This window comes from Neoarius graeffei, chromosome 2 (assembly GCF_027579695.1).
Source record: "Neoarius graeffei isolate fNeoGra1 chromosome 2, fNeoGra1.pri, whole genome shotgun sequence".
Taxonomy (NCBI): domain Eukaryota; kingdom Metazoa; phylum Chordata; class Actinopteri; order Siluriformes; family Ariidae; genus Neoarius; species Neoarius graeffei.
The window spans coordinates 108433383-108505471 of NC_083570.1; the positions used below are offsets into that span (position 1 = coordinate 108433383).

Below are 72089 nucleotides of genomic sequence, written 5' to 3' on the forward strand. Positions count from 1 at the left end.
CCACCTTTGGACTCGAGTCCCATCCAGGACCTATTCCCGCTTCATGCTTGGTGTTGCCAGAAGACACCAGGATCTGATATTGATCAGGTTCAGGATAAAGAACGGCATTAAAATGTCTTCTACACTGTGTGCACAATTATTAGGCAAGTTGCATTCCTGAGGATTCATTTTATTTTTCAACAAATACAGTGCTCCCAGTTAATCCAAATTGTTAATCAACCTAAAACCTGAATGTTTAACAGAGGAAAAGGGAGTTTAGGCTTCCTCAGGGGAATATATCCATCCATCCATCCATTATCTCTAGCCGCTTTATCCTGTTCTACAGGGTCGCAGGCAAGCTGGAGCCTATCCCAGCTGACTACGGGCGAAAGGCGGGGTACACCCTGGACAAGTTGCCAGATCATCGCAGGGCTGACACATAGACACAGACAACCATTCACACTCACATTCACACCTACGGTCAATTTAGAGTCACCAGTTAACCTAACCTGCATGTCTTTGGACTGTGGGGGAAACCAGAGCACCCGGAGGAAACCCACGCGGACACGGGGAGAACATGCAAACTCCGCACAGAAAGGCCCTCGCCGGCCACGGGGCTCGAACTTGGACCTTCTTGCTGGGAAGCAACAGTGCTAACCACTACACCACCGTGCCGCCCCCAGGAATATATCATTCATTCATTCATCACAGGGCTGACACATAGACACAGACAACCATTCACACTCACATTCACACCTACGGTCAATTTAGAGTCACCAGTTAATCTAACCTGCATGTCTTTGGACTGTGGGGGAAACCAGAGCACCTGGAGGAAACCCGCATGGGCGCCATCACCAATTTTTGTCAAAATCAGAGATATCTATATGGCCAATCAGAGACCACCATTGGTGTGAAGTCTTCTAAGATGGCTGCGCCCATGATGTAGGAAATCACTTCAGCACTTCTCGCATTTATTGGACGCTGAATTATGAATAAGTTTGATAAAATAATCTAAAAAAAATAAAATAATCTATAAAATAAAATAATCTGCCATGAAATAACACAGTTAAATGCACTTTAAATAGAAAGGGATGTGTATCATTTTGGGGAAAAATGCCGTGGCGTGGATATGTAGCGACTTGACAAAAAAAATAATTACTTGATTCAGTTAAAAGCTGTTAATTAGTTCTGGATTTCATTTTTGAAGTTTATTATCATTAAGGAGTTAGTCAATACATTTTAAAACAGGATACAGTGGTTTTCCTTTTATCACTTCCCGTAATCAGAAAAAGTGATTTTTCTCAAAACAATGGAATTGGATATATAGCGTTTTGGAACCAAACTCTTTATTTGTATCCAGCTACGTTATAATTACTGTACATCTTTAGTTCAACACTGTACACAGCAAAATCCCCAGTGTTGAATTAACAACTAAAGTATTGAATTAACTCTATCAGAGTTTATTTACATCCAGTAGGACATGAATAAACACTCGGTGTTGAGTCAACACTGGATTTCACTCTGTACAGATAAATAAATTACTATAGGATATAATCAGTTCAGTGCTTTAAGTGTTCATGGAACACTGCTGGTACTGATTTAACCCTGAAGAGGTGAATTCCACATGGTGAGATTGAATTTGCTCCTGAAAAAGGTTCAGAAATTATTTACCACCTTAAGAGTAAATTCAGTACTATAGATGTTAATTCAGCAGTTTAGGTGTGAATTCAGCACCATAAGAGTTAATTAATTCAAGTTCATTCACCAGTTTAAGACTTAATTCAGGACTGTCAGAGTGAATGCAGTACCATAGGTATCAATTTAGTAATCCACAAGTGAATTCAGTACTGCCGGTGTTAATTCAGCACATTAAAAGGAAATTCAGTATGATAGACATTACTTCAATGCTATTTCAGTCTTAATTCAGTACTATAGGTGTCAACTGATCAGTTAATTACGTAATAAGTTCATTTAAAAGTACTGTATATGTGTTAATTCATCACTATATGGGTGAATTCAGTACTATAGATGTTAATTCAGCAGTTTAGGTGTGAATTCAGCACTATAAGAGTTAATTAATCCAAGTACAAGTTCATTCACCATTTTAAGAGTTAAGTCAGCACTGTTAGAGCAAATGCAGTACCATAGGTATTCATTCAATAATCTAAGAGTGAAATCAGTACTACTGGTGTTAATTCAGCACTGTAAAAGGAAATTCAGTACAATCAACATTACTTCAATGCTGTTTCAGTCTTAATTCAGTACTATAGGTGTGACTCTATCAGTTAATTATGCAATATGTTCATTCAAAAGTACTGTATATGTGTTAATTCAGCACTGTAGGCTTTGATTCAGGACTATATTGGTAAATTCAGTACTATAGATGTTAATTTAGCAGTTTATGTGTGAATTCAGCACTATAAGAGTTAATTAATCCAAGCACAAGTTAATTCACCATTTTAAGAGTTCAGTACTTCAGTACTGTTAGAGCAGGGGTCACCAAACTACAGCCCGCGGGCCAGATCCGGCCCGCCACCCCTCTTTGACCGGCCCCCCAGCCCCTCTGCCCCCCATCACTTGAACCGGCCCTATGAGGCAATCCCCAAAAGTGGTCATGGCCTATTTTTTTAAATTGCTTTTTGGCAAATAATAACACGTCTGCATCTTGTATTTTGTTGATTTTATCAATTAAAATTGATATTTAGTTATAAAATGAACTATTCATATTTTCCGAATTTTCGTCATATGCTCGCGATCAAGCAGTGACCGGCAGCGCACGCGCAGAGAACTGTCAGTGTTCAGGACAGCAAAATGGCTAGCGGTAAGCGAAAAGCTGGCAGAGAGTGCAGAGTTTTTAAAGAACAGTGGACCACCGATTATTTTTTCGTTCAGTGTAAGGACCGTGCAGTTTGTCTTGTATGTAAAGAAAGTGTGCCGGTTTTCAAAGAATATAATCGGCGGCGTCACTATGAAACCCGCCACAAAGAGTATGCTAGTTTGCGAGGGCAAACAAGAGAAGACAGGATTCGGAGGATGAAATGTGGACTGGCTGCACAACAGAATGTATTCCTTCGCCAAACCCAGATCAACCAGGCTGCTGTCCGGGCTAGCTATAAGGCAGCTCACCTACTAGCTACCCATGGAAAGCCGTTTACTGATGGGGACTTTGTTAAAGTATGCATGCTTGCTGTGGCCGAGGAGGTGTGTCCCGACAAGAAGGATGCGCTCAATGCGGTGAATCTCTCCGCACCTACTATGACCAGGCGAACCGAAGATTTGGGGGACAACGTGTAAGACCAGCTGAATGAGAGAGCGTCAGAATTCGAGTTTTTTGCTTTGGCCATGGATGAGAGCAATGACGTGCAGGACACAGCACAACTGCTGTGATCTATTGATCTATTGCTCATATTATTATAATTTCACTGTTTTTTAAAATGTATTTATTTTATAGGCCTATTTATTTGACCTTTATTAAGTGCTGCATACAATTATTATTAATATTATTAATAATATCAACAGGCCTACCTACAATTTATAATTTTCCACTCACCTTTGCCAGTGTCAATCACCTCAACTAGGCAGATGTTTCTTACCTTGACAGCTTTGATATTATTTTTATTAGAAAATAAATAAATGGAATATCAGTGGTATTTCAAATTAAAATAAAGTGTGAAGACTCGATTACTACTTTTGCAAACCACTAGTAAAGATAAACAAATATGTGCCAGGAATCAAGTGTTGATATAGTAGTGTTGATATAGTAGTGGAGATGGCTGTGCCAGGCTAGTAATCTCTACTACACAATGAGGCCTGCTGGTGGTCATATTTGTCTGGGTCATACAATTCTATGTTATATAGCTGACCCGACCCCGGCCCCCCATCACAGTCAGGAACGACAATGTGGCCCCCAGAGAAAAAAGTTTGGTGACCCCTGTGTTAGAGTAAATGCAGTATCATAGGTATTTATTCATTCAGTAATGTAAGAGTGAATTCAGTACTTCTGGTGTAAAAGGTAATTCAGTACTACCTTCTACTCAGACCTTCTTGCTGTGAGGCGACAGCGCTAACCACTACACCACCGTGCCGCCAGGAATATATCAGTGTGCACAATTATGAGGCAACTTTTAGTGTGCAGAATTATTATGCAACTAAATGAAAAGCTAAAATTTTCCCATCTAACTTATTTTAATTTTTAGAATAAGTCTAACAAATAAACAACTCAGAATGAACAAATAAACACTTTCAAAAATATTCAGTGACCATTATAGCCACCCTTCTTTTCAATAACTGCCATGAGCCTTCCATCCATGAAGTCTGTTAGTGTTTTGATTTGTTGATCAATTTTTTTGTGCAGCCAGCAACCACGGCCTCCCAAATGCTGTTCAGAACGGTGTATTGTTTTCCCTCGTTGTAAATCTCACGTTTAAGAAGGGCCCACAAGTTCTCAATAGGGTTTAAATCAGGTGAGGAAGGGGGCCGTCTCATTACTCGATCATCTTCAAGGCCTTTGCTGGGTCGCCAAGTAGTGGAGTACTTGGATGCATGTGATGGTGCGTTGTCCTGCATAAAAACCATGTCCTTCTTGAATGATGCAGACTTCTTCCTGTACCACTGCTTGAAGAATGTATCTTCTAGAAACTGGCAGTAGGTTTGGGAGTTGATTTTAAGTCCATCTTCAACCCAAAATGGTCCAACTAGCTCATCCTTAATAATAGCAGCCCATACCAATACCCTTCCTCCATCTTGCTGGCATCCGGATCGAAATGGTGCTGTGTGTCCATTAGTTATCCAGCCACGGGCCCATCCATTTGCCCTAGGTGCACAACAGCACTTCCAACTCAAGATAAAAGGGCTTTTCATGAGCGCTTTTATAGCGCTATAGAATGGTGTAACCACTTTCAGCGCTCAAACGTTGCACTTGTGTCACGCTTTTGTAGCAGTCAGATATAGCACTTTCATCACAGTAAATATAGCAGTTCTGTAGCACTTCTATAGCGTTTCTATTGCGCTTATGTGGCTATTTTATAGCACTTATATAGCACTTATATAAGTGCTATACCAGGTGTTGATGCTGTCCCCAGACAGCGTGAGAAGAGCTCTCAGGACGACAAATGCACGAAAAGCCCCGGATCCTGATAACATTCCTGGTCGTGTCCTGAGAGACTGTGCCGAGGAGCTCACAGACATCTTCACATCTCGTTGAGCCAGGCTGTTGTCCCCACATGCCTCAAAACCACCACCATCATCCCGGTCCCGAAGAAGCCGTCTCCCTCCTGCTTCAATGACTACCGCCCTGTCGCACTCACTCCCATCCTCATGAAGTGCTTCGAGTGGCTAGTCATGAGGCATATCAAGTCTGCCCTCCCCCCAGCCCTGGACCCTTTCCAGTTTGCATATCAGTCCAACCATTCGACCGATGACACCATCTCCACTGCCCTCCACTCAGCCCTCACCCACCTGGAGACAAAAGACTCGTATGTCAGAATGCTGTTCATAGACTTTAGCTCAGCATTCAACACAATCATTCCTCAGCAGCTCATTCATAAACTGGACCAGCTGGGACTCAACACCTCCCTGTGCAACTGGCTGCTGGACTTCCTGACGGGGAGACCACAGACTTTACGGGTCGGCAGCAACTCCTCCAGCACCATCACACTGAACACGGGGGCCCCCCAAGGATGTGTGCTAAGCCCCCTCCTCTTCACTCTGCTGACCCACGACTGCACACCAACATCCAGCTCCAATCTCTTCATTAAGTTTGCGGATGACACGACTGTGGTGGGTCTCATCAACAACGGCGATGAGACAATCTACAGGAGTGAGGTGAGCCGCTTGGCCATGTGGTGCAAGGACAACAATCTCCGCCTGAACGCGGAGAAGACGAAGGAGATTGTTGTGGACTTCAGGAAAGAGCACACCCAGCAGGCTCCACTATCTATTGATGGTGCTGCAGTGGAGAGGGTGAGCAGCACCAAGTTTCTGGGTGTGCACATCTCTGAAGACCTGTCCTGGAGCAACAACACCACATCACTGGCCAAAAAAGCCCAACAGCATCTGTACTTCCTCCGCAAACTGAGGAGAGCAAGAGTCCCGGCCCCCATCATGCACACTTTCTACAGAGGCACCATCGAGAACATCCTGACCAGCTGCATCACCGTGTGGTTCGGCGCCTGCACCGTGTCCTGCTGCAAGACTCTGCACCGCATCGTGAGAGCAGCTGAGAGGATCATTGGTGTCTCTCTCCCTTCTCTAATGGATATTTATAACTCCCGCCTCACCCGCAAAGCCATCAGGATTGCAGGTGACCCCACCCACCCATCTCACAGCCTCTTCAGCCTGCTGCCGTCGGGGAGGAGACTGCGGAGTCTCCATCCGGGCCAAAACCAGCAGGCTCAAGGACAGTTTCTTTCACCAGGCGGTCAGGAGGCTCAACTCCCTCCCTGTTCTGCCCCTCCTCCCCCCTCTGCCCCCTGCCACAGATTCTACTCGCACACACCCCTGCCCCCCCTTCAGCATCTGACATGTCATCCTCACAGTTTCCCCCCCAACACACACACACACACACACACACACACACATACATCTCATCGTTCATTAATACACTGAACTCAGGGACCGCACATCTCACTTTACCTCGCTCATTTGCACTATTCCGCACTACTTCATCTTAACAGCTGCTAGTTTGTTTATATTGCTTATTTCATGTTTACCTGCTATACCTCAGGTGCCCTTGACTGTTTTGTTTATTTGAACCAGTGTGTGTGTGTGTGTGTGTGTGTGTGTGTGTGTGTGTGTGTGTATATGTATGTATATATGAGTGTTTAGTCTACGTCTAGTTCATATCTAGTGTTTATGCTGTTTATATTGTCTGAGTGTTTAGTCTGTGTGTAGTTCTCATCTAGTGTTTATACTGTTTATATTGTCTGAGTGTTAGTCTATGTCTTGTTCCCATCTAGTGTTTATACTGTTTATTTATACTGTTTATATTGTTTGTCTGAGTGTTTAGTCTATGTCTAGTTCATATCTAGAGTGTTTATACTGTTTATATTGTCTGAGTGTTTAGTCTGTGTGTAGTTCTCATCTAGTGTTTATACTGTTTATATTGTCTGAGTGTTTAGTCTATGTCTTGTTCCCATCTAGTGTTTACTGTTTATTTATACTGTTTACATTGTTTGTCTGAGTGTTTAGTCTATGTCTAGTTCCTATCTAGTGTTTATACTGTTTATATTGTTTGTCTGAGTGTTTAGTCTACGTCTAGTTCATATCTAGAGTGTTTATACTGTTTATATTGTCTGTTTGAGTGTTTAGTCTGTGTGTAGTTCTTATCTAGTGTTTATACTGTTTATATTGTCTGAGTGTTTAGTCTATGTCTTGTTCCCATCTAGTGTTTATACTGTTTATTTATAGTTTATATTGTTTGTCTGAGTGTTTAGTCTACGTCTAGTTCATATCTAGTGTTTATACTGTTTATATTGTTTGTCTGAGTGTTTAGTCTACGTCTAGTTCATATCTAGAGTGTTATGCTGTTTATATTGTCTGTTTGAGTGTTTAGTCTGTGTGTAGTTCTTATCTAGTGTTTATACTGTTTATATTGTCTGAGTGTTTAGTCTATGTCTTGTTCCCATCTAGTGTTTATACTGTTTATTTATACTGTTTATATTGTTTGTCTGAGTGTTTAGTCTACGTCTAGTTCATATCTAAAGTGTTTATACTGTTTATATTGTTTGTCTGAGTGTTTAGTCTACGTCTAGTTCCTATCTAGAGTGTTATGCTGTTTATATTGTCTGTTTGAGTGTTTAGTCTGTGTGTAGTTCTTATCTAGTGTTTATACTGTTTACATTGTCTGAGTGTTTAGTCTATGTCCCATCTAGTGTTTATACTGTTTATTTATACTGTTTGTATTGTCTGAGTGTTTAGTCTATGTCTAGTTCCTATCTAGAGTGTTTATACTGTTTATATTGTTTTGTTTTTCAATTAATCTATTTTTATTTATTGCATTGCCTGTTTGCACCGTGGGTCAGAGAGGACTGATATTTCATCTGTGCTGCATGTCGAACATGTATAGCATATTTGACAATAAAGTTGACTTGACTTGACTTATGTAGCGCTTATATACTATTGTACATATATGGTATTTATACATCCTTCATTGCATCTGCTTTTAATGACATAGAACTCAAAGGCATGGAATAAGTTTATAAATGTTTTATTTTTTAACAACATAACAGAAAACATACCAAACTTTCATTCCATTCATAAAACAGCATTGTCAGTTTTGGGGGTTTACACTGAATATCTTGGGATAAACACATCAATTTCCAAAATAAATATCAAATATGCAGGTATCCTCCAAAGGCTGAGCGGCATGGCCGAAAAGGTAACTTCAGTGTCGTTGATCATCATCATCAACCTCATCGTCATCATTTATTGTCTCTATGTGGCCATCAGCCTTTGCAGTTGCGTTCTGAGGAACCACTGTCTTGAGCCTCTTCACTTTTGCTCCAGCTGAACGTAGTGTGTCCACGATGGCCATGTGGACGACTTTATCTAAACTGGCCCTCTCCGTCGGGAAAGCCAAGTTGACTGCTTCTGAAAAGTAATGCCCATGATTAATATTGCCATCTTATAAATATTTAACACTTATATAAAAAGTCATCAAATCATCTCATCTCATTATCTCTAGCTGCTTTATCCTTCTACAGGGTCGCAGGCAAGCTGGAGCCTATCCCAGCTGACTACGGGCGAAAGGCGGGGTACACCCTGGACAAGTCGCCAGGTCATCACAGGGCTGACACACAGACACAGACAACCATTCACACTCACATTCACACCTACGGTCAATTTAGAGTCACCAGTTAGCCTAACCTGCATGTCTTTGGACTGTGGGGGAAACCGGAGCACCCGGAGGAAACCCACGCGGACACGGGGAGAACATGCAAACTCCACACAGAAAGGCCCTCGCCGGCCCCCGGGGCTCGAACCCAGGACCTTCTTGCTGTGAGGCGACAGTGCTAACCACTACGCCACTGTGCCGCCCGTCATCAAATCATATTCCAGAAATATGAAAAATAAGGTCTGATAACATTAAACATTGATGAATGATACAGTTTGTTTGTTTGTTTGTTTGTTTGTTTGTTTGTTTGTTTGTTTGTTTGTTTTTTACACTCGCCTGTATTATCAAAGTTAAATTACCAAGTCTTCATTCGGTAATGGATTTACCCAAAAACGAAAAATTTAACAGGCTGATGCAACCTTACGTTTTCCCATCTCAAATCCTAGGACTATTCTAAGATCTGTATTACCTTTATTTTGTTTAGCTGCTGATCATTGCCTCATTGTTAAGTGTGTAAAATCCTTGAAATACCAACAAGATTAAAACATGTGACATGTGCATGCCATCGCCATTTTGTTTTCCATTCGGACAAGCTAGCAAGCTCCTCTCTGACTGGATGCATTTCTGGAGTCATTAGTACCTTAAGCGGGCGCAGAACAAAATCTACAACACATTGACTTTTGTATGAATCTGGTTTTCCTTAGACTTGCATGAAATTTAATTTGATTATAGGAACTAAATAAAACAAATATGAACCTATGCCTCCGTTCTCTGGTTTCTCATGATATTACGCTGTAAGGTGGCAGCACTGCCAGTAAATTCGGCTCACAGGCCCAGCTGTTTCTGTCCCATAACCATATGACTTATGTCATAATGAAAATAAAGTAACAGGTATTAGGGTGTTCTGGAAAAAGAAGCTTGTCCAGATTTGTTGCACATTAAATCGACCATCTCGTCCGTTAGTCCTTGGTCATCACTCAGTGCGTTTACATGCACATAGAGAAAATCGAATTTCTGCTGGAGCTCAACTGAAATCGAAGTTCTAAATGCCATGGAAACACCTTAGCTCAGCTGAAATCGAACCGAACTGGATTTCTCGTAATCGAGCTACACAACCTAGATTATGCGATTGTAGCTGAGCTACTTAGTGCATGTAAACCCTATCGAGCTACGTATTCAAGCTACTTACTTCAGCACTGCCCCTTCCGGAAGTGATGAGTGACGAGACCTAAAGCGGGAAACACAACAGCCTCAGTCGGCATGACAACAGTAGTAGAAACGTGCACTTCTGGAGCAATGAGGAGATAGAGTTCATGCTCATTCAGCTTAAGGAGTTGAATATATATCTTGATGTTGCTGTCCTCGTCGTCGTTCTTCTTGTGAACTGATAACTTTGTTTATACTCTTGAATAGCTCTTCTTCATGACGACAACCGGAAGTGTACCAACACGATGGGGCGTGTAGCACCACCTGTGGCTCGGGTGCACAATGTACCTCACACAATAGCTCGATTTCCTTGTGTGCATGTAGGATTGGATTTCTCTGGCACCCCTGCTGGGACCCTTAGCTCGATTACCGACAGTAGCTCGATTTGGATGTGCATGCAAACGCACTGACTGATTTCAGCCACCTAGTGTCATATTTGCAAATGCTTCAAAGCAAAGCCAAAGGCATAACCTCAACGTACTCAACGTAACTCAACATACTAATTTTTAAAAATCATTAATTAATTCAAACTGATATTAACACCTGACCTATTCCTGTAAGGGCCTAAGGACAAGAATTTCACTTTAATCTGCTTTACAATAATTAAAATGGATGTAAATGGCCCTACTTACCTCAAGAAGTGTAGGCCCTAGGGATAACAATGGTTTGCAGCTTAGGCTTGGCTCTATGTGGCGATCCGTCCAACTGCAAGCACGCTTTTCCGCTCTACAAGAACACTGCTGCACTATGCAAGCACGCTTTTCCGCTCTACAAGAACACTGCTGCACTATGCAAGCACGCTTTTCCGCTCTACAAGAACACTGCCGCACTATGCAAGCACGCTTTTCCGCTCTACAAGAACACTGCCGCACTATTCAAGCACGCTTTTCCGCTCTACAAGAACACTGCCGCACTATGCAAGCACGCTTTTCCGCTCTACAAGAACACTGCCGCACTATGCAAGCACGCTTTTCCGCTCTACAAGAACACTGCCGCACTATGCAAGCACGCTTTTCCGCTCTACAAGAACACTGCCGCACTATGCAAGCACGCTTTTCCGCTCTACAAGAACACTGCCGCACTATGCAAGCACGCTTTTCCGCTCTACAAGAACACTGCCGCACTATGCAAGCACGCTTTTCAGCTCTACAAGAACACTGCCGCACTATGCAAGCACGCTTTTCCGCTCTACAAGAACACTGCCGCACTATGCAAGCACGCTTTTCCGCTCTACAAGAACACTGCTGCACTATGCAAGCACGCTTTTCCGCTCTACAAGAACACTGCTGCACTATGCAAGCACGCTTTTCCGCTCTACAAGAACACTGCTGCACTATGCAAGCACGCTTTTCCGCTCTACAAGAACACTGCTGCACTATGCAAGCACGCTTTTCCGCTCTACAAGAACACTGCTGCACTATGCAAGCACGCTTTTCCGCTCTACAAGAACACTGCTGCACTATGCAAGCACGCTTTTCCGCTCTACAAGAACACTGCTGCACTATGCAAGCACGCTTTTCCGCTCTACAAGAACACTGCTGCACTATGCAAGCACGCTTTTCCGCTCTACAAGAACACTGCTGCACTATGCAAGCACGCTTTTCCGCTCTACAAGAACACTGCTGCACTATGCAAGCACGTGACTGATCACGTAATCCAGGGACACGTCTGTCTGGGGGCATTTTGAGTTATTGACAGATTCAGAAAGTACAGTTTCTAAGCTTTCCAATGATGCCTTCCATGTGGAGATCTGACAATATTTGAAGGATGTGTGGCCTTTTGAAAGTGTATACCTCTTAAAACAGGGAAGGGAGAAAATCGCCCTCAAAGTTTTCCTTCTCAGTTACTCTGGGTGCAGGGCGGGCACATAATGGTGCTCATTTGCATGACATTAAGGAAAGCCCTACCCCCTACTAACTGTCAAAGACTGTCTGACACAGACTGATGAGAATTAAAATGCTTGTATTACAAATAAGGTTTTAGGCCCTGTCCACACGGCAACGGATTCAGGTGAATCTGATAAAATTGTTTATCATTTCGGCCTGGCGTCCACACGGCACCGGCGTTTTGGGTGCCCCAAAACCAGGGGCGTAGCACCAAATTTGGGGCCCCAGGAACCATCAGTTCCGTGGACACCCCCCCCCCGCTGCAATTGCATTGATTCCTCAGAAAATATTGCACATGCACAGTTTTTTGTTTCATTTTCTTTATTCATAATATATAAAATTAACAACACCAGAGGCAGTACAACATTGAAGTGGGGACTCCTCAAAAAAGAACACATGGCAGTCTGAGTTCCACAATCATGAAAAGCTTTTTTACAGCACAATTAAAGATAAGAAATAATGATTAAACTGACTGATCTTTTTTCTTTGAGAACATGGAAAAACAGAAAACAGGCTTTCACAAGTTGTAGGAAAAATTGTAATTTATATTCCACTAAATGCCCACTGACGGGTCTTCTTGGTGGCAAAATCACAGATGAGGTACTTAAAGTCCAGGTTGTCTTGCTAATTCACTTTCAGTGGAGAGAAGGGCAAGGCTGTTTAATTTCTCCTGGCTCATTGTTGACCTTAAATAATTTTTCACCAGCTTCATCTTGCTGAATGCTCTCTCACCACCAGCAACAGTAACAGGCAGCGTACAGAAGATCCTTAATGCAATGCATATTTCACCAAAAATGCTTTGTAGCTGCAGGTTATATATCAAATTAAGGAGTTGAAGAGGGGACAGATTTGGAGGAAATGTGGCCCCATATACTGCGTGCAGGTGCAGCATCTCATTTTCAAATTCATCCAAGAGGTCTTTTGGGTATAGACCCTTTTCAGTCACGTGACCTTTGTAAACGCGACCACCATTTTGGACATGTAGTGGACTTCGGCTCGAATCAGTTTGAATGCGAGGAAGGCGACAAACGAAAAACATTAAAGAAAAAGGAGCGAGATGCAGAAAACACCTTCACTATCCAGCGACGTAGGGCATTTACAGGGCGAGCAGAGGGAGAGGTATTTGCAAAAATTGAGGTTAGCAGGCTTAGAGAACGACGTTTACCTGCTTCCACCAGGATTGTTCACTGACGTACGGAAGTACACGAAGCCCTCGTCTTAACCTGACTTCGGCCCACATGATCTGTATACCTATGTCGTTAAAAACCCATCGCCATACACATACACGCCAACGTCCGAGGTTCCGGAGCGCGCTCCGGCTTGCTCCAGGAGTGCTCCGGCCGAGGTTACGGAGCGCACGCCAGCTTGCTCCGGAGCAAGCCGGAGCGCGCTGCTTAATTTGAGGGCAATCTCGGCCGGAGTGTGCTCCGGAACCTCGGCCGGAGCACTCCGGGAGCAAGCCGGCGCGCGCTGCTTAATTTGAGGGGAACCTCAGCCGGAGCACTCCGGGAGCAAGCCGGCGCGCGCTGCTTAATTTGAGGGGAACCTCGGCCGGAGCACTCTGGGAGCAAGCCGGCGCGCGCTGCTTAATTTGAGGGGAACCTCGGCCGGAGCACTCCGGGAGCAAGCCGGCGCGCGCTGCTTAATTTGAGGGGAACCTCAGTCGGAGCACTCCGGGAGCAAGCCGGCGCGCGCTGCTTAATTTGAGGGGGAGCAAGCCGGAGCGCGCTCCGGAACCTCGGACGTTGGCTCCGGCAGCTATTTATACTGGATCCGGTGTAAATAGCTGCCGGATCATAATTACAGTAAACTAGTAAATACAGTAAAGGAAAAACTTGAGACTGAAAGGTTTTAACAGTCATCCAAATGACTGAACGTAAACATTGCTACAGTAACATACCAGCTACTTGTTGACATTAGCTAGTCAACAATAGCTACTACAGAAGAACAAAGAGGTTACAATGGGTTATTTTAGCCTATTTGGTTACACACTCGCCGCCACAGAATGTTAACAGCAATGTAATGCCTTTTCTGGCTAATTTTATTCGTCTTACCTCCGACAAAGTGGTCACTACACAAGCGCTGGTATGCCGAGGGCTGCCAATCTGTTAATGGCCCCTATCCATCTTCTCCGTCGGGATCCGATAAAATGATAACCCTTGCCTTGTTTGTTGATGGTTACTACATCCAGGTGCACAACAATATAGTGGCATGATGGAAGTCTTGCTGAAAGTAAAAACTTTCTTTGCTGCCATTCCTCAATGTTGGCTGTGGTAAACTACTGGTAGTACACGTCCAAAATGGCGGCCGCGTTTGTCGTGACGTCACGTGAAAAGGGTCCATATTCTTGCCAGAGCTCTGCTTGTCAGTTTGATTTTTTCTTCTGACATATCCCCAAATTTCAGAAGAGGTGCAAAAGATTCACAAATATTTGCTGTGGTCTGGAACCTTGCACTTAAATCGCTTATGATGCTGTCAATGGCAACATGAAACACACTGTTTCTGAACAGCTCCTCAGCACCAGTTTGATGCTCTTCATCCCTTGTCTCATCAGGCATTAGTTTACGTCTCCTTTTACGCCTCTCTTCCATCTTAAATTGGGCTGGGATTCCCATTGCTTGGGCTACTGAGGAGGCTTCTGAAAGAAGTGAGTCCCATTCATTCCGGATGTCTTGGACTTCCTCCTGCAGAGCCTTGATGTTTGCTGCCTCAGTAGCCAAGGAAATATTCCCTGCCTGAAGGATGAGGTTGCGACGTTCTATGCACTGTAGAACCTTAACCCACACAGTGAGGAGAACTATTGCATCAAATGACTTAAAATATTTTAATAGGCCAGTTGCCTCAGACCTGGCTTCACTGGTGAGGCTGCATGTGTCTAAGGCCCTGTCCACACGGCAACGGATTCAGGTGAATCCGATAAAATTGTTTATCGTTTCGGCCTGGCGTCCACACGGCACCGGCGTTTTGGGTGCCCCAAAACGAAATCTTTTGAGAAGGGGTTCCAGAGTGGAAAGATCTGGCAACGGCGCTGTTGCGAAGTCGTCTGGATGAGTAGAACGGATTTGTTTACGATGACATCACAACCACACGTGCTTCACGCCGGGTAGAAGTGTAACGAACTCGATGCGAGTCGTCAACAAATCCTATAACTTGGTTCATGAAACGCGCTTACAAAATATTTTCACTGTGAATATTTATTGTGTAATGGTGCAAAGTGAGAGAGAGAGAGAGAGAGAGAGAGAGAGAGAGAGAGAGAGAGAGAATAGCCCTTAGGGCAGAGTCAATCCCGCCAGCAAAAATAGGGAAAAAAAAGGAGCGATCTCACCTCTTCAGATGTTGGTTTAAGTCCTACAATACATTCCTCAAAAAGGGCGTAGAAGAACAAATTAATCCATCAACGTGTAGCATTCAATTTATTCCGGACCATTAAAGACGCTGCCTTCCGCGTAGAATCATACGTCATCCTCGCCGCCATATTGGATGGGTCAAAGCGGAGAATAAAGATGCCTCATTCATGTGCTGCGTTTAACTGTACCAACAGGTTTGCTGTCCAAACGAGATCACATGGGATTACCTTTCACAGGTGAGACTGGAAAAATACTTTTCATTGTATTTGGTCATTATAACGTAATTTTACGAACAGATTTTTCTGACTTTGTGGCTAATATGAAGTCTCGCGCATAATAGTTTATGCACATGCGTCCTTACTTCTTCTATTGTTCTGGTGTCTCCGAAGGGACCGTCTTACAGCGCCCCTAGAGGTGTGGCATGTGTATTGCATCGTTTTCAGCAAGCATTGCATTGCCATATGTACCGGATATATTACTGATCCGTTGCCCATGTGGACGCGATATTTTTTTTAATAACATCTCATTGCCGTTGTCGTGTGGATGTAGCCTAAAACACACTCTAGGGCATCCAGAACAGATGGCAAGTGATTAGCCACAACTTTAACAGCAGCAATCCGAGATCCCCATCGAGTGTCGGACAAATGATGAAGAGAGCACCCAGTTTTCCCCTTCAGGATTGCCCATCGTTCAGGACTAGCACTGAAGAAATTGTACAGCCTGTTTATATTGCCAAAACATGTTGCAACCTCCTTAGATGATTCGGCTGCATGTACGCCCACTAAGTTAAGGGTATGTGATGCACAGGGGGAGTATGTTGCGCATGGGTTTTCTTTAAGGATTTATATTTGGATATTATATTTGAACAACATTTTGAACCAACATCGACCCTATGTTAGGCTTTTGGGACACACACTGTATCTATAATAGTAATTATGAAAATAAATTTAAGACAAGACTAGGGCTTCTATCACAATTATGTGGTAGCCTACAAAATGACAGATTATTTCATTTCGAATTATTTGATTTAGGCTACTATCACGGTGGTATGCAACTGAATGGGATAACCAGTTAGCTGTTGGTAATTTTCACATTTGGGCTCACCTTTCTTGGGAAAGAAATCAGTAAGCAGTTGCTTTCCTTCATCTTGTTTCCTCTGCCTTTCTTGCCTTTCTTTTCTTTTCTGAAAGCCTGATTTCTTCTTTGACGACATTATCCTTGTTGGCTAAGAACTGTCTGCTGCGTTTCATGCCGAAGCATGAAAAAATCCGTTGCGCATACAATCAAAAGTCCGCGAGTGGGCGGACTATTGGCCCTTTTCCACTACCCTTTTTCAGCTCACTTCAGCTCGCTTCAGCTCACTTCAGCCCGACACGGCTCGCGTTTCGACTACCAAAAAAACAGCACGACTCGGCTCGCTTCAGCCCTGCTTAGCCCCTAAAACTCGCACCGTTTTGGAGTGGGGCTGAAGCGAGCCAAAGCGAGCCGAGTGGGGCTAGGGGCGTGAGCAGACACTCCCCTGTGCACTGATTGGTGAGGAGGAGTGTCCTCACACGCCCACACACGCCCCGCGAGCGCGCTGGGATCTGTAAACACCGCAAACCCGGAAGAAGAATAATTACGAATTACGAGAATTTCTGAAGCCTTATGCGCCTCGCCTCATCTATACGCTCTTGCCAGTACCTGTTGGCGTTGTCGGTGACAACAAGCCACAGCACCAAGACCAGCAACACTAACGACTCCATGTCCTCCATGTTTATTGTTTACTATCCGGGTCGTGAGACTACCGCTTAAAAGCTCACTGATGTCACTGTTTGCGCTGCTTAACGACATCACGTGACGTCCACCCACTTTCGCTAACTCCACCCAATGTGTCCACCCACTTCCAGCCAGCACGGTTCAGCGCGGTTGTAGTCGAAATGCAACTCCAACAGCCCCGCTCAGCTCGACTCAGCACGGCACGGCTCAGCCGCGTTTGTAGTGGAAAAGCGGCATATGTGCACTGATAATGGGGGTGTCTGATATAGGTACTATTTGCAGGCTGGGACATACATTTCAACCGATGTATTCCCAGAGAACATTGAATTTGCATGAAATACCAACATATATTGACATTGAGAAAAAAAAACGAAAGGGGAAAAATAGACTCTTTTTGGGGACCTCCCAGCCAGGGGCCCTCCCTGTAGTTAGGACCCTGTGAATCAGTCCTACTTTACCCCCCTCTACGACGCCCCTGCCCAAAACGATATTTTTTGAGAACGGGTTCCAGAGTGGAAAAATCTGGCAATGGCGCCGTTGCGAAGTCATCTGGATGAGTAGAATGGATTTGTTTACGATGACGTCACAACCACATGACTAGAACAAGCAGCACTCTCGCGCGTATCATTCGTAACAACAACAGCTTTTCTTTTAAATAAACAAGTAACTGAACCATTTCTTGAATTTCTTTTTTTTATTGGATAAGACTGCTTTTCAAAATGTTCACACACAATATAAAAAGTTATATAAATTATATAAAAATGTTTTTCAAAATGTTCACACACAATAAGAAAATTAAGTTATATAAAACTATGCACACTAATAAAACTAATTTGTACACACAGAAGGCACGATTTCCTCGCGTAGTCACAGCCATCTTCTTCTTGTTGTTGTGTGTTTGTTCCTGAGTGCTTCACGCCGGGTAGAAGAAGGGGTTTATGCGCATGCGTCCTACTTCTTCTATTGTTCTGGTGTCTCCAATGGGACCGTCTTACAGCGCATGTAGAGGTGTGGCATGTGTATTGCATCGTTTTCAGCAAGCGTTGCGTTGCCATATGTACCTGATATTTTACTGATCCGTTGCCCATGTGGACGCGATTTTTTTTTTACCCACTAAAAAAAAAATGTCGTTGCTGTTGTCGTGTGGATGTAGCCTTAGATCATTAACTCTTTAAATATTAGCAGCCAGTCAGAAATAAAGTTAGTTTTTTTTTTTCAGTTAGAAACTGAAATGACTCTCAAAATAACATGGACAAATCCCAAATTGTTCACAACAGAATTTAGTTTTGACACGTAGGTAAACTGTTTTGCCAGAGATGTGAACTTTTGCAGGTGATCCATGGTGTTGTGCCGAACCATCCCGTTTTATTTTCATAAATGCACTAAGTGAATGCAAACGAGCCAATGCAATTGAGAAGGCATGTGTGACGCATGTGTGAACAGTTTAGATCAACAATTAACAATTTTGATTGGTCATGAATGCATTTCACTGTCTTTAGAACTTGAGATGGTATTATTTGCAATCTACCAAAATATATTTACCTTCCCACCCCTGTACCGTAACTATACACTGATCAGAATTAGAGGGTACTTAGTTTAAATGGAAATCTCATCTCATTATCTGTAGCCGCTTTATCCTGTTCTACAGGGCCGCAGGCAAGCTGGAGCCTATCCCAGCTGACTACGGGTGAAAGGCAGGGTACACCCTGGACAAGTCGCCAGGTCATCACAGGGCTGACACATAGACACAGACAACCATTCACACTCACATTCACACCTACGCTCAATTTAGAGTCACCAGTTAACCTAACCTGCATGTCTTTGGACTGTGGGGGAAACCGGAGCACCCGGAGGAAACCCACGCGGACACGGGGAGAACATGCAAACTCCACACAGAAAGGCCCTCACCAGCCACGGGGCTCGAACCCAGACCTTCTTGCTGTGAGGCGACAGCGCTAACCACTACACCACCGTGCCACCCTTAAATGGAAATGCTTTTATTTAAAAAAAAACATATTTAATAATACAAAGGATAAGAGTAGACTAACTTTGTAAATCAAGGTGAAAGTAAGGAGTCCAGCAGTATACAAACAGATCCAACATATCACTCATTCACACACATCTGTGTACATACTTACATACATTCACATGCACACACATACACTACCGTTCAAAAGTTTGGGGTCACCCAGACAATTTTGTGTTTTCCATGAAAAGTCACACTTTTATTTACCACCATAAGTTGTAAAATGAATAGAAAATATAGTCGAGATATTTTTCTGGCCATTTTGAGCATTTAATCGACCCCACAAATGTGATGCTCCAGAAACTCAATCTGCTCAAAGGAAGGTCAGTTTTATAGCTTCTCTAAAGAGCTCAACTGTTTTCAGCTGTGCTAACATGATTGTACAAGGGTTTTCTAATCATCCATTAGCCTTCTGAGGCAATGAGCAAACACATTGTACCATTAGAACACTGGAGTGAGAGTTGCTGGAAATGGGCCTCTATACACCTATGGAGATATTGCACCAAAAACCACACATTTGCAGCTAGAATAGTCATTTACCACATTAGCAATGTACAGAGTGGATTTCTGATTAGTTTAAAGTGATCTTCATTGAAAAGAACAGTGCTTTTCCTTCAAAAATAAGGACATTTCAAAGTGACCCCAAACTTTTGAACGGTAGTGTAGGAAGAAACATTTCCATTGTTTCCATCATTTTTGGTATCCAGCTGAACATTTACAATGGCAGAATTAGTTAAGAAACCAGAAAAGGTTAATTATACATGCTAACTACAGTACTGGATGCTTTTCATACTTGGGCGCATTAAAAAGTGGACCACCTTGGGTTGTGAGTGTGGGTGGGTGGGTTTTCATTTTCATCTCATCTCATTATCTCTAGCCGCTTTATCCTGTCCTACAGGGTCGCAGGCAAGCTGGAGCCTATCCCAGCTGACTACAGGCGAAAGGCGGGGTACACCCTGGACAAGTCGCCAGGTCATCACAGGGCTGACATATACAGTGCGTTTACATGCACATAGAGAAAATCGAATTTCTGCCATAGCTCGACTGAAATCGAAGTTCTAAATGCCATGGAAACACCTTAGCTCGGCTGAAATCGAACCGAACTGGATTTCTCGTAATCGAGCTACGCGTCCTAGATTATGCGATTGTAGCCGAGCTACTTAGTGCATGTAAACCCTATCGAGCTACGTAGTCGAGCTACTTACTTCAGCACTGCCCCTTCCGGAAGTGACGAGTGACGAGACCACAAGCGGGAAACACAACAGCCTCGGTCGGCATGACAACAGTAGTAGAAACGTACACTTCTGGAGCAATGAGGAGATAGAGTTCATGCTCATTCAGCTTAAGGAGTTGAATATAAAAAATCTCCTTCTCACCCCCGGCGGGGGGGGTGGTATCCATGTCATCCTCAAGCTCGGGTCCTCTACCAGAGGCCTGGGAGTTTGAGGGTTCTGCGCAGTATCTTCGATGTTCCTAGGACTGCGCTCAATGTAAATATATATATATATATATATATATATATATATATATATATATATATATATATATATATATATATATATTAGTGCTGTCAAAGTTAACGCGATAATAACGCGTTAACGCGATCTCAATTTAACGCGATTTTAAAAAATAGTGCCGTTAACGCAAATTCTAATTTGGCCCTGCGAGTCACCCGTAGTTCCTGTTGAGGCTTGTCGCGCGCTGCTTCAATAAGAGTACGTGTGAGTGATGGAGAAAGGCATAGACATATAAACATCCTCGCCGCCATATTGGATGGGGCAAAGTGGAGATTCTTCAACCGTCTCTGGTATAGCATCTAGACAGTAGCTGAGAATAAAGATGCCTCATTCATGTGCTGCGTTTAACTGTACCAACAGGTTTACCGTCCAAACGAGATCACATGGGATTACCTTTCACAGGTGAGACTGGAAAAATACTTTTCAATACTGTTCCTTCAGTCTTCAGTTTCCCAGCTCATCTCCACCGGGTAAGTGTAGAGCAGGGGTGATTTCTCAGAGACAACAAGGGAAGCCGAGCTTCCCCTAAAATTCTCTCCCCAAACTGCGGCATCTATGACGTTGAATTCTCATTAAAACGATAACTTGCATTACATAATATATGCCCAAGATTGTATTTACGTTCATAACTATCCTGTAACTTATTTGAGTGATGTCTGACGAACTTGCAGTTCGCTACGAGAATCACCTTTGCTGCCAAGCTGTAACCAGCGTTGCCAGATACTGCTGACGTTTTCCAGCCAAAATATGTTCAAAACCCTCCAAAATGCACTTAAAACCGCTCAATCTGGCAACACTGGCTGTAACCTTTCTTATTTCAATGGGCTCTATGGCTGGCAGCCGGGTATCCGTTGCAGTCTATGAGAGGGCTCTGAACAGCCAATTTCGGCTAGTTGTTATTGGTTAAAATCGACAAAATCGTCACTTCCAGGGAAGCCGGGCTTCTCTGGGACTAAACGAGACAGTGGGACGGACAAGAAGCCGGGCTGATGAAGGATTATTGGAGGTAGTGTTTGAAAGACATGAGGAGGGCGGGCTCTGTACTTCGGCGTCGGCGAGGAACACGGAAGCATGATCAGTCCCTAGCGGATGTCGAGAAAGTGTAGTCATGTGCCAAAGTGCTGTCCGAATTTCTTTTCATATAAACGTTTCTTCTCATTGATGTCTCTGTACATTACTCTGTAAATAAATGTAAATATTACTCGTTGTGCTCCGTTAACTTTCATCCATTCTATCAGTTTGATCATTCGCGAATTCACTCGTTTATTTCATTTGTAGTTCAATCTGGTTGTAGGCTAGCTTGAGCCTTATTGGGATCTGCAGTGCTAGCTGCTAACAGAAATTGGTGAAGTCTCTGGAAAGCACAACCAGCTGGTATGACAGGGTCACAGACCATTTTCTGGAAAAGGAGCGGAGGGCAGAATTTGTGTATAAATAGTGTTCATGTTCATGAATCTGAAGTGTGTATATTGTTCAGTAATGTTAAGAGAATGGTGGGCTCTGTGTTATAGGTTATACCTGGGTATAATATTCAAGGTTCTGTGTGTTGCATAGCCTACCTGGTTATGAATTTCCAGACTGTGTTGCAGAAGATGTTCAAGGATGTGTTGCACAGCTGGGTGTTGTGTTAAAGACTCTGTGTTGCATATCAGGGTATGATGTTCAAGGCTCTTCGTTGAATAGCCAGTGATTTTTGGATGTTTGATATTTTTGATTAAGGATATGAGGCACTAGCCTGGCAAGCCAGACTATAACATGAAATGTACAAGCAAAAATACTTTCTGCCACTAGGTAGGTTTGTCTAGTTCACTATGCTAATGGGGCACACCTTTCTATGCTTTGATATCCGGCCTACAGGTTTTACGATGAATGCGTAAAATGGGCTTCCCCTGTTTAAAAAACCAGCAGCCGCCACTGGTGTAGAGTTATAAGCAGTGAGAATTAGATAATACAGCGCCACACTATGTTGAACGTTTTTGAACGTATGAATGTTTTTATTTTTGTTATCTGTTTTTTTCTTCTTTTATGGCAAATACTTCTCTTCAAAAGAAACTAATGAAGAGTAAAATAAAACATTTTTTTTATTTTCACAGTGATATGCACTTTATTTTTCATCCCTTGGTTTTCTCATCTAATACGGAAGTTATGGATGTCAGTGGCTGTGACAAGACGTGTTATGCTCTGCAATAAAAAAAAAACATTGGTACAAAGCAAGCCCATTCACTTTTTTATGCTGATAAGAGAATTACAATGGTTTTACATGTGACAAAAATGTGCGATTAAATTGCGATTAATCGCGAGTTAACTATGACAGTCGCGACATTAATCGCGATTAAATATTTTAATCGCTTGACAGCACTAATATATATATAATATATCTCGATGTTGCTGTCCTCGTCGTCGTTCTTCTTGTGAACACGGAACTGATAACTTTGTTTATACTCCTGAATAGCTCTTCTTCATGACGACAACCGGAAGTGTACCAACACAATGGGGCATGTAGCGCCACCTGTGGCTCGGGTGCACAATGTACCTCACACAATAGCTCGATTTCCTTGTGTGCATGTAGGCTTGGATTTCTCTGGCACCCCTGCTGGGACCCTTAGCTCGATTACCAACAGTAGCTCGATTTGGATGTGCATGTAAACGCACTGATAGACACAGACAACCATTCACACTCACATTCACACCTACGGTCAATTTAGAGTCACCAGTTAACCTAACCTGCATGTCTTTGGACTGTGGGGGAAACCGGAGCACCCGGAGGAAACCCACGCGGACACGGGGAGAACATGCAAACTCCGCACAGAAGGGCCCTCGCCGGCCACGGGGCTCGAACCCGGACCTTCTTGCTGTGAGGCGACAGCGCTAACCACTACACCACCGTGCCGCCCCCTAATAAAACAATTTTATAAAAAATAAAATTCACTCTCCTTCTGCTTCAGTCGGTCCAATGTTCATAGACATCATCAGAGATCTCCTGTGGCGTCTTCTGTCTTGTCTGTGTTGCAGTAATTTCAGTAAAAGTATCTGTTGCTGAACGTTTATCAGCTGCACCTCCAGCACGAGCCGCCCGGTTTCAGTCATTTGAAGAAACCTTTACACATGTTAATGTCGGTGGAGAAGAAAGAGCACCATGGTGCGTGAACCTCTCTTCTGATGTAAATGTTGCCGTCTGCACTGCTTCAGTGTCTCTCACAGGTTTTATTCAGCAGCTCGAAACAATTCAGGCGAGACCGTGAAAGACAATGGGGCAGTAAAGGCGAGGTGACAACCCAGGAGGAAGTCTCCGGATGCTAATTCAGATGCTTCTGGCAAAGAAAAAGAAAGACCAAGAAAACATTCTATTTTTTTCTTTCTCTAGTCAGGAAATAAAACTAAAATCTTTTCAACTGTAGCTGGGTTAAAAAACCAAAAGTGAAAATCAATTGCTTCCTTTCTCTTGTTGAAGCTGCAGAGCTTCCAGAAGGTTCTTGTTTATGGATTGTGGAAGCTGTCCAAGCTGTCGAAGGTACAGTATTTCACTCTAAATTTTGCATATTTGAAATACAGTCGCCGGCCACTTTAATAGGAACTTGTTGACACACACAGAGCCACTACACACTACTGAATTTATCACAAAGCTATTTACTGTTAATGGTATTTCCTTATGCAGTAATGAACTGTTTTCACAGACGATGGTTTTCTGAAGTACAGAAGCTTTTAATGCAGTGTCTCAGAGAGCCAGCGTTGTAAAATTACAACATTACCTTTAAGCCAGACCTGGGCATTTTACGGCCCGCGGGCCGCATCCGGCCCTTTGGTTCATTCTGACCGGCCCGCGTAAGGTTAATTAGAAATTACAAAATAAACGTATTTTCTAATTTTACCTCATGCATGGACTGACTGTGCATTGCTTTTATTTTGAAGTTGTGTTCAACAAAAACGCAATGCGCGAGACATGAAAATGACATGAAATCCCACGAAACCTAATCCCGCGATAACTACTTCCGTAATTTGTCCAGACCAACCACAAACTTATACGTCATCCTTCAAACGGTCCAGCCAGTCACATTGTGTGACGTCACCAGCAGGCGCCGGAGCCGATCTCCAGTGAAAAACACCAAATGAGGGGATTAGACTACAAATGTGGGCATCATTATTATAATATGATGTATCTTGGTTGATATTTGGAGTAGAAAGACAATATTGTGATGTCTTTATTGTGTTTTGGGGTGAATGTGACTGAAAAAAAATGGTACAAACGTTGACATTTTGTTAACCATTGTCTCATCTCATTATCTCTAGCCGCTTTATCCTTCTACAGGGTCGCAGGCAAGCCGGAGCCTATCCCAGCTGACTACGGGCGAAAGGCGGGGTACACCCTGGACAAGTCGCCAGGTCATCACAGGGCTGACACATAGACACAGACAACCATTCACACCTACGGTCAATTTAGAGTCACCAGTTAACCTAACCTGCATGTCTTTGGACTGTGGGGGAAACCGGAGCACCCGGAGGAAACCCACACGGACACGGGGAGAACATGCAAACTCCACACAGAAAGGCCCTCGCCGGCCACGGGGCTCGAACCCAGGACCTTCTTGCTGTGAGGCGACAGCGCTAACCACTACACCACCGTGCCGCCTGTTAACCATTGTTTTGGGAAATTTGATTGAATAAATGACATTTTTTGTAAGGCAACCTCGTTTTTTCCATACTCTTACCAGTCTTAGCATATTGTAAAAACAATGTTATTTACTACTTTATATAAAAAAATACAATTAATATTATGCAGAATTTAGTTCAGCCTTTTGGTCCTGCCCTCCACAAAATTTTGTTTCTCATGTTGCCCCATGGAAAAAATAATTGCCCACCCCTGCTTTAAGCCCACAAAAATAACCATCCCCTTATTCTTTTCATTTTCAAACCACGTCTACATCATTAATGGGTCCTATTGTTCTGTTCTGAAATGCTATTGGATGGCAGAATGGGTAAATAGGCCCGGTTAACTGGACCTAAAGTCATTCAACTTGTGATCCTGACTTGGCATACAGCAGCATGTTGTTTTGGACGAGAAAAATCAAGAATCAAGTAAGTAAAATGTTTGAAAATTTTTCTCTGTCATATTTGATGTGTCTTGATCATGATATTTCAAGGACACCATTAAATGTACTGATCTTGTGGCATTTTTAGCTTGTTTTGTCCATGTTGTACTTCTACAACGTTGGTTGAAAGGAGTAGCAGAAATTGGGGCTGCACCTTGAACCACATACTGAGGAACTGTACTTGATACTTATGATTTTAGATTGAAACAAAGTAGTTTGCATTACATTTGTATTTAACATTGCAATTAGAAAAAGAGTAATTGCTTATTTGAAAAAATCTGGAGGAATTATGTGGCATAATTTGAAAAATACTACTGTATAAAATGGCTTGATTTCCTTTGTGTGAAATGTGCCATTACCAGTGTAATGCAAAACATTTTATTTTAATCTTAAATTCATTCTAAATAAGAGAGTTCTGTGTTTTAAGTGAAAAGAAACTCTGTGGATTATTTGGGGGGAAAAAATGGGCAACCTGTGGAGTACTGCTTGATGGCCCTTGTGTGAAATGTTGCTGCTTTTGATCTTGAGAAACAATAGGGTGATAATACTCTGGTAGGTTGGATCGTTAGTCTGGAATATGTGAAAGCAATTGAATGTGTGAATCCTTTGTGTAGACATAACTACTGCTAATTGGTAGATATTACAAAACCTCATTTTGCAAGGCCCTGGAAAATAACAAGTTCTCTTCTATTACAGAATGTCTGGAACCAGCAAGAGCCACCAGATGTTCAGTGTGCAAGACATCATTGACATCATCCAAAACGGGGACAGTGACGTCGAACTGTCCTCAGACTCAAGCGATGATGAGGACTGTGGAAGTGTCAGGGAAGTGGAGAAGGAGAACAAAATACCCAACCACCACGATACTCTGGATGTCTCCGTCCCAAAAGAAATTGTACATCCACCTGCCAAGGCCATTCCCCGTAACCGCTACCGATGGCTGAAGAGGGATTTCGTCAGTCCCTGCACTGACTTTTCTGGCAAGGATGTCACAGATGGTCTCCCCTCCATCTGCACACCACTAAAATACTTCCAGAATTTTGTCACAGAGGACATGATTCAGGCTCTGACTGAAAACACAAATCAGTACAGTGTTCAGAAGAAAGGGACATCCATAAACACCAACAAAAAGGAAATAGAACAAATGATTGGAATGTACCTGAAGATGGGTCTCATGCAAATGGCTGGCATTAGTATGTACTGGGAGACAGACACGAGGTACAGTCCTGTCGCAGATGTCATGCCACGCAACAGATTTCAGGCTCTGTTGACATCATTACACTTTGTGAACAATCTAACGGTGTCTGAGACTGAACAAAGAACCGACAAACTCTGGAAACTGAGACGATGGCTGGATGCTTTCAGAGAGAGATGTTTACAGGTGGTCCCAGAAGAGCATAATTCAGTGGATGAAATGATGATTCCTTTCAGAGGGAAGTTCAGCAACATCAAACAGTCTATGCGAGGCAAGCCAAATCCATGGGGGTTCAAGTTGTGGGTGAGGGCTGGTATCTCTGGTATGCTGTGCGATTTTGACGTTTACCAAGGCAGTGTGAATGGAACGCAGTCAAGATCAGAACTTGGACTGTCAGGGGATGTGGTGATGAAGTTGGCCTCCACACTGCCACATGGCCAAAACTACAAAATCTATGCAGACTACTACTTCACCAGTATCCCACTGGTTGCTAGGCTGCGTGAGTGTGGCATTCATTACACAGGAACAGCCAGGCAAGTACGGCTTCCAAACTGCAACCTCAATGATGAGAAAACCTTGAAGAAAAAGGGAAGAGGGACATTTGATGTCAGAGTGGAGAAGAACCACAACATTTGTGCTGTGACATGGTACGACACCCGTCAGGTGACACTTGTGTCATCCTTTACTGGCCCAGAACCAGTGGAAAAGGTTAAACGTTGGGACAAAACTGCCAAAACATTTGTGGAAGTTCAGAGGCCTAACATCGTGGCGACCTACAACAAAAACATGGGGGGAGTGGATTTGCTGGACTCATTTGCGGCCAAGTACAAGTTTCCTCTCAAGTCCCATCATTGGTACATCTACATCTTCTGGCACACAATTATTCTAGCTGTGATCAACGCTTGGCTCCTGTACAAACAGGACTGCAAGGCCTGGGCTATTCCAAAGAAAGAGATCCTGATCAGGAGATGGTTTCAGGCCCAGTTGGCATCCTCCCTTATCCTGACTGGCACATCTGTCCCAGTGCCAAAGTGAGGGCGGCCATCCTCAAGCCCTATGAGTTCTCCAGCTGCTAGGCCCTCTAAGAGGAGAAATGCACACCCACCAAGTGATGTCTGCAAAGACATGACTGGGCATTTCCCCATCAAAGCTGACATGGGAAGGTGCAGACAGTGTGCTAAAGGCTACACTAACACTGTTTGTATGAAGTGTGATGTCCGCCTTTGTTTTTCAGAACAAAGAAACTGCTTTTTGGACTACCATAGGTAAAGAAGGGAGATGTAAAAATGCATTGTAAGTTTGTCATAAAACAATATAACATGTCTGACTATTATTGTTGTTGTTTGTTGTGAAGATACAATCACTTCTGTGACCCTTTATCAGCAGGAAAGTGAAGACAAACACACCCAGATCATTTACAGTGTGTGAATGATGCCAGTGAAATTCTGCTACCCTTGAGAGCCAACGTTGTAATTTTACAACATTTCCCTAAAAAGTTGCTAAAATGTCAAAATTAAAAAAGAAACACAATTTTTGCATCAGAGCCTTCCTAGAACAACATATATTAGGTTGAAAAATTTTTTTACACTTTTTTTCTATATTTGGGGGTTTGGGGGTTTGAGGCCTGAAGATCACAGGGATCCAATGTCAGTTTTCAGCCTTGTCTCTTGCATACAGAGATTTCTCTAGATTCTCTGAACCTTTTAATGATATTTACAGTGGTGCTTGAAAGGTTGCGAACCCTTTAGAATTTTCTAAATTTCTGCATAAATATGATCCAAAACATCATCAGATTTTCACACAAGTCCTAAAAGTAGATAAAGAGAACCCAGTTAAACAAATGAGACAAAAATTTTATACTTGGTCATTTATTTATTGAGGAAAATTATCCAATATTACATATCAGTGAGTGGCAAAAGTATGTGAAACTTTGCTTTCAGTATCTGGTGTGACCCCCTTGTGCAGTAATAACTGCAACTAAACGTTTCCAGTAACTGTTGATCAGTCCTGCACACCAGCTTGGAGGAATTTTAGCCCATTCCTCTGTACAGAACAGCTTCAAATCTGGGATGTTGGTGGGTTTCCTCACATGAACAACTCGCTTCAGGTCCTTCCACAACATTTCGATTGGATTAAGGTCGGGACTTTGACTTGGCCATTCCAAAACATTAACTTTATTCTTCTTTAACCATTCTTTGGTAGAACGACTTGTGTGCTTAGGGTCGTTGTCTTGCTGCATGACTCACCTTCTCTTGAGATTCAGTTCATGGACAGATATCCTGACATTTTCCTTTAGAATTCGCTGGTATAATTCAGAATTCATTGTTCCATCAATGATGGCAAGCCGTCCTGGGCCAGATGCAGCAAAACAGGCCCAAACCATGATACTACCACCACCATGTTTCACAGATGGGATAAGGCTCTTATGCTGGAATGCAGTGTTTTCCTTTCTCCAAACATAACGCTTCTCATTTAAACCAAAAAGTTCTATTTCGGTCTCATCCGTCCACAAAACATTTTTCCAATAGCCTTCTGGCTTGTCCACGTGATCTTTAGCAAACTGCAGACGAGCAGCAATGTTCTTTTTGGAGAGCAGTGGCTTTCTCCTTGCAACCCTGCCATGCACACCATTGTTGTTCAGTGTTCTCCTGATGGTGGACTCATGAACATTAACATTAGCCAATGTGAGAGAAGCCTTCAGTTGCTTAGAAGTTACCCTGAGGTCATTTGTGACCTTGCCAACTATTACACTCTTTGCTCTTGGAGTGATCTTTGTTGGTTGACCACTCCTGGGGACGGTAACAATGGTCTTGGATTTCCTCCATTTGTACACAATCTGTCTGACTGTGGATTGGTGGAGTCCAAACTCTTTAGAGATGGTTTTGTAACCTTTTCCAGCCTGATGAGCATCAACAACGCTTTTTCTGAGGTCCTCAGAAATCTCCTTTGTTCGTGCCATGATACACTTCCACAAACATGTGTTGTGAAGATCAGACTTTGATAGATCCCTGTTCTTTAAATAAAACAGGGTGCCCACTCACACCTGATTGTCGTCCCATTGATTGAAAACACCTGACTCTAATTTCACCTTCAAATTAACTGCTAATCCTAGAGGTTCACATACTTTTGCCACTCACAGATATGTAATATTGGATCATTTTCCTCAAGAAATAAATGACCAAGTATAATATGTTTGTCTCATTTGTTTAACTGGGTTCTCTTTATCTACTTTTAGGACTTGTGTGAAAATCTGATGATGTTTTAGGTCATATTTATGCAGAAATTTAGAAAATTCTAAAGGGTTCGCAAACTTTCAAGCACCACTGTATTGACCATACATTCTTTGCAGTTTTACATTAAGAATGTTACATTAATCTTAAATTGTTGCTCTGTTTGCCCATGCAGTATTTCACAGAGTGCTGAACCTCTCCCCATCTTTACTTCTGAGAGACTCTGCCTCTCTGGGATGCTCTTTTTATTCTTTGTTTGCAACCATGTGACCAAAACTGCTTGCGTCATTGACCTCTGTTATGTTGGAAGGCGAGGAGGCTGCAGTATTTGAGGTAGTGGATTGACATGAATCTTGTTCGATTGACTCTGTGATTTGTTTGGGAAGATTCTTTCATAATTTTGCGTTTCTTTCTGCACTAGCATATCACGCTACCGCTATAGTACCATCTTTGGAGTTTGTTGTGGCCCACCCCATGCGAACAGGTTACACGGCCGACCGCGATATAACTGCTCCTGACCATCACAGAAGTGTGAACAGCATGTCTGAGCGCTTTTCTGGCGGTCGCACAGCGGTCACTGAGTGCTATACAAGTGTGATGCAAGTAGCACTGGACTGATACTCAATCACACATCTCATAAATGATGTACTGTAGTAAACAACACATTTCCTGATTATTTAGCATTCTTTGCATGAGTTTCAAGCCATCAACTTATTTTTTTTGATTATTCCTCATCTCATCTCATCTCATTATCTCTAGCCGCTTTATCCTGTTCTACAGGGTCGCAGGCGAGCTGGAGCCTATCCCAGCTGACTACGGGCGAAAGGCGGGGTACACCCTGGACAAGTCGCCAGGTCATCACAGGGCTGACACATAGACACAGACAACCATTCACACTCACATTCACACCTACGGTCAATTTAGAGTCACCAGTTAACCTAACCTGCATGTCTTTGGACTGTGGGGGAAACCGGAGCACCTGGAGGAAACCCACACGGACACGGGGAGAACATGCAAACTCCGCACAGAAAGGCCCTCGCTGGCCACGGGGCTCGAACCTGGACCTTCTTGCTGTGAGGCGACAGCGCTAACCACTACACCACCGTGCCGCCTTGATTATTCCTATTTTTTGCAATTATTCATACATATTAATGCTGTGTTCACACTTATACCGGTACAGTAGTGGTATAACTGTATCGATACAAAGTATACCGGTACAGTTTAGTGCATCTGTCCACACTAGCGAGAAATGTTTGCGGTTTTCTTTCACGGTAGTTGAAATGCGCGTGCGCGAAATGTTTCCGTGGTTACCGAGTAACTTCCTTCTGAGTGTTAGGGTTTTGCTGGGATTCGAACCTGGTTCGTTGGTGTGATAATCCAGCAAACCCCCACTAGGCCACCAGGGGGATGACTCAAATGCAGAGGCGTGAGGCGGAAGTAGAAAAAGAATCAAAAGGTTTATTTAAACTATATACACTATATACAGGGCAAAACAAAAGACAAAAAAAACCAAAGAGTATAATCCAAAAGAAAAGCAAAGTGCAAAAATTCAAAAGCTAAGAAGATCAAAAAACACAGTACAAAGGAAACTGGAGATAAACATAACAGCACAAAGACTCCGTGACAAGAGGACTGAACTCAGGGGTATAAATAGACAAACTAATTAAGGACACAGGTGAAGATAATTAGGCAATTAACACAAACACAAGACACAGGAACAGTGGCGGCCTCTAGAGGCCAAAATAAACACGACATGAAAAGGAAATAACAGCGGCCTCTAGAGGCCAAAACAGTCCTAGTCCTAACACTGAGAATATCTGGCATCCGTTATTTCGAGATCTCGAGAAAACAAAACAATTATTTCATGATCTCAGCTGGATCACTGTATCTCCGTCGGTAGAGACGAAGCCGGGCCAGTCTTCTGCGGAGGTGCCGCGGACTCATTTTGAAATTATCCCTTATTAACAGTGGTGTAGTGGAGATTTTTAAAGTGGGGTTACGCGATTCGTGACGCCATCGATTTGATATCATGTCAGAAGCAGTAGCCTTTGTTTGGTCGCCTATGTTTGGTATGAATGATTTGTATAAATGTTACGTTCTTTTAACAACACAAGAAGACACTTTTTTCAGACATTTTTATGTGTGCAATTTTCATTCGTGTTTGTCAGTATACAGCCCAACTGTTATGGCGAAAAGCCGCGGTTTATTTTGTCTCCAATAAATATGCCGAAATGGCTAAAGAGGAACAAATTCGCCTTCTCCTTCCGAATGCATCGTCGTAGACAGCACCACTCTGCTGCTGGAACTCAACATAAACCTTGCATAGGTTTAACATGGACTATCAGGCGTGAAGCCAAAATATTGGAAATTATGATACACAAACACCTTTGTTCATGTTCGATTCATGTTCATTTGAGCCGAGCCAGGGATAAGCCTCCTTTTTATTTTTCCACATTTCTTCCGTCCATATCTCGAACGGTGAGCTGGAGCTCCCCAACACCTCTGTGTTAGCATTAGCTGCAGTGAAAGGAACTTCAGTGTGAGTGTGACTGGTTATGAGTGGTGATGGTGGCTCATTCAAGGTCGCTGGATTTGGTGTTGCCGGTGTCGGAATGCTTTTTCTGAAATAAAAATCGATGTTTTTCTGCCGAGTCTTTCCTGTCGAGTCATTTTCCCCTTGATCTGCCATTCTGTTGAAGCTCTCTAGTTGGTCGAAGCAACATTAAAATGGCAGAGTCAACCGTTTACATAATTCTAATATCTCGGCTGCGTTTAGAATGCATTCTACTTTGCGTCGCTACGTTTTACGTAACGTTCGATTGGGGGGGCATTGATGATGAGCACAAAGGCACGTGTCACTTACTGTAGAGCGTATAAACTCAGGCCATTGAATGACAGTTTTTTTTTTTTTTTTTGAATCTCACCTCGGGAGAAGTGGGTGGACGGCGTACCCCCGCGTACCACGCCCACTACACCCCTGGTCCCGGGGCGTTCACAATACTTAAGAACCGCCTCCTTGTTTAAAGTCATTCATGCCATAAACGTATGCGTGACATATCGGTGGGCGTGTTGAGTCATTCATTGAGCCATGCCACCCTCCCCATTCACGTCGGTGTTCTTGCATAGTGCAGCAGTGTTGTCATAGAGTGGAAAAGCGTGCTTGCATAGTGCAGCAGTGTTCTTGTAGAGCGGAAAAGCGTGCTTGCATAGTGCAGCAGTGTTCTTGTAGAGCGGAAAAGCGTGCTTGCATAGTGCAGCAGTGTTCTTGTAGAGCGGAAAAGCGTGCTTGCATAGTGCAGCAGTGTTCTTGTAGAGCGGAAAAGCGTGCTTGCATAGTGCAGCAGTGTTCTTGTAGAGCGGAAAAGCGTGCTTGCATAGTGCAGCAGTGTTCTTGTAGAGCGGAAAAGCGTGCTTGCATAGTGCAGCAGTGTTCTTGTAGAGTGGAAACGCGTGCTTGCATAGTGCGGCAGTGTTCTTGTAGAGCGGAAAAGCGTGCTTGCATAGTGCGGCAGTGTTCTCGTAGAGCGGAAAAGCGTGCTTGCATAGTGCAGCAGTGTTCTTGTAGAGCGGAAAAGCGTGCTTGCATAGTGCAGCAGTGTTCTTGTAGAGCGGAAACGCGTGCTTGCATAGTGCAGCAGTGTTCTTGTAGAGCGGAAAAGCGTGCTTGCATAGTGCAGCAGTGTTCTTGTAGAGCGGAAAAGCGTGCTTGCATAGTGCAGCAGTGTTCTTGTAGAGCGGAAAAGCGTGCTTGCATAGTGCAGCAGTGTTCTTGTAGAGCGGAAAAGCGTGCTTGCATAGTGCAGCAGTGTTCTTGTAGAGCGGAAAAGCGTGCTTGCATAGTGCGGCAGTGTTCTTGTAGAGCGGAAAAGCGTGCTTGCATAGTGCAGCAGTGTTCTTGTAGAGCGGAAAAGCGTGCTTGCATAGTGCGGCAGTGTTCTTGTAGAGCGGAAAAGCGTGCTTGCATAGTGCGGCAGTGTTCTTGTAGAGCGGAAAAGCGTGCTTGCATAGTGCGGCAGTGTTCTTGTAGAGCGGAAAAGCGTGCTTGCATAGTGCGGCAGTGTTCTTGTAGAGCGGAAAAGCGTGCTTGCATAGTGCGGCAGTGTTCTTGTAGAGCGGAAAAGCGTGCTTGCATAGTGCGGCAGTGTTCTTGTAGAGCGGAAAAGCGTGCTTGCATAGTGCAGCAGTGTTCTTGTAGAGAGGAAAAGCGTGCTTGCATAGTGCAGCAGTGTTCTTGTAGAGCGGAAAAGCGTGCTTGCATAGTGCAGCAGTGTTCTTGTAGAGCGGAAAAGCGTGCTTGCATAGTGCAGCAGTGTTCTTGTAGAGCGGAAAAGCGTGCTTGCATAGTGCAGCAGTGTTCTTGTAGAGCGGAAAAGCGTGCTTGCATAGTGCAGCAGTGTTCTTGTAGAGCGGAAAAGCGTGCTTGCATAGTGCAGCAGTGTTCTTGTAGAGCGGAAAAGCGTGCTTGCATAGTGCAGCAGTGTTCTTGTAGAGCGGAAAAGCGTGCTTGCATAGTGCAGCAGTGTTCTTGTAGAGAGGAAAAGCGTGCTTGCATAGTGCAGCAGTGTTCTTGTAGAGCGGAAAAGCGTGCTTGCATAGTGCAGCAGTGTTCTTGTAGAGCGGAAAAGCGTGCTTGCATAGTGCAGCAGTGTTCTTGTAGAGCGGAAAAGCGTGCTTGCATAGTGCAGCAGTGTTCTTGTAGAGCGGAAAAGCGTGCTTGCATAGTGCAGCAGTGTTCTTGTAGAGAGGAAAAGCGTGCTTGCATAGTGCAGCAGTGTTCTTGTAGAGCGGAAAAGCGTGCTTGCATAGTGCAGCAGTGTTCTTGTAGAGCGGAAAAGCGTGCTTGCATAGTGCAGCAGTGTTCTTGTAGAGCGGAAAAGCGTGCTTGCATAGTGCAGCAGTGTTCTTGTAGAGCGGAAAAGCGTGCTTGCATAGTGCAGCAGTGTTCTTGTAGAGCGGAAAAGCGTGCTTGCATAGTGCAGCAGTGTTCTCGTAGAGCGGAAAAGTGTGCTTGCATAGTTGTAGAGCGGAAAAGCGTGCTTGCATAGTGCAGCAGTGTTCTTGTAGAGCGGAAAAGCGTGCTTGCATAGTGCAGCAGTGTTCTTGTAGAGCGGAAAAGCGTGCTTGCATAGTGCAGCAGTGTTCTTGTAGAGCGGAAAAGCGTGCTTGCATAGTGCAGCAGTGTTCTTGTAGAGCGGAAAAGCGTGCTTGCATAGTGCAGCAGTGTTCTTGTAGAGCGGAAAAGCGTGCCTGCATAGTGCAGCAGTGTTCTTGTAGAGCGGAAAAAATGTTGGAATCCATGGACACATGTCGGCCAAAACGAATCCGAGAAAATCGCAAAAGAAGCATTTTTTTTTTAAATTTGTGATTTTCGTTTTTTTCCATAATGTGCAAGTTGAGATCTTGAAGAATGCAATCAGTATTTCAGATAATACACTACCGTTCAAAAGTTTGGGGTCACTTTGAAATGTCCTTATTTTTGAAAGAAAAGCACTGTTCTTTTCAATGAAGATCACTTTAAACTAATCAGAAATCCACTCTATACATTGCTAATGTGGTAAATGACTATTCTAGCTGCAAATGTCTGGTTTTTGGTGCAATATCTCCATAGGTGTATAGAGGCCCATTTCCAGCAACTCTCACTCCAGTGTTCTAATGGTACAATGTGTTTGCTCATTGCCTCAGAAGGCTAATGGATGATTAGAAAACCCTCGTACAATCATGTTAGCACAGCTGAAAACAGTTGAGCTCTTTAGAGAAGCTATAAAACTGACCTTCCTTTGAGCAGATTGAGTTTCTGGAGCATCACATTTGTGGGGTCGATTAAATGCTCAAAATGGCCAGAAAAATGTCTTGACTATATTTTCTGTTCATTTTACAACTTATGGTGGTAAATAAAAGTGTGACTTTTCATGGAAAACACAAAATTGTCTGGGTGACCCCAAACTTTTGAACGGTAGTGTAAGTGATGGGAGCTGTAGACATTTTATCAAAGACGAAAGGCTGCCATGTAATGTCAAACTTCTCAGTCGACCCTTGAAGAGAAAATTTGATCTTTTCCAGTTTAAGGAATGGCATTAGATCAGTTTGCCGAGCATGTTCTGCTGGAGGCTTGGGCGACTTCTAGTAGAGGGACTTTGCCTTAAAATTTCAAACAGGTTCAAGTCACCTTAAAATCTGCTCTATGTTAAGGCTCGGTCCCACTGGCCGATGGACACAAAACGTATGCAAAAAGGACACAGCGGACGAGCAAAATTTCGGGGGTGGCTCTATCCGTTTTCATCCGCTCCAGAAATGGACAAAAATGGCGAAAATTTGCGAAAACAGAACGGAAAAGAACGGACGTGGGTAGTATATAGCGGGGATGTTAAACGCATGTTCATAGGAAGCCTAGCGGATGAAAGCGGATGAAAGCGGATGGAAGTGGATGACAGCTCCGAAGGGGTTACCGGTGATAACTGAGAAGCGGACGCATAGCAGAAAGAGCGGATGCATAGCGGATGAAGAGGATGCATCACGTACGCCTAACGGAAACAAAGGGGATGTTGCGCGGATGTATATCGGATGCAGACCGTTCACTGCGCATGCGGGGGGTATGAATTGCGTCTGCTCCGCGGATATAAAGGGATGCAGCACGCACGCCGTCAGCATAAAGCGGAAAGACGTGCTGGCGGCTACATCGATACATCTCTACTACTAGATGATTTTCTCCCCCTTTTTATACAAAATATCGATTGTCCGCTAGGTGTCCTTCTACATACTCTAGACATACTCCAGACATCCTAAATATACGAGATACATCCCAGATATAAACGCTTTGTCCGTTTTGAATACTTTATACACGAGATGCATACGCTTACATTCTTTCTATTTCCGTGCTACTAACGATGAATAGACGTTTCATGTACCTTATCTTTCCTCCCTCTTTCCGTTTTCAGCTGCAGCGGATGTGAGTTGCGAGGATGCCCAGAGGATGCAGAGAGGATACAGCAGACGTTTAACGGATGATAACGGACATAGAACGTTTGTTGCTCGTATATGTCGCGGATTTACATCGTACACGGCGGAAAGTTCATCCGTTCTAAAAGTTTTGTGCAGCTCAAAACTTTTTGCGCGGATGAAATCACAGTGGACGGATGCTCGATGGATAGAGCGTATGAAGCACGTATGCAATGAGTACACAACGGATGCGTAGCATTTTCCAACGGATGGCAAAGATTTTTTTACGTTTTACATCCTCTTTGCATCCGTAAGTGCAGTGGGACCGGGCCTTTAAAGGAGAAATGAAGTCATTTTTAAACTTGCTTTATTTCTTAATTAACGTGTTCTTCAATGACGTTTTCAGTTTTGGTAACCTTATATCGTGACTCGTATTGGCAACTAATCGCAATTAAATATTATACTTATCGGCCTATTCGGTTTTTAGCCGTGTTGAATTTAGTTCATTTGGTCGATGGCAGGCGGCACTTACCCGCGCGATCTTCACGAGACTTGTGCGAGACTTTGAAATGTCAAGTGTCAGCCAGGTGTCAGTGCCGCCATTTTGAAAACTGTTTCCCAAATGAAATATCACACAAAAACGAGTTTAAATGACGATTACTGCCTACTTTTTTCAAACTTTCCTGATCGCTATCAAAACAAACACAACTTCTGGCTTGATTACGTCAGCATTCGAAAGAGGGCGCGCGTGTCTTTGGACAACCCCGGTGTCCGAAACCGCTCCCTACTCACTATATAGGGCACTATATAGTGAAGACGCCATTTTGTAGTGCTGTCCGAAACCTTAGTGAGGATTATTTACACCCTATATAGTGCACTCAAAGTATCCCACGAAAAGTAGTGTACAACGATGGTCACTAACCAAAGCAATATATCCCATCATACATTGCGGTCGCGCTGAAAGAAATCAAATTAAAAGTCTGAAATGTGATTTAATAAAAGGCAGCGGCGAAGAAGAAAGAAAGGATTCAGCCTTGATTTAAAGAACTGAAAGCTGCCGGTACTTTGTATTGATTAATGTTGGAAATGCGCTCAGTATAATATGGATTTATCACAAAAACGCACGCGTGTATTTATTATTTTGAAACTCACCAGCCGACTGATCTGGCACGTTTTAATTGTGCGACAGTAATGACGTAAATACCAGCGCGACGGACTAGTGTCCGAAAGAGTTTTTACATTTTACCAATGAGCTCACTGTATAGTCCTCTATACAGTAATTCCCTCTGTAGGGAGTAGTGAACGAGTGAGCGATTTCAGACACGGGGAACGTCGGCAGATGTTGGTCAGTTTGATTTCCGCTGTACGTTTTACTTCCGTCCTACGATGTCTTGCACAGGTCTCAACGCATCTTGTTTACGGCCGTTGCTTTGACACATGGACCAATATATTACAGAGCATATTTCAAACACTCATAACTCGCTATAGCAGCGACAAAATAGCTATCAGAAACGCATTCCGATATTTAATAAAATGAGATAAATAGAACTTTGATGATAAATTTGCCTTCAGTTCTCCTTTAAAGGACACCCTAAGAGGAACATAGCCTTTGGAATTTTGAAAAAAATCTTTCATGGTTGCAGAAATACGGTGATTTTAGGAAAAATTAATAACAGTAATTGCACGCTGACCCCTGGCAGCACCACCACCACCTCTACCTAATGCTGTAGCACAAAATAAAGGGTCTACATAGTTCTAATTGGTACTGTTAGAACCAGAAAGGTTGTAGTTTTATAAGCAACTTAGTTTTGGAGGTCAACCCTAACAAGTTCCTGGCGGCTGCGTGCTTGCTGCGCACAATGCGTATGGCACAACGCGTCACCTGCTCCTGCTGGCTCCAGCAAAAGTGAAAGTGCCTATCCAGTGGAAGAGTAGGCATATCAGGTGAAAATTCAAATTCAGTCCAAATTGCTTGAAACTGCTCTGTATTCAGAATTGAATGCAGGACAACATACTTTTTACAGAATTAAAATGTTTATCCATTCTTGAGATATTACAAATCAAAGATTGAAAAAAAAAGGCTTAATTTTTAGAAAACTGACGTAATATTCTGTATGAGGATCACATGGTGGGGCGGCACGGTGGTGTAGTGGTTAGCGCTGTCGCCTCACAGCAAGAAGGTCCGGGTTCGAGACCCGTGGCCGGCGAGGGCCTTTCTGTGCGGAGTTTGCATGTTGTGTCCGTGTGGGTTTCCTCCGGGTGCTCCGGTTTCCCCCACAGTCCAAAGACATGCAGGTTAGGTTAACTGGTGGCTCTAAATTGAGCGTAGGTGTGAATGTGAGTGTGAATGGTTGTCTGTGTCTATGTGTCAGCCCTGTGATGACCTGGCGACTTGTCCAGGGTGTACCCCGCCTTTTGCCCGTAGTCAGCTGGGATAGGCTCCAGCTTGCCTGCGACCCTGTAGAACAGGATAAAGCGGCTAGAGATAATGAGATGAGATGAGGATCACATGGTCCAAAATGGGCCTCATTAACCAATGAGATCAAATGTTTTTTCTGAAGAACTAGTAAAAACAAATTATGCAATTTAGCATTTAATTAGTATTAATTATGATAATTGCGTAAAAATGTTAAATCAGTACACTCTTCTTCAAAGTTTCACCAAATGGCTTTATTTGTGCAATATGAAGCTGATCTTAACTCTCATTTATACATCACAAAGTAGGAGAAATCAATGTTAAGCAGTCCTTAATTTGTGAAGTGGGAGGTCCCGGAACGCAGGAGGTGGGTGGGTCCGGCGACTCAAAAATAAAAAAAAAGGCGGGGGGCGGTTTACTATAACTTTACGCACACACGCCTATTGCATGACATGTATTGCAACAGCACCAGTTATCAAATCCTGGGCAACAATGGACAACGCTCAGAATGTTCTCCAAACAGGCACTCAAGTTCACTCTCGCTCTCCACACATACGTTAAGGCAGGGGTCGGGAACCTTTTTGGTGGAGAGAGCCATGAAAGCCACATATTTTCAAATACATTTTCGTGAGAGCCATATATAAAAAGTGATGCTGAATACAACTAAAATGCATTTTTACGTATGACCAACAATTTGAGTGTAATATATTCTTTTTCATCATGAAGAGGCTCTTGACATGCCGTCTTCCTCCTGTCCCCCGCTGAATATTTTGACGCAAACGTAGCTTGGCGTGTTTCGAAGTGCCGCTTTATTTCATCGATGCAATCTTGTCATTGTATAGGCCTATTGGACACAAAGCAGAACCCTCTCACCCCACAAAGGCGAATTCCTCTGTCCATTCCTGTTGAAATGTGTGGTAGCCTACCAGTCACCTTTTTTCCCTTTTCGCCATGTTCTTTGTCAAAAGGCTTTGCTTTGCGGTTGGTGCGCTAACACTTCTAGCTTCACCGCCATCATCATTCTTCTCGTCTTCTTTTTGATCGTTCCCGCGGACTGGTACACTTGCAGCAGGTGCTGGTGCAGTTTCACTGTGTCCAACATCGTCCATTTTAGGTCGTTTAGAATCCAGCTGTCCTGGGACTTTGAAAAATTTTAGCAAGCTTTCTTGCTTTTTTGCCATTTTTTCCACAGCGCAAGCTAACGGCTGCAAAAAACCCAGTGTTCTATTGAGCGGAAGTATACACCCCATGTCCCCCCCCTTCCCCTTTCGCATAGATTTTGTGGATGTCATAGGAGAGAAATCAGCAACAGATATCAAAATCAAAACCGAACACTAAACAAATTTTTATTTACTTATTTATTTAATTTATTGTTTGATTTGGCGGCACAGTGGTGTAGTGGTTAGCACTGTTGCCTCACAGCAAGAAGGTCCTGGGTTCGAGCCCCATGGCCGGCGAGGGCCTTTCTGTGCGGAGTTTGCATGTTCTCCCCGTGTCCGCGTGGGTTTCCTCCGGGTGCTCCGGTTTCCCCCACAGTCCAAAGACATGCAGGTTAGGTTAACTGGTGACTCTAAATTGACCGTAGGTGTGAATGTGAGTGTGAATGGTTGTCTGTGTCTATGTGTCAGCCCTGTGATGACCTGGCGACTTGTCCAGGGTGTACCCCGCCTTTCGCCCGTAGTCAGCTGGGATAGGCTCCAGCTTGCCTGATGATGAATCATCAACTCAAGTTCACTCTCATTCTCCACACATACGTTAAGGCAGGGGTCGGGAACCTTTTTGGCTGAGAGAGCCATGAAAGCCACATATTTTCAAATACATTTTCGTGAGAGCCATATATAAAAAGTGATGCTGAATACAACTAAAATGCATTTTTACGTATGACCAACAATTTGAGTGTAATATATTCTTTTTCATCATGAAGAGGCTCTTGACATGCCGTCTTCCTCCTGTCCCCCGCTGAATATTTTGACGCAAACGTAGCTTGGCGTGTTTCGAAGTGCCGCTTTATTTCATCGATGCAATCTTGTCATTGTATAGGCCTATTGGACACAAAGCAGAACCCTCTCACCCCACAAAGGCGAATTCCTCTGTCCATTCCTGTTGAAATGTACGGTAGCCTACCAGTCACCTTTTTTCCCCTTTCGCCATGTTCTTTGTCAAAAGGCTTTGCTTTGCGGTTGGTGCGCGAACACTTCTAGCTTCACCGCCATCATCATTCTTCTCGTCTTCTTTTTGATCGTTCCCGCGGACTGGTACACTTGCAGCTGGTGCAGTGTCACTGTGTCCAACGTCGTCATTTTAGGTCGTTTAGAATCCGGCTGTCCTGGGACTTTGAAAAATTTTAGTAAGCTTTCTTGCTTTTTTGCCATTTTTTCCACAGCGCAAGCTAACGGCTACAAAAAACCCGGTGTTCTATTGAGCGGAAGTATACACCCCATGTCCCCCCCCTTCCCCTTTCGCATAGATTTTGTGGATGTCATAGGAGAGAAATCAACAACAGATATCAAAATCAAAACTGAACACTAAACAAATTTTTATTTACTTATTTATTTAATTTATTGTTTTTTTTTTTTCCCTTTGTGATGGTCACGGAGGTGATCTGATCCATTTAAATAGCTGCCGGAACACCGAATGAAATGAAAATAGCTGCCGGATCCGACGACGGAGGTTCCGGATCTTGTTCCGTCATGTTCCGGCTCAAATTAAGCCCTGATGTTAATGACAAAATATGCATCAATAAGCATTGACTAACATTCACATCTACCATTCTCGATCAAAATAAAGTAATAAAAGATTATCTTTAATCCCTTCTTTGTGCTCTGTAGGGCTTCATATTTCTCAAAAGTAAGGCCTACTAGTGTTTATATGAAAGAATATAAATTATTATTTCGATTAATATTCACAGCTTTCAAGGCGAACCTCAAAAAACTGTGAGCCGCATCCAATAAACAATTCACATTAACTGAACTGAAATTGACTTGCGTTTCTGACTTCAGTTTTTTAAAGTCTCATTCCGACCACAAAGATCTCAATATTTTTCATCAAAACAGCTCCAGTTATAGTCTAAAATAGTAATTTACATGAATCAGTTTGATTTGAAAAAATAAGTAGGTAAAGCTACGAAAACTCACTTCAAAGTCTCCGGTGAATCATAACGTCAAAACTAGCAGACGGAAAATTTTGCTGAATCCTTAATCAGAAACAGTGAGAGCGAGAGAACGTCCCTGTTAAAAAAAAAAAGTTATCTGATTGATATTGACGAGTAATCCAGTGGGAAACCGATCAGAAGAGAGAGAGAGAGAGAGAGAGAGAGAGAGAGAGAGACTGAGCGCTTTCCCGTGACTCAAAAAGAAAAGCACCGGCAGTTTCCCGACGTCACGCGAGCACAGTTTTTACTCTGTTGTACCGACTTCAACCTGCCGTTCCTCCCAAAGTACTGAACAGATCTTAATGAGATAAATTTCTTTGGAAAGCAGAGATAAGCTTTTTAATGATAGAAAATATTCAAGAGTTAAGCAATGAGAAACTTGGAAACTTAGATGAGCGTCTGCATGGATCATTTTCACAGCATGGCCAGCGAGCATCTGATATGCCTAGTAAGGGGATACATCTACAGGAAATCAGAGAGGAAAATGATAAAACATTTAATTTCTGTGTACCAAGCTTAGGATAGTTCAGGGGAGCTCAAAAAATGGCAAGGAGTGGACTATCAGGGTGCAATACATAGTTTGCACATGACGTCACAGAGTCGGGGATTCCCTAGTGGCGGCCATCTTGCGGGTCAAGCTTACCGTACGGGTCACTGAGCACACATTGTAACGCACGAGTACAAAGTCTTCAAAAGAACCCAAGCAGGCTATTTAAAGCTAGCAATGGTGCACATCTGTTGTATTCACAGCTGTCGTAATAGGTCAGATGATGACGTCAAGCGGAGCTTTTATGGAATTCCCACTGTACGGGAGCACGAAGGCGAGCAAACAAAGAAACTCAGCATACAAAGGAGAAATCTATGGCTTGCGAGAATCAACCGCAAGGATTATCAGCCTTCCAAACACAGCAAAGTCTGCTCCGATCATTTTATAAGTGGTAAGTTGTTTAAATAAACAATCAATTGTGTTTAAGTTTGTTTTTGGAAACCAAAACATCATGTGAACAATCTCTGGAGAATGCCTAACTGGAACCGCTGAGTGTACGTTTACATTGTAATGTACACTTAATATCGCTCGTTTGTCACGTTTCTATTTGACACTTGTCACTTCACTCACGCAAGGGTCATTTTTGAAAAACATTTGAGGTCTATTCTGTATGATTTGATTTGTGTTTAATCAACTTATTACGGTTGCATAACATTCAACAGTCTATTTAATGCTAGAATATATAAAGTTGTATATATCAGACAGCCTTTAAAGTTTGATGAAGTCAGTTTCAGGCTTTGGAGCAGGCTTTGGCAGTTTCAGGCTTTGGCAGCCCTGCATAGTCACTTGAAAATGCATCTTTGTCCACTTCGTAGGGGTCAATTCCCCCAATCAAGGCCAGTTTGGCTGCATACCGTTGTCGTGAGATGTCGTCTAATGTATCTATATACTTCTGTTTGCTTGATTTTGCCGACATTGATCTTTATTTTAGAAAACTGACTATATAACTTTATAAATTCGTCCGAGATAACGTAGCCAGTAGTGGCGATGGTCCGTTTTGTTTGACCCACAAGATGGCGGCTGGAGGGCGTTCCCCGGAATGCCGTGATGTCAGTGAAAACTATGTATATCAGTCTCTAGGACTTCAGACATGATCTTGAAAAAGTTCTTCCAAAATCCTGTTTGCTCTGAACATGACCAGAAGGTATGAGATAGAGGAGACAGGAGAGAGGTAAATTGCTAGTGCCAAGAAAGTATTTTCCGAATTTGGCTTTGCTTAAGTGCCTTCTGTGTAGCACTTTAAATTGTATTAGATTGAGACAGACACTGGATGAGGAATAGCTCACTTGTAATTTGGCTTTGTCCCACAATGGGTCCTGAAACTGGACTTCCAGCTCAGCGTCCCATTCTCATTTGATTTTGGCAAGTGGAGACAAGTCAGATTGAAGAATGTAGGTGAAGGGCTTAGATCTCAGCCCTGTCAGGTTTGCAGGTTTATCTAGAATATTTGGTGAGTCCTCAGCAGGCAGATGTGGGAATGTCCTGCAATGATCCTTAACAAAACTGCGAACCTGGAGATAGCAGAAAAAATGGCTTCGGGGTAACTCAGTGAATTTTAATTTTAAATTCTCCTCGATTTGGTTCAATTAAATTTGAAAATGGCAGAGAAGAAGAAGAATGGCAGATGCAGAGGTGGACAAAGTACCCAAAGTTTATTACTTAAGTCAAAGTACAGATCCCACTGGTTAAATGTTACTCCGATACAAGTGAAAGTTGTTCAGTCAAGTTTTTACTTAAGTATTGAATTAATTGCTTTTAAAAATACTTACGTATTAAAAGTACATTTTCTGTCAACGCATTGTTGTATTATTGCCACAACACTTACAAAACCTACCGCCTCTGAAGCAACCGACTGGATTTTCTGACTAGCTTGTGGAACCTGTAGAGCCGAAGCTCCACCTAGCAAACACTTTTCAAACTTGAAATCATATTGGGTAGCTAATGCTACTAGAAAAGAAAGATGTATACATTCTGTTTATTTGGCAAGATTATGCTAAAGTTAACGTTATTCATGTTAGCATAACTCGGTTTTTACATGCTAACTAACAGTGTCCAAGTTAACTAGCTATGTGTTAACGTTAGCCATGGACAAGGCTACGGCAACTTGGCGGGCAAATCCATAGAAAGTCATCTGACTAACCAGACTGCATAGCTATTGCAGCATTATCGCTAGCTCTAAAAGCACAGACAGCTTCACTGCAAGCTTTCTCTTGGAATAAAACGTTTATATCCCTCAATATGCTTCCACAGGTTGGACGGCGAGTTTTTGTAGGCTGTGATGTGCTCCGTTTTCGGCAAACAAAGCAAACATTTAAAATGAAACTCATCTTTAATCCTTTCAGAAAACTGAAACATGGGTTCTAGGTAAAGCCATGAGTGTGTGTGTTCCCCAGAAGAACCGCCTCCTTCCATTCTGCCATCAACTGAACAATCGTGTTCAAATAACGCTGCTGAGAAATCACTGATCTTGATTTTATACGGTCTATAGACGTGACGTGACCCTAGTGATTACTGATCGACTGTCTCAGTGTCATCTACGAAAAAAAACATCATGTTTTAGAAAGGAAAACAAAAAACATCCACTTTCAAAGCTGCTTCATAGTAACGAGGACCTTGATAGAAATGTAGTGGAGTGAAAAGTACAATATTTGTCTTTTTTTTTATGAAAGTATGTCCCTTTACACACTCATCCAGAAGGGTAATTTTGCACAAGGCCATCTGTCTACAGCAGAAAAAAATAAAACAACAAAATGCGTCTGGAAAAATCCCAAAGGAATCTGGAGCCAGACTCATGACGTCACCTGCGGAAGCGCCAGCAGGCTGCGAGAGCTTTGCACGGTTTCAGTGCACAGCCTGTGTAGACCAAGTTTAACAGCGAGCGATTTTGCATTGAAATATGGAATTGTCACCTGAGCGCAACGTTACTTCACCTTTGGATGAAGAATGTAAATGTTGCTACACCCTCCTACGATACATCTGTTAACCATTTTAATAATTATGCGATAACGTTGAAGAAATTTGCAGAAAATCATCAGGTCATTTTCTCATAAACAAACCAGCGCTGACGTAGGATTCAGAAGGAGGCGTCCCGCACGTGACGTCATGAAAATCAATGTTTGCTGGGAAATCCAAATGCAAAGTTTTTTCAGAGGCGGACCAATTCGCCTCAAATGGCTTGATTTCAACTGAAATTTTCTGGTATTGCACAAGGTAAAAAAAATTGCACAAAATGCAAAATGTGACAGATATTTGACCAAAGTTTAATATAAAATAGGAGAATTACATTGATCTTACTCCTGAATTTACCCTTGATATGCACTTTAAGTGCAGTAGTGAGACCAGCTGTGATGTACGGGTTGGAGACCGTACCCTTAACGAAGAGACAGGAGGCAAAGTTGGAGGTGGTGGAGTTGAGGATGTTAAGGTTGGACAGGATAAGGAACGAGCACATCAGAGGGACAGCACATGTGGAGAGCTTGGGAATTAAGCTAAGAGAGATGAGACTGAGATGGTACGGGCACATCCTGAGAAGAGATGCAGAGCATGTTGGAAGGAGAATGCTGAGGATGGAGCTGCCAGGCACATGAAAACGAGGAAGGCCAAAGAGGAGATACATGGATGTGGTGAGAGAGGGCATGAAAGTGGTAGGTGTGGTAGAGAAGGATGCAGAAGACAGGGAGCGATGGAGATGAAAGATCCGCTGTGGCGACCCCTAATCGGGAGCAGCCAAAAGAAGATGCACTTTAAGTACAGTACTCAAGTAAGTGTACTTCATTACTGTCCACCTCTGAGGAGATGTGATTTCAATAAAGCAGACCAATCACAGTTGTTGAGGTCTGTGATGTGTAGGTACAGTTCTGGGAGGTGCGCAGCAGGCTCCAGGGTCGGCTTCGCCACTACGGTTGTGTTTCGTTACGCATAACACACACACACACACACACACACACACACGTTTCATTTCTACACACAAATTATATACACTCAGACATGCATTTGTGAAAATACAAACACGTACATGTGAGGTTGTGAAATGTCAAAACACCACAAATGATTATTTAACCGTGACTTCTGAGGAGGGATTTCCCGGTATAGCGCAGCCGGGGCCCCACCCTGGAGCCAAGCCCGGGGTTGGGGCTTGCATGCGAGCGCTTGGTGGCCGGGCCTTTGCCCATGGGGTCCGGCCGGGCTCAGCCCGAAGAGGTGACGTGGGCCCAACCTCCTGTGGGTTCACCACCCACAGAGGTAGCAGTAGGGGGCTGGTGCAGTGTGGATTGGGTGACAGTCGAAGGCAGGGGCCTCGACGACCTGATCCCCGGACACAGCGGCTAGCTGTTGGGACATGGAATGTCACTTCGCTGGGGGGGAAAGAGCCTGAGCTTGTGCGGGAGGTTGAGAGGTACCGGCTAGAGATAGTTGGGCTCACCTCCACACACAGCTTGGACTCTGGAACCCAGCTCCTCAAGAGGGGCTGGACTCTCCACTTCTCTGGAGTCGTCCATGGTGAGCGGCGGCGGGCTGGTGTGGGCTTGCTTATAGCTCCCCAGCTCAGCCGCCATGTGCTGGAGTTTACCCCAGTGAACGAGAGGGTCACCTCTCTGCACCTTCAGATTGGGGAGAGGGCTCTTGCTGTTGTTTGTGCCTACGGGCTGAATAGCAGTGTAGAGTATCCGACCTTCTTGGAGTCCCTGGGAGAGGTACTGAGGGGTGCTCAGACTGGGGACTCCATTGTGCTACTGGGGGACTTCAATGCTCACGTGGGCGACAACAGTGACACCTGGAGGGGCATGGTTGGGAGGAACGGCCTCCCCGATCTGAACCCGAGTGGTGTTTTGTTATTGGACTTCTGTGCTAGTCACGGTTTGTCCATAACGAACACCATGTTCAAGCATAGGGGTGTCCATAAGTGCACGTGGCACCAGGACACCTTAGGTCGGAGGTCGATGATAGACTTTGTTGTCGTTTCATCTGATCTCCAGCCCTATGTCTTGGACACTCGGGTGAAGAGAGGGGCTGAGCTGTTAACTGATCACCACCTGGTGGTGAGTTGGATCCGCTGGCGGAGGAGGAAGCTGGACAGACCTGGCAGGCCCAAATGTATGGTGAGGGTCTGCTGGGAATGTCTGGCTGTTGGGGAGGTCTTTAACTCCCACCTCCAGGAGAGCTTTTCCCAGCTTCCGAGGGAGATGGGGGACATTGAGTCTGAGTGGACCATGTTCTCTACCTCCATTGTGGACGCAGCTGTTCGGAGCTGTGGCCGCAAGGTCTCCAGTGCCTGTCGTGGCGGCAATCCCCGAACCCGGTGGTGGACACCGGAAGTAAGGGATGCCATCAAGCTGAAGAAGGAGTCCTATCGGGCCATGTTGACCTCTGGGACTCCTGAGGCAGCTGACGGGTATTGGCAGGCCAGACGTGCCGCAGCTCGGGCAGTTGCGGAGGCAAAAACTTGGAACTGGGAGGAGTTCGGGGAGGCCATGGAAAAGGACTATCGGTTGGCCTCGAAGAAATTCTGGCAAACCGTCCGGCGCCTCAGGAGGGGGAAGCAGTACTCTGCCAACACTGTTTACAGTGCAGGTGGGGAGCTGTTGACCTCGACTGGGGACATTGTCGGGCGGTGGAAGGAATACTTTGAGGATCTCCTCAATCCCACCATCATGTCTTCCATTGAGGAGACTGAGGCTGATGACTCAGAGGTGGACTCGTCCATTACCCAAGCCGAAGTCACTGAGGTGGTTTGCAAGCTCCTTGGTGGCAAGGCACCGGGGGTGGATGAGATCCGCCCTGAGTATCTCAAGTCTCTGGATGTTGTGGGGCTGTCTTGGTTGACACGCCTCTGCAACATCGCGTGGCGGTCGGGGACAGTGCCTCTGGAGTGGCAGACTGGGGTGGTCCCTCTTTTTAAGAAAGGGGACCGGAGAGTGTGCTCCAATTATAGGGGAATCACACTTCTCAGCCTCCCAGGGAAGGTTTACTCTAGGGTACTGGAGAGGAGAATTCAACCGATAGTCGAACCTCGGATCCAGGAGGAACAATGCGGTTTTCATCCTGGTCGCGGAACACTGGACCAGCTCTATACCCTTCATAGGGTGCTCGAGGGTTCATGGGAGTTTGCCCAACCAGTCCACATGTGCTTTGTGAATCTGGAGAAGGCATTCGACCGTGTCCCCATGGTATTCTGTGGGGGGTGCTTCGGGAGTATGGGGTTAGGGGCTCTTTGCTAAGGGCTGTCCGGTCCCTGTACGAACGGAGCAAGAGTCTGGTTCGCATTGCCGGCAGTAAGTCAAACCTGTTCCCAGTGCATGTTGGACTCCGGCAGGGCTGCCCTTTGTCACCGGTTCTGTTCATAATTTTTATGGACAGAATTTCTAGGCGCAGCCAGGGGCTGAAAGAAATCCTGTTTGGAACCACAGGATTTCATCTCTGCTTTTTGTGGATGATGTTGTCCTGTTGGCTTCTTCAAACCAGGACCTCCAGCATGCACTGGGGCGGTTTGCAGTTGAGTGTGAAGTGGCTGGGATGAGAATCAGCACCTCCAAGTCTGAGACCATGGTTCTCGACCGGAAAAGGGTGGCTTGCCCTCTTCAGGTTGGTGGAGAAGTCCTGCCTCAAGCGGAGGAGTTTAAGTATCTCGGGATCTTGTTCACGAGTGAGGGAAGGATGGAGCGTGAGATCGACAGGTGGATCGGGGCAGCCTCCGCAGTGATGCGGTCGCTTTACCGGTCTGTCGTGGTGAAGAAGGAGCTGAGCCAAAAGGCGAAGCTCTCAATTTACCGGTCGATCTACGTTCCGACTCTCACCTATGGTCATGAGCTTTGGGTAATGACTGAAAGAACAAGATCGCGGATACAAGCGGCCGAAATGAGTTTCCTTCGCAGGGTGGCTGGGCGCTCCCTTAGAGAGAGGGTGAGAAGCACGGTCACTCGGGAGGAGCTCGGAGTAGAGCCGCTGCTCCTCCACATCGAGAGGAATCAGCTGAGGCGGCTCGGGCATCTTTTTCGGATGCCTCCTGGACGCCTCCCTGGGGAGGTGTTCCAGGCATGTCCCCCCGGGAGGAGGCCCCGGGGAAGACCCAGGACACGCTGGAGGGACTATGTCTCTCGGCTGGCCTGGGAACGCCTCGGTGTTCTTCCCGAGGAGCTGGCCGAGGTGTCTGGGGAAAGGGAAGTTTGGGCTTCCATGCTTAGACTGCTGCCTCCACGACCCGGTCCCGGATAAAGCGGAAGAAGATGAGAGAAGAGATTTCTAAGAATGAAAGAAAGAAGAGAACCACTTCCGGTTTAGGCCATGTCCACTTCTGGTTGAACAAACAGAGATACAGATTGCGTCATTGAGGTACTTCATTTATTACATTAAAAAAAAGTTGTTCTAACATTAAATTAAAAGTCATGACATGGCTTTTTAGTTTATACTATCTTTTAGAGCAGGGCTTTTCAAAGTGTGGGGCGCGCCTCCCCTAGGGGGCACCAGAGTTCTTCGGGGGGGGGGGGCAACGTGAGGAAAAATAAACCAGAATAAGTTACTATTGCGGACATTTAGTGAACTTCAGCTAGCCTTTGCGAGAGACAAAATGGATCGATTTTTACTACCTAAAGCTACAGTGAGTGAGGAGACAGAGTCTGGGCCAAGCAAAAAAAGAAGGAAGTATGAGCACGATTATTTAAAGTTTGGATTTTCATGGACTGGATCTGAAGATGCTCCACTGCCACAGTGTGTTGTCTGCCAAGAGGTGCTAGCTAACGATGCTATGAGATGTTTAAAATGTGTAAAACAAGATGTTTTTTAAAAAAAAAGCACAGATGTTTAAAATGTGTAAAAAAAGATGTTTTAAAAAGCACAGATGTTTAAAATGTGTAAAAAAGATGTTTTAATAAAGCTCATATGTTTTAAATGTGTAAAAAAAGATGTTTTAAAAAAGCACAGATGTTTAAAATGTGTAAAAAAAGATGTTTTAAAAAAGCACAGATGTTTAAAATGTGTAAAAAATGCTTTAAAAAAGCACAGATGTTTAAAATGTGTAAAAAAAGATGTTTTAATAAAGCACAGATGTTTAAAATGAGTAAAAAAGATGTTTTAATAAAGCACATATGTTTTAAATGTGTAAAAAAAGATGTTTTCAAAAAGCACAGATGTTTAAAATGTGTAAAAAAATGTTTTAAAAAAGCACAGATGTTTAAAATGTGTAAAAAAAAAAGATGTTTTAAACAGCACAGATGTTTAAAATGTGTAAAAAAGATGTTTTAATAAAGCTCATATGTTTTAAATGTGTAAAGAAAGATGTTTTAAAAAAGCACAGATGTTTAAAATGTGTAAAACAAGATGTTTTTTTAAAAAAGCACAGATGTTTAAAATGTGTAAAAAAGATGTTTTAAAAAAGCACAGATGTTTAAAATGTGTAAAAAAGATGTTTTAATAAAGCTCATATGTTTTAAATGTGTAAAAAAAAGATGTTTTAATAAAGCTCATATGTTTTAAATGTGTAAAAAAAGATGTTTTAAAAAAGCACAGATGTTTAAAATGTGTAAAAAAAAGTTTTAAAAAAGCACAGATGTTTAAAATGTGTAAAAAAAGATGTTTTCAAAAAGCACAGATGTTTAAAATGAGTAAAAAAGATGTTTTAATAAAGCTCATATGTTTTAAATGTGTAAAAAAAGATGTTTTAAAAAAGCACAGATGTTTAAAATGTGTAAAAAAGATGTTTTAAAAAAGCACAGATGTTTAAAATGTGTAAAAAAGATGTTTTAATAAAGCTCATATGTTTTAAATGTGTAAAAAAAAGATGTTTTAATAAAGCTCATATGTTTTAAATGTGTAAAAAAAGATGTTTTCAAAAAGCACAGATGTTTAAAATGTGTAAAAAAAAGTTTTAAAAAAGCACAGATGTTTAAAATGTGTAAAAAAAGATGTTTTCAAAAAGCACAGATGTTTAAAATGAGTAAAAAAGATGTTTTAATAAAGCTCATATGTTTTAAATGTGTAAAAAAAGATGTTTTAAAAAAGCACAGATGTTTAAAATGTGTAAAAAAGATGTTTTAAAAAAGCACAGATGTTTAAAATGTGTAAAAAAGATGTTTTAAAAAAGCACAGATGTTTAAAATGTGTAAAAAAGATGTTTTAATAAAGCTCATATGTTTTAAATGTGTAAAAAAAGATGTTTTCAAAAAGCACAGATGTTTAAAATGAGTAAAAAAGATGTTTTAATAAAGCTCATATGTTTTAAATGTGTAAAAAAAGATGTTTTAAAAAAGCACAGATGTTTAAAATGTGTAAAACAAGATGTTTTTTAAAAAAAGCACAGATGTTTAAAATGTGTAAAAAAAAGTTTTAAAAAAGCACAGATGTTTAAAATGTGTAAAAAAGATGTTTTCAAAAAGCACAGATGTTTAAAATGAGTAAAAAAAGATGTTTTAAAAAAGCACAGATGTTTAAAATGTGTAAAACAAGATGTTTTTTTAAAAAAGCACAGATGTTTAAAATGTGTAAAAAAGATGTTTTAAAAAAGCACAGATGTTTAAAATGAGTAAAAAAGATGTTTTAATAAAGCTCATATGTTTTAAATGTGTAAAAAAGATGTTTTAAAAAAGCACAGATGTTTAAAATGTGTAAAAAAGATGTTTTAAAAAAGCACAGATGTTTAAAATGTGTAAAACAAGATGTTTTTTTTAAAAAAGCACAGATGTTTAAAATGTGTAAAAAAAAAGTTTTAAAAAAGCACAGATGTTTAAAATGTGTAAAAAATATGTTTTCAAAAAGCACAGATGTTTAAAATGAGTAAAAAAAGATGTTTTAAAAAGCACAGATGTTTAAAATGAGTAAAAAAGATGTTCTATTTCATACTTCCAGACCGCCAGAGGCAGTTCTTATAGTGGAATATCATGCGCTTGCGCATGGCAACGAGAACTTATTGATTTGTTGTCATCTCGTGACGTCATGACGCCCAATGTAACAAAACCTGTCAACGAGTCATGATCTGTCTCTTTTTCATTCTCGCAAGGCAGAGAACTATTTTTGTGGACTTTGACAGCTTTTTCTATTGGGCTTAGCTAATTGCTTCCCCACCTAGCTGTTGTCTGCGAACTGGATTGGAGTTAACCGGCGAGTACTTTGGTTGCCCAAAGTTCCCTCGTTCGGTGATACAGACACACTTGCAACACTCTGATTGGATTTTATCAGGTAAGTTATTTACTTTGAATCTACCTTTACTGGCGAGTACCTGTTGGGTTCCAAGGTTCCCTCGCCTGGTGAATTATCTTCCCAACGAGTACCTCTTGGTTTCCTGGGTTCCCTCGTTGGTTGAGTAAGAGTAGGCTAACCCTCGGGAGCAGTTGCCTCCATAGCCGACTGGCTCTCTGGCCTTGTCCACTTAACAACATAACCGTCATGTCGGCTCTGCGTTGTTCGTGGATATGGATCATCCTGCTCTCTGTACGCAGTGCTATGCTGGGATGGATATGTTAGATGGGCATGATCGCTGCCCATCCTGCTTGGGACTACAGCATCTGGAAGATGCGTTATCTAATCCTTGCCCCGATTGTAGCATTATGCCGTTTGAGCTCCGCCAGCAGCGTCTTGCTAGCATCTCTCCGAGCGCATCGGAGCTTTTAACTCCTGCTGCAGTTGATACTCGCGGGACTAAACGTAAACGTCCGGATGTTGAGGAGCATCGGAAACTGAAGCAACGTGCTTCTTCTAGTAAGCTAGCGAAGCGTATGGACGAGCTTACTACAACTGTACAAAGACTACAGGCGCTTTTATCAGGTCCTACTATGTCAGCGGTTAATGATAGCATGGATCAGACGGACAATGCAACGCATCTCAATGCTCACGTTCCTCTTTTAACTGAGCATCCACCTAATGTCGAACCAGAAGAGAGCGATGCAATTTCACTGGCAGCGACTGACTCTCTCCTTTCGGAGAGCAATGATCAGCAGGCTCATGTAGCACAACAACTGTCTCGGCCATCCTCCTTGTACACAGTAAGTGGCAGTGGATCTGAATCAGAGAGCGGAGCCTCTGTTGCTATGTCAATGCGTGGTAACATTAAAATGGCGCTTGCAAAGTTGAATTTGGATGTTCCAAATGCTCAGTCAGGCCCTACCAACCTCTTGTGTCGCTCTGTACCTGGCTCAAAAGAGGTGATTATTCCGCATTGTAAGGACTTTACAGAGGTCGTGTCTGCAGCTTTCCGATCAGCTCTTTCATTCCGGCCTGATTGTGTTGCACGCATACTATCTGATATGTCTGCACCAGATACTACTGGCCTTGGCTCAATGCCAGCATTAGAGCCCTGTGTGGCATCCCTCATTGTATCACCAGATGAAGCCCTACGTCCGGACGTGCGATGCCCCAATAAGGAGTGCAGGCGCACTGACAATGCACTGGTCAAAACCTACAACACAGTTGCCAGGTTGGGCCGTATTGGCAATTCTATGGGCCATCTTCTGTCGGCTTTATATGCTACCTTGGATTCCGCCTCCACAGATGACTCTGTCTCTGGTCTGCTGGATGCTTCCCTTCAAGCTCTTGGTGCAATGGCTAGTGATTGTGGGAGGGCTCTGGGCCTCCTTGCTCATGCCAGACGCCAAGTGTGGCTAGCACAGTCGTCCTTACCAGAAGCTTGTCGTAACAACCTGCGCCAATTGCCGCTTACGCCGGGCCACCTGTTCGGGCCAGCCGCACAGGAGGCCCTGGAGAGAAGAGTGCGGGTTACAGAGTCACGCTCTCAGCATGCTGCACGGCGTTCAGGCTTTGACGACCCTCGAGTAAGTGTACGTCCGAACCGCCAGGCTTCCCCACAGCCGGTGCCAGCACGCAGTCCTAACAGGTTCTTCCGTGGCCAGCACGCCAGGCCTACACACTTGGCCCATCATGGCGCTTCGAACCAACGCTCACGCCCCTGGCCTGCACAGCAGCCTCCACGCCAGCGCCCCCGCAAAGCCAATGAACCAGCGAGCAGACGGCGCTGACTGCCTGGGGTCGACGGCGACTCATTTTTCAGTGGTCCATATTCAGCGCTGGAGAGAAATAACTTCCAACGAGTGGCTTCTCGAGACGCTCGAAAAAGGTTACCGCCTACAGTTTCGCCGTCGACCACAACCTTGTGCCCGCGTTTGTCCTACGGTAGTAAAGGACCCAGGGCAAGTTCTAGCGCTTACTGCAGAAGTTCAGCAGTTACTGCAGAAAGGCGCCATAGAGGAGGTAGACCCCCAAGTTCAGGTGGAGGGTCTCTACTCCCGTTATTTTCTAGTTCCAAAAAAGGATGGCGGGTTCAGGCCCATCCTAGATTTAAGACATGTGAACAGGTTCCTCAAGCGTTTACCTTTCCGGATGTTGCGCACTATGGATGTTGTTCGAGCCATAGAACCAGGCACACGGTTTGTGATGATAGACTTAAAGGAGGCCTATTTCCATGTGCCCATTGCAGAGGAGCACAGGCAGTTTCTCCGTTTCAGTTTTCAACACAAGGCCTACCAATACAGAGTTCTTCCATTTGGACTCTCTCTAGCCCCCCGGGTGTTCACAAAGTGCATCCAGGCTGCACTGGAACCTCTCCAAGCGGAAGGCATGTTAGTCCTGCCGTACTTGGACGACTGGCTGCTATGTGCAGCAACCCCGGAACAAGCGATGGCGGACACCAGCCGCCTTTTGCGTCATGTCACAGAGCTTGGCTTCAAGGTGAATTGGGAGAAGAGCTGCCTAACTCCTGCCCAATCAGTGAATTTCATCGGCATGCACTTAGACTCCAGGACCATGCGGGCCACTCTCACCAAAGCCAGACGGTTGACGATTCAGCATGCCCTGGCAAAAGTTTGTCCAGGATGCAGGATCTCATACATTCAGCTTCTAAGACTGGCGGGACTGCTTACAGCAGCAACCACAGTCGTTCAGTTTGGCCTACTGTACCTACGGCCGTTTCAACGGTGGCTGATAGAGCTGCGCCTGTCATCGGTTCACAACAGGCATACCTTGGTACAGATGACAAGGAGCTGCAGCTTGCACCTCCAGCGATGGAAACAGGAAGACTTCCTACGGTCTGGAGTCCAAATGGGCCCACCCCCCGCTCGCAGGGAGGTAATCACAACGGATGCCTCTCTCACAGGCTGGGGAGGGGTGTGGCAACATCAGGGGGTAAGCGGTCAATGGGATCCTCACATGAAACGCTGCCATATCAATGTTCTCGAACTACAAGCTGTTTTTCTGACTCTCAAGCATTTCGAGAGTGTTCTGAGGGGAAAACATGTGATGGTGAGGACAGACAACACCTCTGTGGTGTTTCACATAAATCACCAGGGAGGCACAAGGTCCCTTCCCTCTCTTCGTCTGACACAGGCACTCCTGACTTGGGCAGAAACACGTTTCCTCTCCCTCCGTGCAACACACATTCCAGGTCACCTCAATGTGGTGCCCGATGCACTGTCCCGGAGGAGACAGAGGGCAGGAGACTGGCACTTGCACAAGGAGGTTGTGCAGAAAATTTGGAACACTTATGGCACAGCGACAGTAGACTTGTTCGCGTCCAAGGAGACAACACATTGCCCTCTGTGGTATGCAGAGATGGCAGAACCAGAGTCACTGGGCAGGGATGCTCTGACTCACGAGTGGCCGGATGTGCTACTGTTTGCGTTCCCACCTATTCCACTGATCTGGGGTGTGCTCAATCGAGTACGGGAAATGGGCCACAGGGTGCTCTTGGTAGCGCCCAGATGGCCGAGCATGCCTTGGTTTCACTTACTACTGACTCTAACCGTGGGGCCTCCCCGGCCATTGCCAATGAGGAAGGATCTTCTGTCCCAAATGGAAGGGCAGCTCTGGCACCCTTGTCCAGACAGGCTGAAACTCTGGGTTTGGCCACTGGGGGGAACCAAAGTGTCATGGACTGTTCAGAAGGGGTTAGGCACACTGTTCTGAATGCTCGTGCTCAATCTACTAGGACAATGTATGAAAACAGATGGAAGCTTTTCACTACCTGGTGCACTACTCATTCTTTGAACCCCCTTGAATGTCCTGTGGTAACAATTCTTGATTTTCTTCAACATCTGCTGGATAATGGTCGCTCTCCTGCCACCTTGAGAGTATATGTCGCAGCACTGGCTGCCTACAGGGCACCAACTGAAGGGGTTTCATTGGGTGCTCACAAGTTAGTGGTAGCTTTTATGAAGGGTGCCCAACGACTACACCCGCGCCCGCGAACGGATTGTGCTTCTTGGGACTTGCACACTGTTCTGAATGGATTGTGTTCTCCACCATTCGAGCCTTTAGAGCAGGCAGAGATTAAGTGGCTTTCTATCAAGACTGCGTTCTTGTTGGCTATCACTTCTACCAAGAGAGTTAGTGAACTTCATGCTCTTTCTGTTAGTGCTCAGTGTATGCGTTGGGGACCAGAAGACAGTCAGGTGACATTATGGCCTAATCCTGCTTTTCTACCAAAGGTGCTTTCCCCTCAGTTTGCTAATCAGCCGATTGTTCTGGTGGCATTCCGCCCTGATGATGAGCCCCGCTCTGAACTGTGTCCGGTGCGTGCTTTGCGCCAGTATGTTTCTCAGACTGCTCAGTGGCAAAAAACAGACCAGTTGTTTATCCGTTTTGGGGAGTGTGGGAAAGGAGCACCCCTTTCAAAACAGAGACTGGCACACTGGGTTTCGGAAGCCATTACCAGTGCCTACCGCTTTGCTGATAAAACAGCTCCTGCTTCTGCAAGATGCCACTCAACGCGTGCTGTTGCGACATCTTGGGCTGCATTAAGAGGAATTTCTCTTGTTGATATCTGTTCTGCGGCTACTTGGTCATCACCGTGTACCTTTTCCAGGTTTTACCGTGTGAATGTGGTGCCACTTCCGCCAGTTTCTTCAGCTTTGCTCCCTAGTGATGTCTAGGTGTGATGCATGCATTGTTTATCAATAAAGGCTTTGAGTTCAATTGAAGGACTGACTGGAGTGTGTTATTCCTCGTGACTTGGTTGTATAAGTCTTCCACTATAAGAACTGCCTCTGGCGGTCTGGAAGTATGAAATAGAACGCTGGTTACGAATGTAACCGTGGTTCTATGAATAGTGGAAGACCGCCAGAGTCTTGGGTCACTCGGAATTGCGAGAATGACCATTAAGACAGATCATGACTCGTTGACAGGTTTTGTTACACTGGGCGTCATGACGTCACGAGATGACAACAAATCAATAAGTTCTCGTTGCCATGCACGAGCGCATGATATTCCACTATAAGAACTGCCTCTGGCGGTCTTCCACTATTCATAGAACCACGGTTACATTCGTAACCAGCGTTTTAAATGCGTAAAAAAGATGTTTCAAAAAGCACAGATGTTTAAAATGTGTAAAAAATGTTTTCAAAAAGCACAGATGTTTAAAATGAGTAAAAAAAGATGTTTTAATAAAGCTCATCTGTTTTAAATGTGTAAAAAAGATGTTTCAAAAAGCACAGATGTTTAAAATGAGTAAAAAAGATGTTTTAATAAAGCTCATCTGTTTTAAATGTGTAAAAAAAAGATGTTTCAAAAAGCACAGATGTTTAAAATGTGTAAAAAAGCTGTTTTAATAAAGCTCATATGTTTTAAATGCGTAAAAAAAGATGTTTTAAAAAGCACAGATGTTTAAAATGTGTAAAAAAAGATGTTTTAATAAAGCTCATATGTTTTAAATGTGTAAAAAAAAGATGTTTTAAAAAGCACAGATGTTTAAAATGAGTAAAAAAAGATGTTTTAAAAAGCACAGATGTTTTAAATGCGTAAAAAAAGATGTTTTAAAAAGCACAGATGTTTAAAATGCGTAAAAAAAGATGTTTTAATAAAGGTCATATGTTTTAAATGCGTAAAAAAGATGTTTCAAAAAGCACAGATGTTTAAAATGTGTAAAAAATGTTTTCAAAAAGCACAGATGTTTAAAATGAGTAAAAAAGATGTTTTAATAAACCTCATCTGTTTTAAATGTGTAAAAAAATGTTTTAAAAAAGCACAGATGTTTAAAATTTGTAAAAAAAAAAAAGATGTTTTCAAAAAGCACAGATGTTTAAAATGAGTAAAAAAGATGTTTTAATAAAGCTCATCTGTTTTAAATGTGTAAAAAAAAGATGTTTTAAAAAGCACAGATGTTTTAAATGTGTAAAAAAAGGTGTTTTAAAAAAGCACAGATGTTTAAAATGCGTAAAAAATGTTTTAAAAAAGCACAGATGTTTAAAATGTGTAAAAAAAAAGATGTTTTAAAAAAGCACAGATGTTTAAAATCTCATCTCATTATCTCTAGCCGCTTTATCCTTCTACAGGGTCGCAGGCAAGCTGGAGCCTATCCCAGCTGACTACGGGCGAAAGGCGGGGTACACCCTGGACAAGTCGCCAGGTCATCACAGGGCTGACACTTATGGCCCTTTTCCACTACCCTTTTTCAGCTCACTTCAGCTCGCTTCAGCTCACTTCAGCCCGACACGGCTCGCGTTTCGACTACCAAAAACCAGCACGACTCAGCTCGTTTCAGCCCTGCTTAGCCCCTAAAACTCGCACGGTTTTGGAGTGGGGCTGAAGCGAGCCAAACCGTGCCGAGTGAGGCTGGGGGCGTGAGCAGACACTCCCCTGTGCACTGATTGGTGAGGAGGAGTGTCCTCACATGCCCACACACGCCCCGCAAGCGCGCTGGGATCTGTAAACACCGTAAACCCGGAAGAAGAAGAATTATGAATTACGAGAATTTCTGAAGCCTTATGCGCCTCGCCTCATCTATACACTCCTGCCAGTATCTGTTGGCGTTGTCGGTGACAACAAGCCACAGCACCGAGACCAGCAACACTAACGACTCCATGTCCTCCATGTTTATTGTTTACTATTCGGGTCGTGAGACTACCGCTTAAAAGCTCACTGAATCAGTGACATACAGAGCATCGTGGACGAGTTCGCGGAGCACAAGGCTCGTCGTATGCCCTTCAAATAATGCGCGCAGTAGGCTATTGATGTTTTATTATGAGCCATGTACAGTATGTCGCCTAATGTTTTTTTGTTTCTGAGTTACATGTTCGTTTGAAGGACTTAATGTACAAAATAACATAGTTGCACCCCGTAGTGTTGAAATTGGTAAACACAGTGCATTCAGTGAGGTTTGCACCGCCCTCCTTTTATTTCTGACTCTTCCTGTCAGCGTTGCAACCTCTGAGCGCTCATTCGTATGCCCTTCAAATAATGTGCGCAGTATAGGCTATTGATGTTTTATTATGAGCCATGTACAGTATCCTAATGTTTTTTGTTTCTGAGTTACATGTTCGTTTGAAGGACTTGATGTACTAAATAACATAGTTGCACCCGGTAGTGTTGAAATTGGTAAACACCGCAGTTGCGGACATTGTGTAGCCTAAAATGATGTTATGATAAGCTTTAATAAAGGGCCCGGTCATTTGCCCCGCCCCCGGCCCGGCTCTGACTTGTTCCGCCACTGTCACTGATGTCACTGTTTGCGCTGCTTAACGGCATCACGTGACGTCCACCCACTTTCGCTAACTCCACCCAATGTGTCCACCCACTTCCAGCCAGCACGGTTCAGCGCGGTTGTAGTCGAAATGCAACTCCAACAGCCCCGCTCAGCTCGACTCAGCTCGACTCGGCACGGCACGGCTCAGCCGCGTTTGTAGTGGAAAAGCGGCAATAGACACAGACAACCATTCACACTCACATTCACACCTACGGTCAATTTAGAGTCACCAGTTAACCTAACCTGCATGTCTTTGGACTGTGGGGGAAACCGGAGCACCCGGAGGAAACCCACGCGGACACGGGGAGAACATGCAAACTCCACACAGAAAGGCCCTCGCCGGCCCCGGGGCTCGAACCCGGGCCTTCTTGCTGTGAGGCGACAGCGCTAACCACTACACCACCATGCCGCCCGCACAGATGTTTAAAATGAGTAAAAAAAGATGTTTTAAGAAAGCTCATATGTTTTAAATGTGTATAAAAAGATGTTTTAATAAAGCACAGATGTTTAAAATGTGTAAAAAAAAGATATTTTTTAAAAAAGCACAGATGTTTAAAATGCGTAAAAAAGATGTTTTAAAAAAGCACAGATGTTTAAAATGTGTAAAAAAAAGATGTTTTAAAAAAGCGCAGATGTTTAAAATGTGTAAAAAAAAGATGTTTTAAAAAAGCACAGATGTTTAAAATGTGTAAAAAAAAGATGTTTTAAAAAAGCGCAGATGTTTAAAATGTGTAAAAAAAAGATGTTTTAAAAAAGCACAGATGTTTAAAATGCGTAAAAAAGATGTTTTAAAAAAGCACAGATGTTTAAAATGTGTAAAAAAAGATGTTTTAAAAAAGCGCAGATGTTTAAAATGTGTAAAAAAAAGATATTTTTTAAAAAAGCACAGATGTTTAAAATGCGTAAAAAAGATGTTTTAAAAAAGCACAGATGTTTAAAATGTGTAAAAAAAAGATGTTTTAAAAAAGCGCAGATGTTTAAAATGTGTAAAAAAAAGATGTTTTTTAAAAAAGCACAGATGTTTAAAATGCGTAAAAAATGTTTTAAAAAAGCACAGATGTTTAAAATGTGTAAAAAAAAGATGTTTTAAAAAAGCACAGATGTTTAAAATGTGTAAAAAAGATGTTTTAAAAAAGCACAGATGTTTAAAATGTGTAAAAGAAAAAAATAATGTGTACAACAACCATTTTTTTTTAAATACGAATGGAACATTAAGTATAGCAACAACAAAAATTGTGGTGGGGGGGCTGACTGTCCCACACTCTGAAAGCCCTGCTCTAGACAGTTCTGGGCTTTATGTGATGAAGATTGCATGCGCTTTTTTAAACATGGCTGTGTGTTGTGTTTAATGTTGATCTCTTTCCACACTTCTGAAAGTAAAGCCACGCCCTTGGAGTAATGTGCTTTAAAAATAAACAGGCCCTGACCAGAGCAGTGTCTCAACCATCAACTTCCTGTGTGTGTGTGTGTGATTGTGAGAGAGAGAGTGTGTGTGTGTGTGTGTGAGAGTGTGTGTGTGATTGTGAGCCGCGCCCTAAATCTCACCTGATAAGCGTGTCTGGATTCGCAGTGTGACGTCACAATCCAGGACATTCCAGGAAGCGGTGAGAAAGTTGCCAGATTGTGATATTTCACCACCCTATGTCTATATCCACTGTGGACACACCCTTTCTGTGTGTAAACCTGAGAGGGAAAAGGTGATCCATGATATAAAACTAAAAGGAATTAATGTTAGAATTATTTTGTTTGGGATGGATAATATATAAGGGGCGGCACGGTGGTGTAGTGGTTAGCGCTGTCGCCTCACAGCAAGAAGGTCCGGGTTCGAGCCCCGGGGCCGGCGAGGGCCTTTCTGTGCGGAGTTTGCATGTTCTCCCCGTGTCCGCGTGGGTTTCCTCCGGGTGCTCCGGTTTCCTCCACAGTCCAAAGACATGCAGGTTAGGTTAACTGGTGACTCTAAATTGAGCGTAGGTGTGAATGTGAGTGTGAATGGTTGTCTGTGTCTATGTGTCAGCCCTGTGATGACCTGGCAACTTGTCCAGGGTGTACCCTGCCTTTCGCCCGTAGTCAGCTGGGATAGGCTCCAGCTTGCCTGCGACCCTGTAGAACAGGATAAAGCGGCTACAGATGATGGATGGATGGATGGACATCTTGTATTAATGTATAATGATATTTCATAATCCCGTAATTTAAACATTTCTTGGTTAATCGCTTTAATTGGAGCATAGTTTTACACCAGATGCCCTTCTTGCTACAACCCTCCCATTTCTGTGCTTGGGAACCAACCATTCACACACATTCACACCTGTGGGCAACTTAGAGTAGCCATTTAGCCTAACCGCATGTCTTTGGACTGTGGGAGGAAACCCACACAGACACGAGGAGAACGTGCAAACTCCACACAGAAAAGCCTCCGTGGGCTACTGGGCTCAGACCCAAAACCTTCTCATTATGAGGTGACAGTGTTAACTACTGCACCACCGTGCTCCCCAATTCTATACAGATTATTTAATTTAAAAGTAGACGGCCTTTCGATTTCATAAAATCTGTGAAATTTAGTTCCCTCTGAAATGTGGTTGTTGTGATATGTTTATTTTTTGTAATATCTTAAAATATCAGGCCATTCTGTAGCTGGGAAGTTATTTAATTTGAAGGGATTAAAGCAAATAATGTGCATGAAATCGCTCGCTTTGTGCAGTCAAGCAGACAGAGGAAGTCCGTGTATGTGCGTATGCGCAGGTTTACCTTCTTCTTTTGGGTTTTACAGCAGCTGGCATCCACAGTGTTGCATTACTGCCACCTACAGGTTTAGCTTTGAGCGTGCACTGACAGTTCCATCATTCTGTCGCTAAACGAACAGCTGATCACACCGAGGTGCTCACTGGGCGCCGATATTTATTAGTTTGATATTTCCTGTTTCTTTTCCTTCATATATAACATAACGTTTTTCCTTCTCGCTTTCTTTCCGTTACTGTAGTCGGTCTTTCACATTTCATTCGCACACTCACGTCCTCCATTTTTCTCTCCTGTTTCAATTTTGTATCCCACAATGCCTTGTGCGAATGGGGAAAGCCCACCACGGGATGTGATGCATGATGTAGTATCTTGTATTGCATCATGGTGAAGCAGGAAAAAATAGCGGAGAATTTAGGGCCATGTAGAGATAAATTAATTAATTGTTCAATTTTTTAAAAAACAAGTAAAATTGGAATTCTGTGATTCGAATTCTGTAGCTTTCAGTCCACTAAAGAAAAATAATTGGGTGTCGGGGAAAATTCTTTTAATTACCTGAACTTGAAAAATCAAAAAGGCAGTCTACCTTTAATTTCCAGTATCACAGTTCTCATTTTGTGTGTGTATGGTTTTTTTTAGTGTCCTCTGTTTTATGTTTTATTTTGTTTTATGTCTTTATTCACAAGGTAGAAAATACATATCAAGTGTAACAATATATACAATATAAATGACAGAAATGCCTAAATGTAAAACCTGATGCAGCAAGCTGAATAGTGGATGATCTGTAACATTAAACTTATTAAACAGTCGGTGGTCACATTTTTCAAGGAGACTAAAAATATCAAAGTGAGTTGAAATATAGCGTCGTTTAAAACATCGAGTTAAAAATTGTTGTATCACAGTAAGATCAGACTGACTACCAGCAATCACTGGTAGACCGTAAAGTAATTTAGAAAGAACAATAGAATTAAAAAGGTGATCTATTTCCAATTGCGAGTATCCTTCCTTACGAAGGCTTCTAATCATAAATAGACACTTATTGGCTTCATAGAGCTTAGTCTTAACATGCAAACTAAATTTGCAGTTAGCCTGCAAAGTTACCCTGAATATAGTTATACTGTCTTTCTATGTTTGCACCATAGAGTGGCAATAAAGTCATTCATTCATTCATTCATTATCTCTAGCCGCTTTATCCTTCTACAGGGTCGCAGGCAAGCTGGAGCCTATCCCAGCTGACTACGGGCGAAAGGCGGGGTACACCCTGGACAAGTCGCCAGGTCATCACAGGGCTGACACATAGGCTACGTTTACATTAGACCGTATCTGTCTCGTTTTCTTCGCGGATGCACTGTCCGTTTACATTAAAACGCCTGGAAACGCCTGGAAACGCCGGGAAACGGGAATCCGCCAGGGTCCACGTATTCAATCCGGATCGTGTCTGGTCCGTGCTGTGTAAACATTGAGAATACGCGGATACGCTGTGCTGAGCTCTAGCTGGCGTCTCATTGGACAACGTCACTGTGACATCCACCTTCCTGATTCGCTGGCGTTGGTCATGTGACGTGACTGCTGAAAAACGGCGCGGACTTCCGCCTTGTATCACCTTTCATTAAAGAGTATAAAAGTATGAAAATACTGCAAATACTGATGCAAATACTGCCCATTGTGTAGTTATGATCGTCTTTAGGCTTGCCATCCTTCCACTTGCAAGTGGTAAGTGATATGCGCTGGGATCACACACACAGCGGCTCAGTCCCGAATCACAGCTTGTTCACTTCACTCGCGCGCTCTGTGAGCTGTGCAAGGCCGGAGTGCGCACCCTCCAGAGGGCACTCGCTGTTCAGGGCGGAGTGATTTGGAGCCTGCGGAGCTGAGCGTATCCGTGTATTGGTGTTGCTGTGTGCACGCTAATCGTTTTAAAAACGTTAATCTGATGATCCGCTGATACGGTCTAATGTAAACATGGGCTTAGAGTAGACCCTGAAGCCGCCGCCAGGCGCCGCTAAAACCGCCATTTAGAATTTGAGCCGCCGCCAGCCAATAATTTTGTAAGCCAATTTGAGCCGCTATCTAATAAAATTTGGCTGAGCCACTAAGAATTGTGTACATCAAATAATGGGTTTATCCACATCATGAGCTACAAGAAAAGTGACACAAACATGATCAACTGTACACACTAGTAGTAACACAATAGAGACGTATAGGCATACACTGTAGAGATTTAGAACTGATATCACAGCACAGAGAGCCACCACAAGCTTGCCGTTGTGACTACCTGTCTGGCTTCCCGCCCCTCACACCGTTACCACGATACACTGGGGAACCCGGGAACCCACCCAGAGCATCAATCGACGCCGATATCGACGAGATGGCTGCATTCTTTGCCGCTGCTGAGGGAAAGTGTAAAGGTATTTTTTTGTTGTTTGTTTGTTTCACATACTTCGAGATTCTCATCTCATCTCATTATCTCTAGCCGCTTTATCCTTCTACAGGGTCGCAGGCAAGCTGGAGCCTATCCCAGCTGACTACGGGCGAAAGGCGGGGTACACCCTGGACAAGTCGCCAGGTCATCACAGGGCTGACACATAGACACAGACAACCATTCACACTCACATTCACACCTACGCTCAATTTAGAGTCACCAGTTAACCTAACCTGCATGTCTTTGGACTGTGGGGGAAACCGGAGCACCTGGAGGAAACCCACACGGACACGGGGAGAACATGCAAACTCCACACAGAAAGGCCCTCGCCGGCCCCGGGGCTCGAACCCAGGACCTTCTTGCTGTGAGGCGACAGCGCTAACCACTACACCACCGTGCCGCCCTACTTCGAGATTGATAAAAAAAAAAGTACTCCACCACTCTACTTTCATCATAGTAAGATAGCTGCCAGTCCTTCACTGGTCATTGCTAGTGAGAGTAGATAGCTAGATGCCTTCCTCGAACAATCCAGATTAGCTTATTATTAGCATTGAACTACAATCTTGCTAGATTTATATTTACAATCAAGTAAGAGACCAGGGGACCTGTGGTAATTTGCTATTTATTCCCCCGATTTGTTTGATCCGTTCGCCCGGATATATGCCACACAGTGACGTCCAGTATCAGCCATTTGTAGCCATAAACATTTTGGTGGCTGCAGCAGCCATTAAGGTTTTGGCTGAGTCAGCTAGCCAGCCAATAATTTCATCAGCCAGCCATTATCCTGAAAACAAACGGCTTCGGGGTCTAGCTTAGAGCCACCAGTTAACCTAACCTGCATGTCTTTGGACTGTGGGGGAAACCGGAGCACCCGGAGGAAACCCACGCGGACAACATGCAAACTCCGCACAGAAAGGCCCTCGCCGGCCACGGGACTCGAACCCGGACCTTCTTGCTGTGAGGCGACAGCGCTAACCACTACACCACCATGCCCCCCTTTTAAATTCCTTTCCCTTTTTCTTTTTCCTTTCTCTGGCAACTTTGCTCAAACCTCTAACAAGTCCTAAGAGCCCTGTCACACTACGACGTTCTCACCAGCGTTCGAGTAACGTGTTGCGAAACGCAGAGGAACGTCGAGAACGTTAGAAAAAAGTTACAAGAAAGTTAGACGAGCGTCGGCAAACGTTGGGGAACGTCGAGGGACGTCGGCGAACGCTGAGGGTGAAAAATAGTTTTGGGTGTGCACAAAAATTCAGGACGTTCTATCAAAACGCTACTTACACGTTAGAGGAACGTTACACGAAAGTTTGCGGGCGTTACTCGAACGTTACTCGAAAGTCAGGACGTTCCCTGGACGCTAGGCGGACGCCGTCCCATCAGGGTCGAGTGTCCAGCGCGTGCCTAGCGCTTGGGTAACGCTTGCCTAACGCCTGTGTAACGTCCATCGAACGTCTGTCCAGCGTGTCGCCAACGTTTTTCAGCGTTCGTCAGCGTTCGCCGAGCGTTCTTAACGCTCATGTAACGCTCTTTCAACATCTTTCTAACGTCTGTCAGCGTTCTGAATTTTTCCAGCGTCTGTGTAACGTCCAGAACATTACCTGGACGCAAGGCAGACGCTACCCAAATGCTATGATAACGCTATCAAAGCGCTGTGGACGCTATGAGAACGCTAGGTTTTGCTGCTATTTTGGACCACAAACGTCGCCTGACACTGAGGGAACGTTGGCTGAGCGTTACCCAAGCGTTACAAGAACGTTACAACATCGTTGACCTAGAAACTTAATTTGAAGAACGTCGACGTTCCCCGGCGTTTCTCAAATTTTTAAAAACGCAACCAAACGTCGAACAAAACGCTATAGTGTGACAGGGCCCTAATGCTCTCGAATCTCTGTATATAATGAGCCAGAGGAGTGGTTTATCCCAATCTGGCCACCCGCTCCCCCTCCCAGAGCTGATCCCGCAGTGTGAGGAAAAGCGACTCCGCTCCGACACAAACTCTTCAAACAAACCCAGCCGAGGCTTCACTGCGCGGTTTCACCGTCTCTAAACCCACACCGGGCCTTAAAGTGCGCGTTTCAGAGGTTTCCTCGCCTTCCTGTCTGCTGCTGAGGGCTATTTTTCGGGGAATTGGAGAAAGGGGAAAAGTTTTCAGCAGGACGGGAGTTTTTAATCCTCCATTTTGAATTTGAAGAGCTTCAGTCAAGTTTTTGTTTTTTTTTGGTAAGTTTATGATTTAAAAAGTGCCTTTACGTCATTATTATAACTTTATGGTTGTACTTTAGCTTCTTGTTGGATGTTTATTTGAATATTTATCGTGTAAACTTTGTAAAAGCGATGTAAAGCTAGTTTTAGCGTTAGCCGTGTTGTGGGAATGCCACAGTTTGGGATCAGGTCATGGGCTCGCGCTCGGATTAAACTCTGTGTTTTTTAACTTTATTTGTGTTTTTAAATATTTTTCACTTTTTTTAATCGACGAAATTTGTTTTATTGAGGATGTACTAATAACACCGATCCAAAAATACTCTTCCAGTTGCTAAAAGTGGCGATAAAGCGCGTTTTTTTGAACTGATTAGCAGCTAGCTAAGGTGACTGGAGTACAGGTTTGCGCATGCGCAGAAGTGCAGCCCAGCAATCCCTCAGGTGTTTTTGAACAGTGTTGGGCAAGTTACTTCAAAACTGTGTTTTGCATTATTTATTACTTGTTACTGTCATTTTAAAGTAATTATTTACATTACAATATTTAAAATGTAAGGGATTACACTACTATTGTATTAGTTTTAAGTTACTCTCACCAGAATAACTGGAAGTGTGGATTTGGCAATGTAAATGTAGCTCAAGATGCTCAATGAGCTCCTCACACATCCAGTGGAAGGTGCTGTGGTATCTGACTGAGCTCGGCTTATGGTTAAAAACACTGGAATATAACAGCCACAGTGATGCTCATGGCACAATACAAAGAACAATCATCGCAAGAGCAGACAAAAGGTCCAAGTCTGGCAAATTGTGATAGAAATACTGTAACTTTAGGCCTATTCATATTAACATTGAACTGTATTGTGCCCTGTGATGACCTGGCGACTTGTCCAGGGTGTACCCCGCCTTTCGCCCGTAGTCAGCTGGGATAGGCTCCAGCTTGCCTGCGACCCTGTAGAACAGGATAAAGCGGCTAGAGATAATGAGATGAGATGAACTGTATTGTAATGTCTAAAGATATGACAGGATATAGGGCTGGGCGATATGAGAAAAAATGATATCACGATATATTTTTTCAAAATTTTTGATAACGATATATATCACGATATAAATCAAATCACCATTTTTGTATTTTCTTTAATTTTCTGCTCAAAATATGAACATTACAAATTAGTAGTTCCTTCCTAATTAACAAAAATAGCTTAAGGCAGCTGGGCCATAGAAGGTTCACGCTGCATGCTGCACGCTACACGTTCACGTGAAGAACCGGACCCTGGGCCATTAAACTTCATGCTTGGATGTTCACGTGTTGCGTCTGTTCTACTTTGACCGAGTAACCAACAATATGGACTCTTCGGATGACGACGATTGCCTCATTCTGCTTTTACTGAGACAGAGGAAGAGAAAAAGGAACAGAATTTGGAGCCGAGAACACTTCCTTCTGAGAGAAACCCGTGGTGAATTTCACCGAACATTCTATAATCTGCTTGACAATCCCGATGAAGAACTATTTTTCAATTATACCATTCAATTATATTTTTTCTGAAGTTTTCCCCTGAAAGCATAGTTATCTCCCTACACCCGTTCTGATTGGCTGGCGCGGCGGTGACCGCATGCATTGACTGGAATTTCCATCTTCACGCCTAGAAAAAAGTGTGCATGTTCATTTCTCGCTTCACGCGTGAAGTGTGCAGCGTGCAACGTGAACGCCGTTCTATGGCCCAGAGCAAGTCATGCTACGTTTGTCCACTTTTCTTTACACGCGTGTAGCATGCAGCGTGCAGCGTGAACCTTCTATGGCCCAGCTGCCTAACAAGCCTTCAAGTTTCACAGAACCAAAACAAACTGGATGCACATTATTTTGTTCTTTTTGTTCAAATGAATAAACTGAAAAATAAAAACTATATACCATTGTTAATCATTTGTGCAAATTCTAGCAGCTTTCAAATAAACATAAAAGACATATTGACGTGTAAACCTTATGCTGCAAGGAGAAAAAAAGTGCAATCCTGTACGTCAGTGTGTTTAAGGTTTTGTGTAACACTTTGTTGTATGTCCGATTTTAAATATCCAAAATACCTCCACACAACCGAAGATCTCTGGCCCTTCTTTTCAACGATGTCCTCCAGGGCAGTGCTCTGACTTTCCTGTTCAGAACTCCGGTCAGTCGGCTTCTCGCTCATTTTTATAATCGCTTTGTTGGAGAAATGCCGCGCTCCTGCATACTTCACCACAGCCATGCTGTGCGTTGCTGCTACACGTGTTTGTGTGTGCACGCAACCTAACTTGACGTGGCTCTCTTCCAACTGATTGGTTACGTGCGGTACTGTTTAGTTATGATTGGCTATTCGCGTGTCTGTCAAAACTTCGGATGAAGTAATTTTATTGAAGGCGTAGGCTTATCGTAGGCATATCGTACGTGTCTAATTTCTAATCGTAGAGATTTTATATCGTGAATAAAATCGTAAAATCGCCCAGCCCTAACAGGATACAGAATTAGCATTTCTATGCCTTTATTGTTTTCAAGTTTACAGCATTAAGCATAGTTTATGCTTTATAAAAAAAGATTAGCCCTAAGGGATATGACTCCATTTCAGAAATTTAACAAAAATGAACATATGGCAAATTGTAGCCTACAATAAAACTGGCCTGAAAAAAACCCACAAGCCTTTTAAGTCACGGCTAGACAATGACTATTATGCCGCTTTTCCACTACCAACGTGGCTGAGTCGGGCTGAGCCGTGCCGTGCTGAGTCGAGCTGAGTGGGGCTGTTGGAGTTGCATTTCGACTACAACCGCGCTGAACCGTGCTGGCTGGAAGTGGGTGGACACATTGGGTGGAGTTAGCGAAAGTGGGTGGACGTCACGTGATATCGTTAGGCGGCGCAAACGGTGACATCAGTGATCTTTTAAAGTGCCATTCCACCATTGGATGTATTTTTTTGGCATAAAATGCAATATATTTTGACAACATGACTAGACAGAGAAATATTTTAGCTTCAAAATGATATATCAAACATAATTTTTTGACGACAAGCATATTAATTTTGCGACCAAAGTCACCTACCGTTTTAATTTCCGCGCGGTAGTGAAATATGATGTCATCGGCAGGTTCTCCTTCTTGTGTACCACGTCACGTGTGACGTGGCACAGATTATCAGCAATGGCGGATAGAACGCGATTGTCAGCTTCGGAAAAGAAGCAAAGGAAAATAGCAAGTGACGCCCAAAGGAGACGGTCGATGGTGAATATCGGCACAGCAATCAACAAGTGGAAATCGCGTTCTGTCCGCCATTGCTGATAATCTGTGCCACGTCACACGTCACGTGGTACACAAGAAGGGGAACCTGCCGATGACCTCACGTTTCACTACTGCGCGGAAATTAAAAGGGTAGGTGACTTTGGTCACAAAATTAATATACTTGTCGTCAAATTATGTTTGATATATCATTTTGAAGCTAAAAGATTTCTCTGTCTAGTCATGTCATAAAATATATTGTATTTTATGCCAAAAAAATACATCCAATGGTGGAATGGCACTTTAAGCGGTAGTCTCACGACCCGGATAGTAAACAATAAACATGGAGGACATGGAGTCGTTAGTGTTGCTGGTCTTGGTGCTGTGGCTTGTTGTCACCGACAACGCCAACAGATACTGGCAAGAGCGTATAGATGAGGCGAGGCGCATAAGGCTTCAGAAATTCTCGTAATTCTTCTTCCGTGTTTACGGTGTTTACAGATCCCAGCGTGCTCGCGGGGCGTGTGTGGGTGTGTGAGGACACTCCTCCTCACCAATCAGTGCACAGGGGAGTGTCTCCTCACGCCCCTAGCCCCACTCGGCTCGGTTTGGCTCGCTTCAGCCCCACTCCAAAACCGTGTGAGTTTTGGGTGCTGAGCAGGGCTGAAGCGAGCTGAGTCGTGCTGTTCTGAGGTAGTCGAAACGCGAGCCGTGTCGGGCTGAAGTGAGCTGAAAAAGGGTAGTGGAAAAGGGCCATTAGCTATATGAGGCTACCCAGGTGCCGTTTACACATACCCGGGTATTTTTAAAAACGCAGACTTTTGCCTTCGTTTGTGCCTTTCGTTTATACACAAATGGAGTTTTTTTTTTCCTCTGAAAATGATTCTTTCTAAAAACCCCGGCAAAAGTGGAGATTTTTTGAAAACTCCGTTTT

At 43.7% G+C, this 72089-nt stretch overlaps 2 protein-coding genes across 2 annotated transcripts in view; both read left to right on the plus strand.

The window, feature by feature from the left end:
- Nucleotides 1-26336: 26336 nt before the first annotated feature.
- LOC132870674 (piggyBac transposable element-derived protein 3-like) lies at nt 26337-27869 on the plus strand. The gene has a single exon (XM_060904443.1). It carries the CDS (start codon nt 26337-26339, stop codon nt 27867-27869), a length of 1533 nt encoding a protein of 510 aa, XP_060760426.1.
- A 39795-nt stretch (nt 27870-67664) lies between these two features.
- The window catches only part of ctnna1 (catenin (cadherin-associated protein), alpha 1), a 353364-nt gene continuing 348939 nt past the window's right edge, over nt 67665-72089 (plus strand). The window contains exon 1 of the mRNA XM_060915358.1: nt 67665-67944. The gene's annotated coding sequence lies outside the window, so the exon portion shown is untranslated. The remainder of the gene's footprint in view (nt 67945-72089) is intronic.

Coding starts and splice junctions, on each gene's coding strand:
- LOC132870674 (XM_060904443.1), top strand. CDS start 26,337: ATGTCTGGAACCAGCAAGAGCCACCAGATGTTCAGTGTGCAAGACATC.